The sequence below is a fragment of the Lactuca serriola genome, chromosome 7 (assembly GCF_051521515.1).
Source record: "Lactuca serriola cultivar US96UC23 chromosome 7, Lser_US96UC23_V15, whole genome shotgun sequence".
Taxonomy (NCBI): Eukaryota; Viridiplantae; Streptophyta; class Magnoliopsida; order Asterales; family Asteraceae; genus Lactuca; species Lactuca serriola.
The window spans coordinates 146,222,386-146,294,474 of record NC_136414.1 but is presented as its reverse complement, the minus strand read 5'-3'; the positions used below and the strand labels follow the sequence as shown (position 1 = coordinate 146,294,474).

General features: G+C 38.2%; 2 protein-coding genes and 1 pseudogene across 2 annotated transcripts; 2 read left to right on the top strand and 1 right to left on the bottom strand.

The window, feature by feature from the left end:
• The first annotated feature begins 23,001 nt into the window (after positions 1-23,001).
• On the top strand, positions 23,002-24,294 carry LOC145064430 (pelargonidin 3-O-(6-caffeoylglucoside) 5-O-(6-O-malonylglucoside) 4'''-malonyltransferase-like). Its single transcript, XM_079011886.1, has one exon. It carries the CDS (start codon positions 23,002-23,004, stop codon positions 24,292-24,294), a length of 1,293 nt encoding a protein of 430 aa, XP_078868012.1.
• A 12,044-nt stretch (positions 24,295-36,338) lies between these two features.
• On the bottom strand, positions 36,339-39,599 carry LOC145064429 (uncharacterized; annotated as a pseudogene).
• A 511-nt stretch (positions 39,600-40,110) lies between these two features.
• On the top strand, positions 40,111-41,391 carry LOC145064428 (pelargonidin 3-O-(6-caffeoylglucoside) 5-O-(6-O-malonylglucoside) 4'''-malonyltransferase-like). Its single transcript, XM_079011885.1, has one exon. It carries the CDS (start codon positions 40,111-40,113, stop codon positions 41,389-41,391), a length of 1,281 nt encoding a protein of 426 aa, XP_078868011.1.
• Positions 41,392-72,089: the final 30,698 nt, after the last annotated feature.

The window sequence follows — 72,089 nt, the reverse complement described above, 5'->3', positions numbered from 1 at the left end:
GGGGGAGAACTCGGGGACTCGCGACTCGAATCGCCGAGTCCGATGAGCGACTCACCGAGTCTTTCGCATGCAAACACTATATACTTTATTTTTCTCGAACCCAGCTCATGCCATACATAGATCTGGGTTTCTAGGGCCTAATTAACACGTAAAGTTTCCAACTTTACGTGTAAATAAACACCAATGAAGGTTTTAGGGCCCAAATGAACTAAAATAGAAGATCTAGGGCTTTCATGCAATATGGCTCCATAAAGGCAGTAGATCTGAGCTCCTTGTGCTCAATCATGCCTAGATCTAAGGGTTAATCAACTTATTATAAACCCTAATTCGTGATCAAGCTTGGAAATGGCTCAAGGAGGACTTTAATGGAGCTACAAGGGACTATAAGCATGAAAACAGAGGGAAACTGAGTTATACCTCAAGGAAATCACTAAGATAACACAAGGATGCCTGGCCTCCTTCTTCTCTTCTTGATCTACTCTTCTTTCTTCTCAAAATCTTCAAGAAACACACCAAAGCACTTCAATCTCACAAGGAATAAGGGTTTGAACGATGTTAGGAGCTTTGAGGGTGAAGGGGGCGAGGTTGGGGCGCATAAGGTTGGTTTAAATAGGGTGCAAACCCTTGAAATTTAGGGTTTCATCAGACAGCGGGGACTCGCCGAGTCCAGAATGTGGACTCACCGAGTCGCCAACTTAAATGTGCCCCCAAACCCGTCTCTACTCTGCGAGTCGGGCCTACAACTCGCCAAGTCCAAGGCTAAAAATGAAAAATACGAAGATAAATTTTACGTACCGGGAACCAGGTGCTACAAGTTTAATACAAGTATTGATTAAAGTATTAAATATATATGTATGTGAAGTATTTGTTATTGCCTGAAATACGTGCTAGATATATTTGATGATATGCAATGTGCGAATCAGTTATGGTTCAATATGTGTTAAGATGTGAATATATGATATTATTACTTAAAACTCTGTGTTAAGTATTCACTAGTTAGCGTTGCCTAAACGGAGATAGTATCGAATATTGATTATAAGCATTGTAGGTTTGCCTGGTGATGGGTTATGACTTAAAATGGGATGTTTAGTTCAATTAAGTTTGGACATTGGGTAGCCTCTTTTTAAGAGTACGTGTGTGGTGAGATCGATGATCGGTGGAGTACGTCCTAAGTACAGAAGTACATTTTATGTACGAAGTCCTTTTCAAAAGCTCTATGTTTTAGGTACTGCTTGTGTCGGGGTACTATTATGTTCTCGGGTACGAGTCCTAAGCATACCAGAGTACTGTAATGTGCCAGAAGTACTATCATGTACAAAGTCTTTTTTACACTATTGTGTGTCGGTTACGGAAGCGTAAGGGAGTACTCTATTAGTATTTCCCCATACTTTTTATTTTGAAAGAGCTTTGGAGTCATCGTTTCCTTTTATGAAGTGATCGGACGAGCTTCATTTGTCAGTGTTTCCTTTCACAAAGTAAGTAAGGGAACTTCGTAGACTGCCTAATAAAGTGTATCGGTAATAGACCACTACTAGGTATGTCTGGTGTTATATTGCTGGATAGGGTGAGTTTGGGGGTAAAATACCTCACGATATTAAGAACACTGCTAGGAAAAGTTCGATGTTGGATAGGGCGAGTCTTGGGGTAAAATACCTCACGATATTCGGACCACGGCTAGGCATTGTTATCTATATAACTACCCCTGACTTAATTGTCTTGTGGTTCTTTGTTTTACGAGCGAAGGTTCGTGGTGAAACTTATTCCATTTCCCTCATTTGATGTCTTAATTGATCCTCGTTTGCTGCCAGGGAATTTCTGAATTAACATCGTCAGTTTGTTGTTCATATCGATTCCTTAGGCTAGATCTCGTAAGATCATTGTATAGGGTCAGTATGTGGGGATCGACGGGATGAGATAGATTGTTTTAGAAGTATGATATATATGTGTTAATAATAATAGTGGTTTTTGCAGGATTGAGATATACTTTATTATCACATTGTTTGAACTAGGTGTTCATTAAGTATTTTTTAAATGGAGTATTTACCAAGTATTTTGATTTAAGCGTTCACCAGTTGTAATTTAAGAAACTTGGTAGCTATGGATTTAGTACTGTATAGATTAACCTTGGTAGCTATGGATTTAGTATGGTATAGATGAACCTTGGTAGCTATGGATTTAGTATTGTATAGATGAACCTTGGTAGTTATGGATTTAGTATTGTATAGATGAACCTTGGTAGCTATGGATTTAGTACTGTATAGATGAACCTTGGTAACTATGGATTTAGTACTGTTAGATAAACGTTGGTAGCTATGGACTTAGTACCTACACTGGTAGCTATGGATTTAGTACCCGATAAATGAACTATAGCAGCTATGGAATTAGTGATTTACGAACGAGCATTGGCAGCTATGGACTTAGTGCTTGTCTTATAACCCTGGAAGCAAGGGTCTTCAGAATGAACGAATAAATAACTTTTAGGGTAGACCCTTAAGAGTAAGGAGGATAATGGGGATGGATAATTTGGTTGATTGTTTGATGATTGAATATAATAATTGTATTACTGTGGGTTGAAAGGCCTATATGCTCACCAAGCTCCCAAGCCTGACCCACTCAGTTTTCTTTGTATTACAGGTTATGGCATGAGAGCATAAGTTGGCTGACATAGCGAGAGATGTTGGATTATAGGCCAGTAGTTAAAAATAACTGTTGTAAGGTCTATTTTTGTTCTGTTTATGCTTTTGGTCTGTATCGGAACATGATATCCCGAATCTTTTTAATGAAATACATTTCTACGGAAATGCTTTGATAAATCTTTATCATATTTTGGGAACAAATTCCGCAACACTTTTAGGTAAAATGTTACTCTGATTTTCGAACAAGCATAAACAAAATCTGTCTTTCCTGACCGCGAAATTGGGGATGTCAGATTATGCATAAGAGATACTATTTGATCATGTTGTAAGCATGTCATAGGATACTAATTGAATCCATGGTTAAGTCACTGGATGACTATAAGAGCATTCTAAGAGTACTTTAGAAGAACTAAGAGAATGCATATGAAACAATCAATTTAGAAAGGAACTTTATGGAAAGAGCTACACAAGATGTTAATTTCTAAACATACATAAATAATTATGAATTATATATGGATTTTTTACTTCATTATGGAATGAAGAGTAAGTTTTGTTGGAATGAGGTCCAAGCAAAACATAATGACACAATTTACTACAAAGTAAGAATACACTACTTTAGAAGTTGAATTCAAATATGATTTGATTAATGGAATCATTGAAAAACTATGTTGATTTCTGCCATTCGAGGGTCAAATATAAATCTTTGTGACTTCGAGAATATACTTAATCGAGCTAAGAGACTATGTCACGAAAAAACACCAATCATATCTCCAAGATATTTAACTATACCTAGAGTAAAGTTAAGTATGGAGATGAAAGTATTCACATAATTCACACAAATTAAATTTTGACAGATCCATTGATAAAGTCATTCTTTTGAGCTAAGTATGAATGGTCACACTTCAACTATAAGAATTTATTATTCTAGAAATGGATTTTTGATTTAGATTTAGTATTTGGATATTGGAACGTTATAACAGCAACTATAGGTAATGTTATGATATTTTGGGATATAGTCATCACATTAATACTTGTTGTGTTATATATTAACATGTTTAATCCATGGATAATGTTATTATTCTAAAAGTTCATAGTCGGTTATAATTGTGGGAGCAATTATGAAGTAAGATTAATATGAATTGGATTGGTTGACTTTCACTAAATAAAAGTAGGCAAGAGATTGTTACCAAGTTTCATGGGTACTTGTTACAGAACTAGTATTGAGCTGACTCGCATCAAGATAATCTCATGGACCGCTATCATGAATGATACTTGATTAAAAGGTACTATCTTTGTATCCTTAACACCCGAGATACGTAGTGGGACTTAAGTGTAAGGAGTACAATGCTTTGATGATGGTCAAATGTTGTTACTTAAACGGGCAGTTATAAAAGCAATTTTCAGGTATGTTGTAAACTATGCAAGAGGCTTATGTAGTCAAGATTGGATTTGTTCCTCTTATGTATTGAGAGTCAGACATCTAAGGCACCTTACCAAAAGTTGGACAAGTAATGAGATTGATAGCGTTCTGAATCTCATGTTCAACATGATGTCTGTAGCAAAGGGATAACTGATAAACTTACCTTATACACCAATTGTAGCTTTGAGCTTTTTGGGAATTGGGCGTTGAAAGAATGGGACAAATAGTCATATGGTCTTAGGAGCAGTGAAATGTTGTTAGACGTACATCACTGTCTATATCAGTCTAATATGAGTCTTGCGTAAGTGGGAGATTGAAAGGTCCAGTATGCTCAGAGTCATATTAAAGTGATATTGTTAAATAACATATGATACTAATGGATCACACTAACAACAACTTGATACAATTGATTATTTATTAGAAATTGATTTTAATAAATATTCAATATAACTCTTATAATAAATTGGAAATTATTTATTTCATGGAAATAATAAATTCCATTAGCAAGTAACTTAATATATATCATATGGTATGATTTATAAGTCATGTACAAACTTTTGGACTAATTGAATCCTTTTGTATTTTTCCTAAAAGACAAGGTTTATATTTTATAAAAGAGTTTATAATAGTTTGACTTTCTTTCTTCTTCTTTATGCAATTTTCGAGATATGCATAAAAAGAAGAAGTGTATGACTTGACTAATCATGCTTCAAAGACATGGGAACATGCTTATGTCTAATGGTTAATAACTTCACTTTATGCACATAAATAAGAGAGCTTGCACTTGGATTATTTGCTCATTCATTCACTGATGCAAAATCTGAATTCTCTCTTCCCTCTCCCTTTATCTCTAGTTTTGGTTAGAAAACTTGAAGAACACTTGAATCTCCAAGCCCTCTTTAAGTTCATATTGGTTATGAAATTAAAGCTTAAGGGTTTAAGAGTTTTGGAGTAGTATCTACATCAAGTTGAGTCATTGTTGGTGTCTCAAAGGTTCTACATTCTTCATCAATTTCCAAGCCTTCCGAGAGGACCCAAATAACTACAAAGTTTGTTATTTTTTCACCTCTTCTTTGGTTGGTGTTTTAATCTTTCTATAACTTGCAAGAATATCCTTGGTGGGTATAAAATGTTTATGTTATTTAAAAAATTATAGTCTTCAGTTGCCATATTTTTCAAGTTTATGAAACTATTTTTGAACTAAAACCCAACAAAATATACTATAACTTTGGTTAAGATTATTTATTCTAAATAATCTTCTATCAAAAAGTCATTTTTAACGCTTATTATCTCTAAATTGACTAGACCGAATTTGCAGAAGTTATAGCTGTAAATGATAGAAAATTGAACCAAAATACACCTATTAAGGGGTAAGTGGTACTACATATGTTGTTTATGGGTTTTCTGTATATAGGGCGTTGTAGGGTGTGCTTATGGATAAGAGTAAATTACACGAATCGTCCCTCGTACAGGTGCTAAAATGCACGTTCAGTCCCTTTTTTCAAAAATTAACTCGGGCCATCCCTAATATGTTTATAAGTTGTATGTTTGGTCCCTGCCATTAAAGGTGTTATGTTTCTGCTATTAAGCCATGGTCAAATGGCATATTTACCCTGATTTTTACAATTATAACTATTTAAAAAATACAAACTAATTTAAACCTCACACCCCACCCCTACAACCAAGGCAACAAATCTTCTTCATCTTGTTCCTCTGGACGACATACCCCAACTCTTATATCTCAAAATTCACATAATCATATACAAAGGAAAAACAGGTATTTGGAACCAAATCTAGAAATCACATAATTAAATCAAAACTTAAGAAAAGAACCCATTCAAACCCATGAAACCAAACTCGGGAATTATATAGCCATTCAAGGATTCATTTATAAATTTGAAGTCCTTGGAATCAAAAAATAAACCCAAAAGAAAAAAAATCCAAGATTAGATGTAAAAAACATCAATGAAAATTATAGAAGACAGTCCAAATCAAAATTTTTGCCAAAGGTGATATACCATCGACTTCAGTTTCCATTTCTTCATGTTCTTGTTTTTATAGAATCACCCATTCCACCATCCCTCTATCGCTAACCACCACCATCTCCTCGCTTCTTCAAGACTGAAACCAAATCATGACTACCACGACCTACAACCGAGAAAATCAAACAAAATCACAAATCAAATTAAACTTGGAAGAATTGGTTACTTAATAAACAAAAGGAAATACTTTAAACTTCTTGCAGGTCAATAGAAGAAAACTTTGAGTAAATCGAAGCTTAAACCCCTGAAATTGGAGATGAAGTAAACTCAATGACTTGAAAAACCCCAAAAAGTGTCTTTGAAAACCGTGAAACCGTCTTCAAAAGACCCTTATTCCGTCTTAAAAAGCCCTATAATGAAATCGAGGCTTAGACCCACAAAATTGGAGCAAAAGGTATATTCAGTGACAAAAAAAACCCATAAGTCTTTCAAAATACCTAGAAATCGTCTTCGAACCAAATTTTTTCTTCATAAAACCTAGAAATTGCATTGTCTTTGTAGGGTCCATTAGGTGTTGCGTCTTGGGCTCGTTCTTTAGTCCAATTGTGTATCCGGATTGGGCCTGTCCATCCGTGAGTTATGTTCTAGGGTTTAGTATATATAGATTCTTGCATGCATCTTAGTACGTAAGATTTGAAGTCGATCATTTATAGATATTATCTTTATCGTTTGTAACCCTAATAGCCTCTACATCGGAAGTTCTTTGTCGAGCTCTGCTGAGGCTTGAATCTATTGAATCATTCGACATATTTTGATTCTCTCTTGTGCTTGATATTTCTGTTTTACATTTTTGTGATTAACCTGTTTACAGATCTAAACGATCAAAGAGTTATTCAACTCATCAATTGGTATCATAGCAGGAGACTGTGTAATTCATACACATCTCTTCTGTGAAAGAAGCGATTGGGGTTTATTCCGCATTCATTGATATTCATTGAGTCGTCACTCCATAATTGACGTATCTCATTAATTATTCATCTTTCCCTAATATTATGTATTACAAAGTCTAATCTTTTAACAGGTTACACGATCAAGCATCGACGATTCTCAATCCAATCCCATCAACATCTCAAACAGCATCGGATCAACCACCAAGATTCCAATTCTCTATACTTAAGACTATGAAGTATGGACGCACCACTTTGAAGATTACGTTATTGGATCTGAAGATAACGGGTATCTAATATGGGAAGCTATCACTTCTGGCCCTTTCGCTCATTCAAGCACGTCCAGGATCATTAAAAATCAAAAGGAGTATAATGATCTATTAAAAGATGTGAAAGACGTCACTCAGGATGAAAAGGAGAAGTTCCAATGCAACATTAAGGCATTGAGACTAATTCGATTCGCTCTTCAGTCCGACACGTTTCGATTGGTTAGTTCTTGCAGTACAGCAAAAGAAATCTGGGATCGGCTGCGAGAGCTGTACTCCACAGATGAAGATCTGGAACATTCGATTCAGACCCTACTTCTCTCGGAATTTGGAGAATTCAAGCAGATGCCGGATGAGGTTGTTACACAAACATTTGATCGCTTCAATCATCTTCTCAGCAAGATGATCAAGCATGACATTGAAAGAAATCTTATCGAACAGAAGGTCACATTCTTAAATGGTTTGAGACCCGAATGGAGGGCTGTTGTGTCAACGGTTAAAGCGCATGAGCAGCTTAAATCATATTCCTTGGCAAAACTGGTGGGGATTCTGAAATCCCAAGATTGTGTTGCAAGAGAAAAGCGTGGTTTCAAGCTTGGGGTCTTTGGCGCTCTTGTCCAAAGGTAAGAATGCAGAAGAAGAAGATTTGAATCTGGGAGATTACGATTTAACGGCTGAAGACTATGCTATGATGGTATCAAATCCCAGAAGGTTCGTTAAGAAGAAGTTCCCTACCAACAAGAACCGAAATTGGCAGGGAAGCTACAGCTCTGAGAAAGTGAAAGAGGAGCCAAAAGTTGAAGAATCAAAGAAGGAAGCGAAAGGTGAAGCTGACTCTGGTGTCAGTTGCTTCTACTGTGGTGGGAAAAATCATTACGCAAAAGATTGTGTGTTGAAGAAGATGGCAGAGAAAGATGAAGAGAAAGATGAAGAAGCAAGTCTTATGAAAATACTGGAAGATATAAAGAGGAAGAAAGCTGCTACTAATCCCTCTATGAATGCTCTTATTGTGCAGGGTTCGGTAGATGATGATGAGTTCGGTGGCGTGCAGGTGTAGTCGACTGACTCAGAAGATGATGAAGTAAGAAAGCCTTCTCATGGAAAGGCTTATGTAGCAAAGAGTGGTGAAGCTGATGGAAGATGTCTGATGGTGACAGATGTATCTCAGATGAGGGGATACAATACTGATGGTGGAAATGAAGAGGCTAAGGAGCGAGAGGACTTGTGCTTTACAGTGAAACCTCTCAGTGTGCAGATCATTGAGCTAGATGAACTGATCAAGAAGGTACAATCTATTTTTATTTCATTTAAAATTCCACAAAAATCATATGAAAAGGAATTAAATAACTTGAATTCAAGAATTTCGAATCTAGATAGTTGTTTAACTCAAACACGGGTCACGAATTCTAATCTAACTGACCAAATAAGCAGGGTGTCATCCAAGAGTGAGGAGCGAAGGATATGGATAGAGTAGAAAGAGTTGGAGCTGGTTAAGTCTAGGGATGAGAACATTTATTTGCAAAGAGACAATCTCAAATTATTAAAACAGAGGAATGTTTTTTGTTTAATTGCCAAAAGACTTTATGCTAACATTACTCAGCTGCATTTAAACTGTGAAATAGGACAGAAGATACATCGCATGATTTTACCCTTCCATGAGTTTAAGGAGGATGAAATCGATGCCGAAGCATACAACTGTGAAAGTGTTGTATCTTCTGCTGATGTCAATCCTACTTATATGTATGGTCTGGACAAATTGAATCTTTTATAAAGTCCAAATATCATAAGGACATGCTTAAAAACCTTTTGGATGAAAATGATAAGTTGAAACTCAGGGCCGAAAGCATACAAAAATTTACTCATTGAGTACCAAATTGAGTTCAGAAAATAAAATTGATGTTGAAAATGCATCTGAACTTAATGAGGACGATGACGTGAGTGAAATCTCTGTAGAGGATGTTGTTGACTGTTCCGAGTTCATTAGGAGCGAACCTGAAAACCGCAAAAATCTGATTTCTGAAAATTCTGTGGAATTCGCTCGTCTGTCCAAAACTAAGTCCCCAATTCTTAAATAAAAGGTTGTTGTGTTTCAAAAGGTTAGAACAACTCCCAATCAGGTTTATAAGGTCACAGGAGTAACGAACATCAGACAACCGAACTCACTGCCATGGTGAATGAAGATAATGCAGATGGTTGTGATGAGTTTTTCTGGTCTGCACCGATAGACAACGCAGATGAAACAGTTAGTTTGTCGGAGCGAACATCATGGAAGGCCAAAGGAAGATATGTGCCCGAACCTCTAAATAAGCCTACTAATTTTGACGTACCAAGTTATAGTGGCACAAAAGAGATTCCAGTGGAAGAAGTCGCCTCAACTAGCGAAACCTCTTCCATGAAGAGTGAACCTGTTGCTAAGAAGCTGAAACAAAAGGCAAATATCCACAGACAACCGAAACAGGTGAAAAATCAAAAGCAGCAGAGAAACTTGAGATACAAGAAAAATCTCTCAGAGCGAAAACAGTTTTGGCGCTCCCAAAATCCTCACTACACTCTCTTTGACAAACATTCTAAGTCAAAAGGAGAAGAAAAAACAGGAGTAAAAGGGATTTCGAATCACCGATTCAAAAGAACCAGAGGGAGACTTTTGGGCCACAGGAAGAACAAAACCGAAAGGATAGGTTCGGTCCCGAAAGCAACAACAATCGAAAAGCTAGTTTTGGTCCACCGAACAACAACAGGAAAAGACCAGATTTCAGCCCGTCAAGCTTTTACAATAAAAGACCTAGTTTCGGGCCACCAACCTACAACACCCGAAAATCAAGCTTCGGTTCATCATCAATCAGCAACCGAAAGTCCAGGTTCGGTCCCTCAAATGACCACAACCGAAAGGGTCATTCCGAACCTCAAGTCAGGAAAAATTCTCATTCTAATTTCTTTGCTTCTAATTCTTCTCGTTCTCAATCTTCTTCTAAGCCGAATTCTGGTCCTACACCAAATTCAAGATCATCAAAGGATTTGGAAGGAAAAAGGAAAATTTCCTCAGCTAATGAAGACCAAAAGTAGGCTAAAGTCCAAACACCAGAACCTAATAAAATCAAAGTGTTTACTATTAAAAGAAAAGATGAAACAACCTTAATAAAACGAACATATCTCGTTGATGTTTCTCTTACTATTCCTGTTTCTGTAAAAAGCTCACGTGGACCCAAGAAACTTTGGGTTCCTAAATCTGTCTAATTTTTGCAGATTATTAGTGACGAGCAATTTGACGACGAATGGTACATAGACAGTGGCTGCTCACGTCACATGACAGGAAGGAAGGAAGAGCTAAGGGAGTTTCGGTCTCTTCAAAATGGTGGCAATGTCAAGTTCGGTAACAACTCTTATGGAACGATAAAGGATTATGGGATGATAACAAATGGAGATTTTACAATCAGAAAGGTGGCGTATGTAGAGGGGTTGCAGCATAACCTCATCAATGTGTCTCAACTGGTGGGAGGAACCGGTCTCAAAGTCTCGTTCGATGACGAAGGTTCAGAAATTATAGAGAAGAAATCCAACAAAGTCATTCTCAAATCAGATCGAAAAGGTGAAATGTTTCCTCTGAATCTCAGACCAATCAAAGGGAATCCAGCAATATGTATTTTATCCAAAGCTCACTCAGACGAAAGTTGGTTGTGGCATCGAAGGCTTTCACATCTCAACTTTAAAGACATCAACAAGCTTGTCACCGGCGGTCATGTTCGGGGTCTTCCATTGCTCAAGTTCGATCGTGAACACTTGTGCGCTGCATGCGAAATAGGAAAACAAAGTCGCCAAAGTCACCCATCGATCATAAACACGAAAGTTGTTGAACCACTTGAGTTGCTTCACATCAACTTATGTGGTCCATCATCAATCGAGAGCATTGGTGGTAACAAGTACATTCTTGTTATTGTTGATGACTTCTCACGATTTACTTGGGTATTTTTTCTAAAGCACAAATCTAAGGCGACTCCCAAACTGAAGATCTTTATCAAGCAGGTCGAAGTGCAACTAAGGAAAGCCGTTCGAAATATTAGAAGCGACAATGGACTGGAATTCAAGAACAAAGAATTCGAAGACTTCTTGGCAGAAAAAGGGACCAGTCACAATTTCTCAGCCCCTTATACACCTCAACAGAATGGAATTGTCGAAAGGCGAAACCGATCCTTGTGTGAGGCGGTACGAACCATGCTAAGTTGTGCTTCCCTTCCTTTATATTTCTGGGCTGATGCCATTGCTGCAGCATGTTTTACTCAGAACAGGTCTTATCTCAACAAGCATTTCTCTCTCACTCCTTATGAGATAATCAACAACAGGAAGCCAAATGTCAAGTTCTTTCACGTGTTCGGTTCCAGGTGCTTCATCTTCAACTCCAAAGAACATCGCAACAAGTTTGATGTCAAAGCTGATGAAGGTATCTTTCTGGGATAGTCTCTTATTTCAAAGGCATACAGGGTTTTGAATAAGCGTTCTAAAAGAATTGAAGAAACTTATTATGTGACGTTCGATGACAATTACGTCAAGAAGTTGAAGTCTTCTAAAGAAGCAATAGGAGAGATTTTCTCTCAAACCTGTCAAGTCATAGCCTCTATCGCCAATCTCTTTGACCAGTTCATGGATCTATTTGATGAACCTGAGAAAGCATCTCACTCTGAAGCCACAGCAGCTGACAACAAGATTGATCACCTTAAGAACATCGTCGAAGATGCAGCCAAACGAATGGGAGCGGAAGAACCAGTTCGAAAAGAACCTCCCCAGAGCGGTACTTCGGTCGAGGGGGAGAATCTATCCTCTTCAAATGAGCAGGACTCACATATTCAGGGGGAGAATCCAACTTTTGATGCACCTAAAAGTCCCTCTGCACCTGAAAGTCCTGTTGCACCCGAAAGCCCCTCTGGACCCGAAAGTCCAGTAACACTCGAAAGTCCAGTAACACCCGAAAGTCTGGATCAACCCAAAAGCCTTGTTGAAGAAAGATCTCTTGGCTCATCATCTGTCGAGAGGGAGAATTCCGATATGCTCTACGACGATGACATTCAATCAGAGTTGGAAGAAATAGTAAATGCTGAATTGGATCCATCCTATGATCCAAACTTTCCTCCTCTCACCAAATGGACCAGAGACCATCCAATATCTCAAATAGTGGGTGACGCATCAGAGAAAGTTCTAACTCGTTCACAACTAGAGGCGAAACAAAATGCTTTATTCTCCAAAGTAGAGTTCTGCATGTTTAATTCTTTCATGTCCAAAATTAAGTCGAAGACCGTCAATATTGCCCTTGATCATTCAGATTGGGTCCAGGCAATGCAAGATGAACTCAATGAGTTTGAAAGAAATAAGGTCTGGCGTCTCATTCCAACACCGAAAGATGCCTCCGTCGTAGGTCTCAAATGGGTGTTCAGAAACAAAATGGACAAGGAGGGTAATGTGATTCGAAATAAGGCTCGGCTAGTGGTGAAAGGTTACTGCCAGGAAGAAGGAATCGATTACGAAGAGACATTCGCTCCGGTAGCAAGGCTGGAATTCGTTCAAATATTTCTCGCCTGTGCTGCACACAAGAATTTCGAGGTCTACCAAATGGATGTGAAGTGCGCTTTTCTGAATGGGGAACTTGAAGAAACTATGTACGTGGAGCAACCTCCTGGCTTCGTGAATGAAAAGCATCCGGATCACTGCTACATCTTGGATAAAGCTGTTTATGGTCTGAAACAAGCACCTAGAGCATGGTATGAAACACTAACTAAGTTTTTAAAGATGTCTAAATTCAAACAAGGTTCGGTTGACCCAACCTTCTTTCATAAAAAGGAAGGTAACCACCTTATGACAGTTCAGATTTATGTCGATGATATCATCTTTGGCTCAATGAATCCTAGCCTAACAGCTGAATTCAGAAAGTTGATGGAGACAAAATTTGAAATGAGCTCAATGGGTCCGATTAACTTTTTCCTTGGTTTAAATATTAGACAGGGACCCGAAGGCATCTTTATAAACCAGGAAGCATATACCAAGACTCTTCTTGCTAAATTCAGCATGATGGGAGATTCAAAGGTCAAAGTCCCTATGGCGTTTGGTACCAAGCTCACACCATCTTTGGAAAAACCGGCAGTTGACATAACGCTATATCGCCAAATGATTGGTTCCCTGGTGTACCTCACCGCTAGCAGGCCTGATATAATGTTTTCTGTGTGCTATTGTGCTAGGTTTCAAGCAAATCCTCGTGAACCACACATGCTGGCAATGGAGAATATTCTCCGGTATTTGAAGCGAACCACCTCTCTCAGTCTCTGGTATCCCTCAAACTCAGGTTTCTTTGTTCAAGCCTACTCATATGCAGACCTTGGAGGATGTGGTTTAGACAGGAAAAGCACTACAGGAGGCTGTCAATTCCTCGACGGGAAGTTGGTCAGCTGGCAATCTAAGAAACAAACATGTGTTTCTCTGTCTACAGCTGAAGCAGAGTACATTGCTGCTGCCTCCTGCACATCTCAATTGATTTGGATCCAAAGCCAACTCCGGGACTATGGACTCAATATGAAGAAGATCCCTCTATATTGCGACTCAGAAAGTGCAATCAGGATTTGTCATAACCCGGTGCAACACTCCAAGACCAAACATATTGCATTGCGATATCACTTTATTAAGGATCATGTGGAAGACGGAAACGTAGAGATTCACTTTGTTTGAACCACTGATCATCTGGCTGACATCTTCACCAAAGCCCTTCCTGAAGCAAGTTTTAATAAAATTCTACAAGGCCTAGGTATGATGGAATCGGAGTCAGTACCAAAAATACATTCTCAGAACTAAATGTTGGAAGCGAAATGAACCGAACGCTCGGTCTATTCCAGGCTCGGTTCACATGGGAACCGAAATGTACCAAACGCTCGGTCTATTTCGGGTTCGGTCCCATTGTACTTTTTTCGCTTATCTAAACAAGGTGATATTTTTGGTTGTACCCTTTTGTAAAATAGTTTTTCCAAAATTTCCAAAACCATTTTTTTAGGAACCGAGCGTTCAGTCTATTTCGGGTTCGGTTCCAATTTTTTTTTGTGTTGTTTGGTTTGTTTTGTTTTTCTCTTTACAAAAATATCAAAAGTTCCAAAAATATTTTCATTTTCGTTTTGTTTCTTCTTTTTGTTTCTTCTTTTTGTTTATATTAACGGCTTACAGATTAACGATGGGGCAAGTATCATTCTCACACTTTCTACTAGTTAAGTGTCCCTAGAAGCATGCTGCTGCATGTTGTCCAAAGCCTCAACTGATTCTGAATAAAGTCTTACTGACTTGGTATATACAAACCCTGTCTTCCCAATTAGGCTGCTGCATTTATTCTAATCATGAGCTACCTTACTCTTTTCTCATATGAGTTAGGAGTTTTCTGCTTTGTCACTATAATTTTAGCAGAGGTACTTTGGTTTTCTTACACCATCTCAAATATTTTTCTCCATCATATTCACTTCATACAAGTAATCCTTAAGACTCTCAGAAATTACCACTGAGGTTTATGGTTACATAATCTCTGTGTTTGTGATCTTAGCTTCGTGTCACTACGTGCTAAGTGAAACCCACAATTCAATACCTACTATGCATTGACGGTGAACAATTAAATTTGCTCTAGTTTTCACTTATGAATTAACGAACACAGCCAAGTGGTTGTACCATGAAATCTCTAATTTTTCTTTTTGTGTGATTCTTATGAAATCGTTACATACCATAACATTTCTTCCCTTAGAATCCAATTTTAATTTTTTTTTGAGATTTCACACCAATTATTTCTAACATGTCACTTAAATATTATCCAAGCCTACTTTTTCAAAAGACCACATTGGTCTCACAAGTACTTCATTCGGTTTCTCTCTTATGTCAAGATTAGGAACTATGAACTGAAGTGAAAGCCACCCTTATCAGCCTCTTTAAAAGATGCCTTTCAACACTTCTTAACAAGTGATTGATCGTAATTCAACGGGAAACCACGTAAACACTTTAAAGTCTCTCTTGACATTGAAGGAAGCGATTCGTGCCCGGGATCCACTGTTTCGTGTCTTTATTGACATCACAAATTCCCACATATGTGTTGCTTTATTTCTTTATCTTTGACACTCTATGCACGAAAATCTTTTTGATTTTCCAAAAATCTGGTTTCGTTCATTATAAGCTAATTTTATGGCTCCGGTTTTAATGCAATATTTTCAACGGGATGATATGGATAATACTACACGTGTTTGCTTTTATCTATGAAGACAACTCATTTTAAAAGGATAAGTTGCTGACTCAGCCGAAAGTCTAAACGTTTTGGCATTCAAAACGGCGCTTGATGGGAAGGCGTGCAAAACGGAAAAGTTTTTCTCTCTCATGCGTAATCATAGAGGTTGCTAAACTGTCACACGTCAATCAACTCAGGAAATGCTTTGATTTTCAAGAAGATTTGGGGGCAGATTCTTCTCTCTCCTCTAACCCACGGTATAAAGGGTAAACCCTAAGGTCTTTTACCTCTTTACTGCACCAAAATTCAGAGAGCAAGAAACGATTATTTTCTCCCACTGTTCATCTTCTTCTCCAAAACACTCTTCAATGGCGGATTCTTCTTCTGTTCACGCCACCTCCCACATTCTGCCTATCCGACCTCAGCAAAGCTTGATTATTGATCTCACCCCACACGCCTACGACGCCTTCATGTTCCCAATTATGGAGTGTCTCAAACACTCTCCACTGGTTCCAGCACTAACCAAAGTTGAACTCGTTCCAATGGAGTGTTTATCGCAGATCTTCTCAACTGCCCACTATGATAAGTCTTTCGTTCGCATTTTCTTTGACATTCTTGATACCAAATCCTCCATCTCCAAACAACGATTTTGTTCGCTTCTAGGGTTCAAACCTGATGAGTCAAGGGTTAACCCTGAGTCTATTCCTGTGGGACAGTTGTTCTCCATGTTTTACAACATGGGATACACTGAGATTCTAACTACAGTCACAAAGTTCAAGAAATCTTGTCTTCCTCCACAGTGGAATGGCTTTTTCACGGTACTGTTCAAGGGTTTGTCAGAAAGAAGTGCAGGTTCTGACGGGGCTAGCCGTCTGTTTATGACGATCCTCTACGGGTTATATCATGGCCTTAATCTTGACTATGGCTCTGTGTTATGGCAGCAGTTGATCCAAAGTCTTGCCTCGACTTCTTGCCATTCTAAGATTTCTTATGCCATATTCTGGACACTGGTCACAAAGTAGGCAATGGATAAGTATCATGTCCCTGTTGTTGCTGATTCTCCACTCTCCTCAATCGCAGTTTTCCACACAACGAAGATCATCATGACTAATTCTTCCAAGTTTCAGTTCGTTGGCTTAATCCCCGAGTCAATGTATGCATGTGTTCCAAGGGATAGTCGCATCATCAAGACTTACAAGGAGTTTCTTCGTTCAGGCCTCAGAGAGCTCACTCTAGAAATGATTCAATCTATCTACAACGTTGGCAAGCCTGCTCCCAGGGGAAAGAAACCAGAAAAGAGGAAAGACAAGAAAGTTGTCAAAGGAGCGAAAGGTCCTTCTCCAAAGAAGCGAAAACCTTCGAAGGCAACTCAATCATCTCCACCAAAGAAGAGGAAAACCCAGCCCAGGCGCAAACTCATTCTTGCCTCTTCCTCCAGTGAATCAGAGGATGAGGGTTCAGACTCAAAGGAGTAACTTAGAGGTAACACTCCTCCTCGTTCTCCTTCACCTGAGGTACCCGTTTTATCTAAACCTCTCTCTCCTCCCCCAATCTCTATCTCTATTTCCATTCCCCCCATAACCTCCTCTACTCATATACCACCCACCTCTATCCCTGTACCACCTCTTATTTTCTCAGAAGCTACGACAACAACCACTACTAGAGTTCGAACCAACGTATCTGATACGGGGGCTCATACTTCAGCACCCGAACCCACACCCGCTACAGAACAAACTTCCATACCCGAACCTACTACCACAACCGAACCTCCACCCTCGCCTTCATCTCCCAACCACTCAGCAGATGAACCTTTTCTTGGAGGAGAAGACATGACTTTTGACTCTGTCTACTATAGTCCTTACCAGGTTCAGAGTGATGATGACGATGATGCTCCTGTCACTAAAAAGCATCTCAAGGAACTTCATGAGAAAATCGACAGTCTCATCGCTTCCTCCTCCTCATCCTCTCGGTCCAATATCTCCGAAGATGTCATTCAGGGGCTAGTTGATTCGTTCACCAAGGCACAAGAAGCCTCAATCAACTCCGCAACTGCTGCTATCGACCCCTCCACCAAGGCATGTGCTGCTGCGACCGAAAAAGTCGAAAAACTATTTCTTGATGCTCACAATCTTTTCCAGTCTTTACAGGGGGTTGCTGCATCCAATGCAACGAAGATCGATTCCGTTGTCGAGAAGCTGGCCACTTCATTCGCATCTGAACTGCAGTCCTTTGACAGTCTTCGTCAATCTCTTGACGATGACAATAAAACCTTCCAGGCGACTGTTGAGGAGCGCTTGACACAGCTGCAAGAAGATCTCGCTTCAGAAAACTCCGTGATGGATGCTCTTGCTCGCAAAACCACTGCTCTAAAGGTTAAGAGTCTTCAACTTTTCCAATCAGAAAAGGAGGTTGCATCTCTCCGATCTGAGCGAGCGGTCATTTCCACGTGTGTTTCGGATGTCCACGATGCCCTCTCCAACATCATTGAAGCGCATGATCCCATCCTGAACTATTCTGTGAGGCGCACTCTAGCTGAGAAGCTTGCTCCCGCCCTTGATCTACTCAGCAAAATTGAAGGGCTTCCTGAGTTCGTGGCCCATCCAAAACAAGGGGGAGAAGATGTGTCTCAACCGCCTCCTACTTCTACATCAACTAAAGCAACCGAACCTCCTCCAACGGGTCAACCTTCAGGTTCGTGTGCTAAAGATAAAGGGAAGAAGATTGTTGAAGACAGTGATGATGATGATGATAAAGAGACCATCGCTGATCTCTTGAAGAAACAAGGCCGGTAAAAGGATGCATACATGAGTGCTCGCGTTGCCAGAGAGGCCGAGAAGAACGAAAGGAAAATGAAGGAGGCTCATGATCTTCTTGAGAGTCGAAAAACTCTATTTCCTCCATGGACTCTCGAGAAGCTTATCAAAGAAGCCATTGATACTCCCAGCATCTTATGGCTCGAACCGGTGATTTCCTTGGACAGGGTCAATTCTGTCGACGCTCAGTTTGATATGCCCTTGACCCGAAAGGCCTTCATTTTTCATGCTTTCTCTCATATTGCTGATGTCCCTCATCCTCACCCGAAGGTTGATAGGGAGCTTGTTGAATTCTATCTGAGGTCTGCTTAGCCTCAGTATCAGACATGGAGTGCTCAGAAGATTATAAACGTTCGTGTCCTGAAACCCTTTCGGGAGGGTAACTTCACGAATGTTCGGTTCAAAGTGCTGAGGGGGTCTGCCAAAACAGAACATGCTATTTCACTAGCTGATCTTCCTAACCTGAATCCACATAATTGGATCATTCTGCACAATTTCCTCCTCACCAACGAAGCTGAGTATGGGCCAATCATAGATCACTTCAAAAGGATGTTGGTTTGCTACATCATGGAGGTTGTCAAGATGGATCAGGAGATCGCAAGTATTTTTAAGAAAAAGCCTACTATTTCTCCTGTTGGTTCTGTAAGTGATTTAAATATGATGCAGATGGAAAGGATCGACCCGAAGCGGAACTCTGTCATGTTCACAAGGAACGAAGGCCAAAAATGTATGTTCGCCTTGGCAGATAAGCATCTGTGTACTACTGCATGCTTGGAACATGTTCTGAGTATCATCAATCGATGCAAGCAGAACTCTGCAGATGACAAGAAATATTTGGATGATATGATCCATTGGTACATTCGGTTCAGACAAACCATTCTCGCTCTTATTCTTTGTCTGTTCGACACCACAAAGAAAGTTCCTGCAGCTGGACCCAGCAAGCCGAAGTAAAGTCTCGCTCTAATTGACGCAAAGGGGGAGATTGTAGGGTCCATTAGGTGTTGCGTCTTGGGCTCGTTCTTTAGTCCAATTTTGTATCCGAATTGGCCCTGTCCATCCGTGAGTTATGTTCTAGGGTTTAGTATATATAGATGCTTACATGCATCTTAGTACGTAAGATTTGAAGTCGATCATTTATAGATATTATCTTTATCGTTTGTAACCCTAATAGCCTCTACAGCGGAAGTTCTTTGTCGAGCTCTGCTGAGGCTTGAATCTATTGAATCATTCGACATATTTTGATTCTCTCTTGTGCTTGATATTTCTGTTTTACATTTTTGTGATTAACCTGTTTATAGATCTAAACGATCAAAGAGTTATTCAACTCATCAGTCTTTATCTTAAAAACTCGCATTTCATCTTCCCTAAAACCCAGATTCATCTTCAATTTGGTGTACCTCATACGATGAAACAAAATTCAAGGAACACACAACTGCACACATCTTCTTGTTTCTTTTCTTTGATGATGATATGGTTTGATAGAGGGTTGTTGAAGGGCTATGGGAGGATTGTCGGCGTGAGAAGAAGGGAATGAGAACGAGGGATCACGCTTACGGTAGAGCCAGGGAAGATGAGAGATGAGAGTAAATAGAGTTAGGGTTTAATTTTTTATTTATTTATTGTCTTTCTTAGGTAAAAGACTGAAATACCCCTGATATGTGGGTAACTTAACCGAAAAACAAACAACTAACAATAACAGAGACGAAACGCGCAACTTTTAAAATATCAGGGACGGTCCGAGTTAATTTTTAAAAATAAGGACTAAACGTGCATTTTAACACCTGCCAGAGGGATGATTCGTGTATTTACTCTATGTATAATTTACAAAGTTTGCTTTTAACTTGGATGCTCAACTTCCTGCCTATTAGATTTTCTTCCATTGAATGATGATTTCGCCCCTACACATCGCCCCTGCTTTTATGGACATTTCAAAATGAAATGCTAGTCAAAGAAATTTATATGGACCGTTAGATGTTTGGACTGAGATATAACATTTTCTCTTTTTATTGTTCGTTATTAGTGATTTGACTTTCGTTATAAAGCTAACTTATTAACTATGAAATCAAATTTATAATATTAATAAATATCAATATAGTTTTACGTTAAGATATAATATAAAAACAATTCAAGATGTATGATGTCAAAAAGTTTAAAAAATAAATATACCTTATAATAAAATTAGTTCTATACTTTTAACCTTGTAAAATTAATCGGAGTTCATTGTTGTTAGATGAAATCAAAAGATTATGATTAAATTAACAATATTCATATATATAAACGTTTGTATTTTGGAAATTCTAAATAACAATTGATTTTGATTGAAACCAACCCAAAATGACAATATTTCTTTTTAACTGATAAAGCTAACTTATTTATATATTTAACAAAAAATAATACGACAATATATCTTTTTTTTTTTATAAAACTAACTTATTTATATATTTAACAAAAAATAATAACATGTTATTATGAATATTAAATTCAAAAAGTAACATTATAATAATTTAAATTAATCATTATAAATTTACCGTCAAAATATCACATCAACAAACCATTTATCTCAACAACTTAATAAGTATTTTACAAATATTTTATTAGTTATTAGGATTTAGACTTAAGTTGTTTTATATAAAGTTTAAAGTAGAGAATGATTAAAATTATTAATTTAAGAGCATCATAATCAAAACTTCTAATATTGTGTACAAGGAATTTTTTAGAAATTCATAAACAATTTGTAGTTTTAAATTTGTAATTTATTATGTTATATTTATTTATTTTTATTACATTCCTTTTAAATTTACTTTTTTTTTGTATATTAATGTTATTTTTTATTGTGTTTTTTTTTTACATTCTAATCAAATTTATTTTTTATTGAATATAAATCATAATTATATTAAGTATATATAATCTATATCAAATATTCAAATAAAAATATATTAATTTTAAATAATCAATATAAAAGTCTAATCAAAACTTATATCTTATTAATAAGCTTTTGAAAAACTCAATGTAATGGGTATATAAATATTACAAAACTCTGTCATTCTAGATGCTCTAATTAATGACATTCGGATTTTATGTTTCTTTATAATAATTATGAAATGTTGAATTTCCATTACACGTTTGTAAAATCAAAACTTGTGTGCAAAATCAAGCCATCACTAAATTAATTTCCTAAGCTATAAATTTTCGGATATGTACGATGAAGATCATCGATTTCTTCCTAATTTCTTATAATTGTCTTTGTGAAAAATAACTGCTCTATGGCGATGAATGTCCAAATAGAATCAAGAAAATTAGTAAAACCATCCATTCCAACTTGTGTTGTATGATCACTTACTGAGCTCATAAAACTTACATTTTGTTTGTTGATTGTTTTTAGGACCAAATAGCACTACTGGGTAAGAGAGCATGCGAGTGACAGAAACTTTAATATTAAAATATACTTAGTGTTTCATTGTATTTAAAAAAAATGTTTAGGATGTATTTAACTATTTTATGTTAAATTGTTAGGTGTTACAAAATCATTTGTGATTTTCTTATATTTGCAATCATGCCATCACCTAAGAACATTTTCTATGAATTTTTTTAATTAAAACCTAATCAAATGTGCACATATGTATCGTTTAGGAGAATAATGAAAAAAATGACAGTGAAGAGAATACAAAAAATGATATTTTTTTCATAGATATGTATATGTATGTGTATTTTTATATGCATTTCTATGTCTATCTCTATATGTATGTCTACGTCTATGTATGGATGTGGGTTTAGATGTGTAGATAATATATATTTTTTTAGTAGTTTTCTTTATTTTTTTTTTATGTTTTAGGAAGTTTAGAAATAAATAGAAATAATTTTAAATTTTTTTTTAAAAAAGTAAGACTTGCTGTTGGTTCTGATTTCAACTATTATTAAAAAAAAATACTACTAAGGTATTGTATTTAAGAAAACATCAATACTTGTGAAACTTATTTAATGACAAGGATTTTATAAACATTTATAAAATGCTTGATTTTTGGTCGCGTCATATTTATACTATGTCGTTTTTTATATTTAATAAAGTTTTGCAAACAATGAAAATTTTATGCTATACCAAGTGGTTACGGTAATTAAAAAAAATATTACACATTCCAATTATAATTAATAAACTCATTGGAATAGGTATAAGAGCATCCGCAATGGTAAGTTCAATAAAAGAGTTGAATGAGATGTCAAATCTAGTTGTCATTTAGTGGATTAAACTCTATCATAATGAGATGTCACTTTGACATTCAATGGATTTGAAATTTAATGGTAATTGAACTCTTTAATGGAAAAAAAAAGTTTTCTAATCTTAAATACATACTATAAATTAGTTTTTGTAATTTTCTATTAAACTTTGTAGAGTTAAATACATTATAGAAAATATAGAAAAATGATATGACAATCTATTGAACTCTTTGAAGTTTAATGAATTGTGTATGCCATAAACATTACAAAACTCGCCATTCTAGAATCTAGATGCTCTAATTAATGACATTCGAATTTTATGTTTCTTTATAATAATTATGAAATGTTGAATTTCCATTACAAGTTTGTAAAATCAAAACTTGTGTGCTGAATCAAGCCATCAACCAATTAAATTCCTAAGCTATAAATTCTCGGATATGTACGATGAAGATCATCATCTCCTTCTAATTTCTTATTCTCTTGTTGAAAAGTAACTGCTCTATGGCGATGAATGTCCAAATAGTATCAAGAAAATTAGTAAAACCATGCATTCCAACTCCTCCAAACCTCCGTAACTATAAAATAGGCTTCCAAGACGAGGTAGCTCCCCCTATGCATGTTGGCACGGTTCTCTTCTTCTCTTTCAACAGAGATAACAACCAAAAGTTTGCTGCTCGACTTGAAAAATCACTTGAAAAAACCTTAGCAAGATTATACCCTCTGGCAGGAAGATACGTTCGGGAAATGCTTGCTGTTGACTGCAATGATGAAGGTGCCGAGTTTATACACAGTAAAGCTGATTTGAGACTTGAAGATATTCTTAATTCTCAGTGGAATGGAAAGTTGATTGATAAACTTATTCCGTCTATTATGCCTGGAGCTGCTGATCAAATGGACGTTCCTATACTTGCAACTCAAGTAAACAGTTTGTTGTGTGGAGGTATTGCACTTGGTGTAAGTATTTCACATAGAATTGTTGATGCTGCGACACTTTCTATATTCCTGAAGGAATGGGCTGCTTTGAATCGAGAAGATGACGAAGCTGAATTCACTGGTGCGGGTTTCAGCGCACCCTCTTTCTTTCCTAGTCATGGAGTTGAAGGTCGTAAGTTCAGTAAAGATGCATTAAGCAATCTTGTCACCAAGAAACTTTCATTTAGCGAGAGTGAGATATCAAACATGAAAGCACAATTTGTGATCAATGAAAAAGGTTGCACCCATCATTTGTCAAAGGTACAGATAGTATCAGCTATCATATGGAAGACTCTCGTTAATGTTGATCGAGCAATACACAGTCATCCGAGAGATTCTATTCTCATCCAAGTTCTAAACCTGCGGGGAAGAACTGCATCTTTAATTCCCAAAGATTCTTGTGGCAATCTTGTGGTGCCATTTACAACCAAATCTAGTAACGATGAAACAACCAAAGGGTTGGCATATCTTTTGAGTAAAACTCTGAAGGAAGTCTTAAGTAACTACTCAAAGATGAGTCACGAAAATAAAGAAGGGCAATCGATGTTTCTCAAAGCCTGGTCAGAGAGCAAGTTCATGATTGATAGTATTCCACATGCAGTTCTCGTTTCTAGCTGGTGTAAGTTCCCGTTTTATGAAGTTGACTTTGGTTTTGGAAAGCCCATGTGGGTATCAACCGGGTGCTTACCGGGAAATAATGCGGTAATTTTGATCGACGGAATGGGAGGTAATGGAGTTGATGCATATGTGTGTATGGAACTTAAAGACGAGCCTTATTTGGGAGAGGCTTTAGACATGAAAGCTATCGGTACCTTAAATTAATGGGCTTCTAGTCTTTTGATGATCCGTTTTCTAGTTCAAGCCTGGGATATTAAATATTAATATACCTATATGTATCAATAACTTTTCAGATTTCCAATGCTTTTAATGTATTATGGTATTTATATGTAAATCCTATTCTATTATACAGTATATGATGCAGCCCAAACCTTAGAATTCGAGAAAAGCATTTCTTGATTCGGTGAAAATGGATACGGATTGATGCCGTTCTTGAATAAATAAATAAATTATAAAAAAAAATTAAAAAGAAAAAAAAAAGGAAAAACCCTCCATCAAACTCCAGAAGATAATTCTAAATACGAAACATAGTTTTTTTTTAACCAGCAATTCTATTACACACAGCCTAGACTAGAGATCATGAGAAAATAAAACATACAATGTAAAATACAATGTGTGAAACACGAAACATAGTGAAAGTAATAAGTTCATTTAAGTGTGTTTTCGTATGAAGAAACACCGTCTTTAATTAAAAAAACAAATATCTTAAATCACATTAATTTATTTTAATGAGTTGATTTAAGTGTGTCTTCTTATGAAAACTGAATCAATTTCCTTCTTTTTGTATGGTAATCGATAGACTCGTCGTTGACACGTCGTGTAGCACCTTCTTACGTGTCGCTTTCTATTTTAGTTGTGTGGTGTTCTCCAATAAACATGTGATGCGTTCTCGCACCTCTTCTTCCTTAATGATATACTTTGAACGTGCCACGTCTTCATTACCTATGTGTCACATAAGCTAAAAGTATGTTACCATCTCATAAAAAGGAAACATACAATATCGTTCTTACGTCAAATGCTCGCAATGCCTCACGTACCTCTATAGTATGCATCGCGTGCTAGCAACTATTTAGCTTTTAATTAACTTCCCAACCTCTTTAACCATTAACATCTCATAATCTATACTTAAGTGAAAAATTCTTAAGATCATAACAATGTTTGTCAACATAATTCACGAGACAGTGTTGAAATTCCATAACATTCATAAAATAACCAAAACACGCATGTGACCAAAACGTATATTACTTATAGCTTATAAAACAGGTGTTACAAGCTCTCTCCCACTTCAAAAGATTTCGTCCGCATAATCATTTTTAAACTAGTGTGGGTATGCAAGTGTTAGATTCCTATTAGATCATCTGTCATGACTACACTTCTACATATCTCATAACAGAACACATATATACATCAAGCATATTCTATGTTCACCCAACTGTTCCATATAATGTACAACAAGTATAACAAGTGTCCCAATGGACCGGAAATATCATCTACTTTTCTTGCAAAGCATAAAATACTCATTTCGTTTTCAAAATTTTAGCACCATTATAGTGTTTTCTTAAAACAACATATTAATCAACTCCTATATTACAACATATGTCTCTAACAAGACTTACCCATAACCTCTTAACCGAGAGACTCTTGAAGATGTTTAAGCTACTATTATGAACTTATATAACTCAAGACTCATTACCCCATTTTTAATCATAAGCTTTCAATCTATTAAAAACTTATCTCTCACCTTACATGAACACATAAGTGTTCCCCATGGTGTACTACTAACCCATGATATGTGGTTCTCACAAGCATCATACAACTCATTTTCCTGTAAAAGTTTCTTTAAATGTAAAGATATTTGACCGTCTCTACTCAAAACAATAATTATCAAGCTGTACTTTGAAGGTTCTAGATTAAATCCTTCAGTTTAACATGTATAACACTCACTTTACGGAGAAACTGTTACACATCTTTCTAGTTCAACTACTATATAATGTCACAGCATGCAGTTGTAATAAGCCACAACATATTGTTATCCACCACAACATAATATTATTATCTACTACTTGTAGTGCATGCTCTAGTCATTCTCAATTAATATCATTCCATATATTGTTAATAGTGGTATTTAACAATTTTCAACTAACAGTATTTGACTTACTACCAATGACAATCAACCATTACATTTAGCCATAGCTTTAAGCTATTATTACACAATTACAGCATCAGCATTACATTCTATGATAATAGTGAGATTTCTTATCATTTCTAAAATCTTCTAATGATATCTACATAATGTGACTTAATTTATCATAAACATCCATCGACTGCGTTTGCAACAATAACTCTCTTAATATATATATATATATATATATATATATATATATATTCTTCGAATATGGTTCTATTGTAGCAAGAGTAACGGTAGTAGTAAATATAGCTTCAGAAATCCTCGGCCATTTCGTAATTTACTTTGTACAAGACACTTAAATAGTCTTTACACTTGAGATGTACCAAAACTTTGTTGCCTACCCTTAGTATGTATCTTTAGGAACTTACCATCGGTTACTTCTCTTTCGTTCATACTACCCCTTCTTATTTTGGAATATACATTTTCCGGACTTAATAGCCAACCCGAAAGCGAGCAAATTGTCCATAATTTATTCTTTATTAGGCGACAAATTTACACTTAGTGTTGATTTAGAACGCGATATAAGAATCGATGCAGACTTAGCACTCTATGCAATTGGTGCTTTAGAAAAACTTATAATGTCTTCTAAGTTAGGTGTTGTTTGTTTTTCTGAAGCAAATATCCATAAAGTCTGCAGACCACCTCTATAACCCTCTGCAGTAGAAGAGGTGGACCAAACGGTTGCAGAATGTAATAAGAAACGTGTTTGTTTTTTTAACATCTGCATGTTGTTGTAGATATTAAAAAAAATTAAAATAAACTGATTTTATAATCCAAAAATAGTTTTTTAATACCAAAAATTTAATAATGTATGACATTTTGGTAAAAAAATTATGATATTTCAGCAAAAAATAATGATATTTTAACAAATAAATAAATATATTTTAGCATAAAGTAATGATATTTCATCAACAAATTATTATTATTCAATATACAAAAAAAAGAATAAAATTCAACAAGAATAAACAAAAAATACGAAAAAAATGTAAAATAAGATTTTAGCAATATATAATCAATATTTTAGCAACAAAAAAAAAAGAGGTTGGAAGAGGTAGGAAGAGACAAAACAAGTGTTGCGCTAAGAAGAACACGTGCAGAGGTTTTTTAATCCAAAGACTTCAGAAAAACAAACAGGTGCGAGATTAAAAGTGTTGCGTGTGTGCTGCTCCGCGCAACAATAAGAGGTCTGAAGAGGTTTTTTCCAAAAAAACAAACAACACCTTAGATAATATCTAACTATATAATAATTTTCAACTAGGTTTCCATGGTTAGATCATGACTTCCATGATTCTAATTCTCCACAATTTAGACGGCAGAACTCGAATTAGGGAAACACTAACCTCATTATAGCTAAAGGATTTGACTCTCCCATGAGGAATTAATCTAATATGGTCAAAAGGCTCTTCAGGTCACCAACTCTCCAACTATGTACTTGTATCTTACTAAGTTCTAATTGAATACGTCACGAATTGGATTTCGGGCCGAAATTCTTTCAACTGGGGGAAACTGTGACAACCGTCAAAATTCAAGACAAGATTTGAATAAACTTAGTTGCATGTATAGGCACGACATATGCTAGATTTAGTAACTGGAGGATAAGTCATAACCTACTTGAAACTTGGAAACAATTAGAAATGAGGGATAGTGTACATAGATTTCACGTTGATATATGAACTCTATAGTGCCTTTAACTATAACAACTATCCAAATTCGGGTCATTCCTTGACTCAAGAATCTTTATATATTCATGTAGACACATCATGCATTGACCTAGTAGTAGAAGCTAGGTCAGAGTTAAAAACAAGGACTAGAATACTTGATTCTTCAATTTCGCTTGGATCTCAGAATCACTGCATAGAAATGCCAATAAACCGATAAAATAAATTACAAACATTATTTATAACTATAAAAGAGTTATAATACTCTAAAATAATTTAAAGTCTCAAATATTTAATTTATTTTGATATTCAAAGATTTACCAAATCCCAAACCCTAAAAAATCCCTAAAACCCAAATTTATAAACGTTATCATCTAAAAACTCCATAAAACTTGGTGTGAACTTCATTACATAAAATTTAGAATATTTAAGTTATGGGATATAATAGAAGATATAAGAAATTAATTATTGAACATTAATCATATATATATATATATATATATATATATATATATATATATATATATATATATATATATATGAGTTAAAATATAAGGACTTTTATAAAAGTCAAGATGTAATTAAGGAGCTTTATATAAAAATGAGGATTTTTATAAAATTGAGAGGGAGCTTATAAAAATAAGAGAGAGGGGGCCTTTCTCATTCAAAAATTTTGCCTCCCCTCTCTCCTCCTTCAATTTTCAGCCATATCCCTCCTTCTTATACTCCTCTTCCCCAAAAATTACAAGCATTATCTCCATTTCTCCACACTTCACTCTCTCTCACACTCTCCATCCCCAACTTCATTCTCTCTCTTCTCCACCCTCTAAACCACAAAATTTCAAGAAAATAAGACCCAAGAACACTCCTTAAAAACGAAATCTTCATAATCTTGTGGTGTTCTTGAAGGAAAAATTGATTTCTCCTTCAATTTTCCTTTAATTTTTGCTATTTTTCTTGTATTTTCTCTTTCTTCTACTCCATTCTAATGAAAGATCATGAACACACACACATATACGGTTTTGATGATTATGGTGGTAGGATTTCACCCAAAAATAACATGCATGTTGCAAATGGTGAAGTCTCATGACCTAAACCTAAGTCAAAAGCAAAGAAATGCACTTTTCTACAAGTTTTGGTGGAAAATCACCACATACACCCTATGTTTACTTTCAAAAATAACTTTTGAACATTTCAAACTCATGAATGATCTTCAAACCAACATGCATGTAGTGATCTTCACGCTTAGATGCTAGATGATCAAAATATGTTGTTAAAAACCTTTCAAATATGTCATAAAAGATTTTTTCACAATTAAATATCTAAAACTTCTTTTCTGTTCAAATCAAAATTTTCTCAGAATCCAAACAAGAAAATAAGATGATCTGGAAATTTTCAAAAAATTAATCATTTTACTCGAATTATTCTAATTTTCAAGAAAACAGAGCAATAATTCACATAAAATGTTTATTTGGTCAATAAATTCTAGGAAATTTCTGATATTACCCATAAACAAATAAAAGACGTTCCATGAAGTTGCATTCATTTATATGCCTGTTTTCTGTTGATTTAGAATTTATTATTATTGAAGAGAAATAAATACTAAAATATAGTTATGTATGTAGAACTCCATATTTAATAATTTTCGCATCTTCTTGACATCATAAAGACTGCATGCAAAAAATTACAGATTTTCCCATTATATTTTCTTATTTTTCCTGATTTAATAAATAGTTAAGGGATTAAATTGATGAAAAATAGCTACACTTATCCAAAAATTATAATATAATCATTAGAATATCTTATATCACATATTTATCGTATATACAAAGTTTGGTGAATTTTTCTAACAGTTTAGTAATTTTTCATGAATTAATTCTTATGTATGAGAATAAATCAAGGAAAAATAGTTAAACTATTCTAAAAATAACAAGAAATGACCAGAATATCTTGCATTAAAGTTTAACTACAAATAAAAATTTTGGGCAGTTTTCTAAACTGTTTAGTATTTATTTTGATTTTTAATATAATAAATACAATAAATCATAAAAACAGGTTAAGTTGTTCAAATACCAATTTTGTTATTTTTCCCAATTTGAATACATCAAATTACAATAGTTAAAAATGTTTGAAAAATTAGCAGATCCTTTTGCTATTTGTCCTCATGTTTCTTACATTTAATACACATAAATCATAAAAACCAGACTATACTATATGAAAACTACTTTTGATAATTTTTCCTAGTTTACATAGAATTTATAATAGTTGAATAAAAATATTGATAATTTTTCTTAACTGCTTACTATTTTTCCATGAATTTGTGATGATTTAAGTGGATAAATATGGGAAAAATGGATATGCATATCTAAAATACATGAAAAAGTTAATGGAAATCTTTAACTACAATTGGAACACAAATAAAAGGTTTTGTGATTTTTATTTACTATTTTCTATTAAATTATAATTTCTCGGTGCAAAACACAATTAAATTACAAAAACTAGGTTTGATTGATGAAAAATAGCATTTAACAATTTTTCCGGTTTACGGATGCTGTGAAATACTTACAAAAAAAGGCTAAGAATTTTTCATGATCATTTACTATTTTTCCATGATTTTGTGAGTATTTAAGAAATTAAAATCGTGAAAAATAGTTAGACAAATCAAAAATCCAAGAAAATTTATCTTAAGGTCTTTGAATTTAGTTAATACTGAAACACAAAGTTTGGGAAATTTTATAACCAATTTGATTTAGTTTTAAATATTTAATCAATTGAAACATATTCCAAAATGTTAAAGTTACACTTTAGTTAAATATTTTATGTTTGATGTACCTATATTGAAATGTATCAAAATTGATTGCCATATTTTGCGATATTTTGCAACGTATTTGTCTCTAACTTAAAATATGAGGCCTTATCATCTTAAGTCCCTTACACTTTACTCCAACCATTAACTCTTTGAGACAATGGTCATTATGAATAGCTCAATTAGCAATTGACAACTCATCACTAGCCCGATTGCTTGAGTGCATTTTACCATGTTCCTCTATGGAACGATAAGCATATATCTTGATAGGGCATCAGTACTAGGCTTGGTTGTGAACTCATTGTTGATTTTTACGCGCATACAAAGATTATTACATACATACAAACTTATTTACTCATTATAGCAATGAAACTTGTTTACTCATTTTAGCAATGAAACTTGTATACTCATTTTAGCAACGAAACTTGTTTATTTGTTTCAGCAACAAACTTTATTTCCCATGAGAATATGAACTTTGCATCTTATGTTGGCAACGTACTTTATTTTTCATGATAACAATGAACTTTGCTTATGCAAAAAAATATTTACTCATTTTAGCAATGTACTTTTATTTATGGAAACTTCTATCAAAACTTTGATTACGATTCATGAAACCAACATTTTTGCAAATCTATGAACTCCCCAATTTTTATAGTTGACGCTTGTTTTACACGCTTTCTTAGGAATCATCTAGTAAGAGGCACATAGAGACACAATACTTGTAGGAGAATTTGCATGTGTTGTTTTATTTTAATACGTTGTAATTACTTTTAAAAGTTATTCAAACTTATTGTAAATTGTAAATCTTTTAATACTATGGTTGGTGTTGTCTTTTATCTTTTTGTAATAACCCAAATTTTGACAGAAAATTTTAACTTTTAATTTCATAAATATCAACCACAATGTATTAAAAAATCTCATTTCATATCCATAGTGTTTTAAAATTCAAAGTATAAAAACTAAATGTGAAAACCCTGGAGAATTTACGTCGCGCCATCAAGTTGGGCCCTTGCACTTATCACTAGAAGTACCTGAAACATTCAATAAAACTATAAGCACAAGCTTAGTGAGTTTATCAAAACACACGAATCATATAATCACATAATTCTATGCACACATACAATCATGTTTTCCACGAACTCCCTCCAAGGTCATCATTTAGAATGTCATAGGCTACCCTCATGGTCTTGTATCCACAAGTCATAGGCTCCTCCCATGGTCTTGTCATGTGTCATGGGCTCCTCCCATGGTCTTCACATAAATCCACATATAGATCAAACAAATAACAATTACATACTCCATTACTAATCATATCAATTAATGGGCCAGCCTTGGTGCTTTCGACTCATGAGTGTAGTGAGAAGACTCACTTCAGTCTAGTGAACACAAAAGCTGCTCACCTAGCAGTCCAATACCTTACACTATATAATAATTAAAAATAACCCTAAATTAAGATTATAATTCAGCCTAGTCAAAGAGTCCAAAGACCTAGCCTAATTCCTTTCATGATGGCCCAAAAGTCTTTCCTTTACTAATGGGCCTAAGATCCAAGATAAAAACTATTAATGGACCACATGGACCAATAAGGCCCAACCAGGACATCTATGGCCCAAAAAAAAATAATCAAACCACTAACTCAATATAAAACCAGGCCCAAAACTGACCAAGGCCCAAAGAGCTTACAAGCCCACATGAAGCCGAACCCCAACTGGGGTGCGTACGACCAGCGTACCACTAAAGTACGCTTAGCTTACTGAGCCCTTTGGCTGTACGCGCAACATACACAAAATTACACCCATCGTACCCATAGATTAAGTACCACAACCATTAAGTGCTTAATACTTGGAATTTCAACGTCCAATTTCAGATCTGAACTCATTAAGACGTCCTAAGGCATAAAGTTGGCAACTTTATGCCCTTGCAAGCTATAAGGGTGTAACGCCTAGTTCCCGGTATGAATTTATCTTGGAATTGTTATATGTTTCCTTGGAGAACTTGGCGAGTTGGAAGCCTAAACTCGTCGAGTAGAAGTTGTCTTGACCGCGGGGTTTCATGAGGCAACTCTATGAGTTGAGGTGTCTCAACTCGGCGAGTTGACCGCTCAGGAGGAAATCCTAATTTTAGGGTTTTGCACCTTATTTAAACACCTTAAATCCCAGGTGTTGGCCTCATTTCCAGCCTCCATAGTCCCTAACCCTGTTCTCGAAACCCTAAATCCCTTTTTTGAGTGTAGTGAGCTCTTTATGAGTGTATTTTGGTGTGTTTGAAGCCCTTGGAAGAAAGATAAGCTTGGTTCAAGGTGGTGGTTCAAGTAGGAGCCTTCAAGATCTTGATTCTTTGCACCATTTCTAACATATTTCGAGTACAAAGTTCTAACCTTGCTTAACATTCCTTTAGATCTCTTTTTGGGGCTAATTTGCATGATTTATCCAAGTTTGAGTGAGTAATGGAGTGTATGTCACCCCAAAGAGGTTATTCTTTCATATCTATAATCTTCATGAGCTCTTTTGGCATAAAGGTGCCAACTTTATGGTCTTAAGAGCTCCATCCATTAATTAAGTCCTTATTATGGCTTCTTTTGAGCATTTGGGCTTCTACTAGCCATGCATGAGAGTAAAGTTGGAAACTTTACATGTCTTTGCAGCCTTTAAGGACCAGATCTGTATTTTTTGGGCTTGTCTTGATGAATAAGTGTTTATTTTTTAAGCCTCAACCTTTTAAGCTTATGGTTTGGGCTCTAAACCCATTAGGATGGTTCTTAAGGGTAAAGTTGGAGACTTTACCTTTCTAGACGTTATATCAGTTAAGATTTGAGTGGTGGACCTTTTAGTTTCGAGAATGATAACTTAATAGATTAAGAGGTGTGTTTCCTGAAGAACTCGACGAGTTCATGGGTGAACTCGGCAAGTTGGATCGACTTTTAGCGACTCTGTTGATTTAACTGGGAACTTGGCGAGTTAAAGAACAACTCGGCGATTTTAGTCAACTCCGAACATTGACTTTGACTTTGACTTTGATCAAGGTTGACCTTTAAGGGTTTTGAAATAATTATCGGTATCTAAGGGATTGTTTCTATTTAAGGGTTGAGTAGAGCTGATTTCTGGGGATGGGATTTATCCAGTTATCATTCAGCATTCGAGGTGAGTTTCCTTACCGGGTTTAGCGGGTCGAAGGAACCAATGCCGGCCCATGTTTATGATAAGCTGATAGAATGCTAACTGTTAACCCTTATATTTTTTACAAAACCATAAAGGTTTCAGATTTTTTTTACAAAACCATAAAGGTTTCAGAATTTTTTTTCAGAAATTTACCATTTTTCACTACTACAATAACACCAGTTAATGACACGCATTGCATGTCATAAAAGCCACGGATGCCACTCAAATCTGTGTCAACTGTCAAGGAAGACCCTGTCATAAAGGAAGACGACACATATTTGCGTGTCGTAACCTTACAACGCGCTCTTATGACATGCAATGCGTGTCAAGGAAGGCCCTGTCATAAAGAAGATGACACGTATTTGTGTATCGTAACTATACAACATGCATTTACGACTCACATTACGTATCATTAAAGCCCCTGTCACAAATAAAGACGACACACATTTTTGCGAGTCATAATTTTAAGTTTTTTAAAATTGTATATTTTGATAGATTTAGTAATTTTCAAATTAAATAACACATTAAAAGTCTCATAATACAAAATAAAATACAATAAATAAGAAAGATAATTCATTGCACTAATATGTCAAATACAAATTATCATTCCAATAGTAAGTAAATGTAATACATTGCTAATATTACATAATATTTATTATAGAAAAAAACATGTACAACATTAAAAGGAACCCATGAGTAATTTCTCCTTTGACAATCTTCATGACAACTTTAAGCCTTGTAACCTCACTATGGTATTGAACTTCGCCACCCCTAACCTAAGAAAAAAATTGCGTATAATATTTTAGATATAAAAATGATCCGTTCTTTAATAGTGAGTAGTATGCTATATTCTAATAAACATAAAATGTAAATTCTCCTTTCTTATTGGAACATTGTACTTTCAAATAAATGAAAGTACGTTGCTATTTCTTGCATATAACCTACTTTACAACAGTGAGTAGGATGCTATACTTACAATGTCATTGACCAACACTTTAAGTCCTTTAATAACTATCTCCTTCTTTGCATACAATAAATCCTTCAAAAGTTACATATTTAAATTGTAAAAAATAAGATATGCTAAATGCTCTTACCTTCTTGGTAATCTACGGATGACATCATCATCAAGATCAAAGGGTCGATTAGTGGCACCAAGAATGAGAATCCTATGACTATCTTTTTATCACAATCCATCCCATACGGCCATGAACTCATTCCTCATTCTTCGTGTTGCCTTATGCTCAACCCCCCCCCCCCCCCCCCCCCCCTCTATGCGCACCAAGCAAACTGTCTACCTGGTTGTTTCTTGTTACAGAAAACTAAACTAAAAATATTAATATATCTTCGATGATGACTTGTTAAGGGCATTCATGTCTATCTTTTGCACCAAGAATGAGTCCTTGTTTGTTTCACCATGTTTTGGATGTTTTTGAATGTTGATATGGAAAGTAAACATTATCTCATCGATGAAAACAATAACAGGTGTGAACTTGCTGGCAAAGGAGAAGAGGGCATTTGTAAGCTTTTCAGCATTACCAAACCATAGCATACATATACATAACAATAAATAAATATCAAAAATGGGATAGGAGCCAATCATTCTACGAGAGAAGGAAAAATATTACTAGAGAACTGTGAAAAAAAAATATGTATGGGTGGGGAGTGAGAAATCCAAGTAGAGTACCTTAGATGTAAGTGTGGAACCAGTTATGTTGATGAAGTTAGCTCCTGCTTTAGTTGCAAGTGCTTTGGCAACAATTGTTTTCCCAATTCTAGGAGACCTAATAAGAAATACTCCTTTGCAAGGATGAAAACAAATCAAAGGCTTTTCTTAGCTACACTACACAAAGTCAAAAGATAAAATAAAATAAAATAAAAATACAGACCTGAGTAAATTTCCATGAGAGAAAAGCTCGGATCTTTTCATTGGAAGAATGGTAAGTTCATGTAATGCGGTTTTCACATCCTCAAGAGCACCAATGTTTATACCGATTTCACCCGGTGGGACCATGCTGAAATGAAGTTGCTCTCATACTCATCCTTTGCAATATTTTGTGGCCCAAAAAAACATTACATATGTTGAAATTATTCTATTGTCATGAAAAGCATATATATATATATATATATATATATATATATATATATATATATATATATATATATATATATATATATATATGTGTGTGTGTGTGTGTGTGTGTGTGGACTTCTTTCTAAAACCATTTATACAATAAGATAAAGCAAATAACAAACCCAAACTTTTAGGTTTTGTGCGGGGTTCTTGGAGATCAATTTCTGCTCTGTTAGTCTCAAAATTGCAATTTCAAGGCTTCATGTTTATAAGGATCAGTCACTTATCCAACAAAGTCAAGTCGGTTTGCCTGATTAATTTCATTTTTCAACTTTATTTTTTGGTCCCCACATCCACAAAATGGAAGTCAGAATTGAAAGTAATCAAAAGCACCTACATTATAACATATTAAATTGTGAATACTGTAACATATTAATTAAAGTGTAACATCTAGACTTAACTGAATGTAGAAGGAATCAAGATTTTATAACTCACCTCCCAATATTTTTACAAAATTGACACAGTGAAGACATCTAGGCTTAACTGCAAAATAGAATTCATTAATAAGATTATATACACTCACTTCTTCACTTCCAACAAAATCATATATAAGTCTGTTAACTTTGAGATAAGCTAAAAAAAATAAAGGAAATAGTAACTCCTCTTATTATTATCAACATTTCAACTCACAAACCTGAATACAACTCCAAAATCTGAGTTAACAAGAATGATATATTAATGCCCGCAATTGCAAAAGGATATTGCCATTCTACCCTTGTTCTAGGTTGTTTCAATAGCAACCTACGAAAAGCAACCTTCATTTTGAAATATTATTAATTAGGAAATCAATTTTGGTTCTTCAAATTGCTATTCATGAATGATATCTAAAAGTTGTAGTTAGAAAGGAAGCATACTGGAAATGTTTTTGCAAAGAACAACAAATTCTCAAGTGAAAGAAAACCATAACCCCTATGACAAAACAGAAGACAATTAATCTAATAAAATGAAAATATAATATTTTATAAAATGTAATCATCTTTTTTATAAAATGTACCTAAAGTCAATGGATACCTTGCCACCCCATTTCCTTCCATTGATCAGAGATCAATCCTGTAAGTGTAACATTTGGATACGCTAAATTCCACAATTCTACAAGGGCTTTCTGCCAATAAAACATATAATTGCGTCAAACAAGAAATCATGCAAAATTAAAATTGAAAAATAATAATAATAATAATAATAATAATAAAGAAATAAATATACCTGGTGCTTAATGTGAGTTTCATCAAAAGGTATGTTTGTACGTTCTCTAATCTTCTGATATCTTGTTTCCTGTAAAAAAAAAACTCATGCTAATCTTGTGAGATTTTCACAAAGAAACCTAATTTAGCATACAAATTTTTGATCAACCTATTCAAACTTTCTAATTTTAATGGAGTTTGATATACCTAATTACTTGAAGGATGTCTATTATTAGGTTGGCATAATTCTTTCTGGAACCCTTCTACTTTAATAAAAAAAAAACAAAACAAAACAAAAGTAAGTTTCTATAATAGACAAATAAATATAACTATGGTACATATGAACTCTTCCACATACTAACATTTTACAAAATTCCATAAATAAATTATTAAGACACTAATCCATAATAATGAGTTGTAAATTTGTGGGTCTATTTTCAAAAATATCACCTAAATGTTAGGTTAAAAGCTATATTTTAGCCAATAAAAAATCTGCGAATTTTATCCAAATCTATTTATAATAAACCTCAACATTTGTCATATATATTAACGCTCAAAGAAGAAAATGTAAGATCTTAGAATTGCTTGACAAATAAGCTTATAGTTGGTTGAAGTGTTTGAAAGGGCATCAAAATACACTTTTTGTTGTAATTTTTCTCTTAGGCATTTCGTCATACAGTCGGAACGCCTTAATTTGGGAAAAACTAAAATAGAAGAGATTAAATGGAGAAACAACCAACCTGTTCAACTGAAAATGAAAATAAACCCTTTGTTTGCAATATTGACCATAAAGCTTCTTGTGGCTCTTCCAGCTTGTGAGAAGAGGGAATTTGAACCTTTGTCTGCGGTAGTGTTGGTGGTGCGATGTAGATGAGGCGGTGTTGGCGGCAGCGGTTGGAACTTGGAAGAGTGTGTGGCGGTCGTGGTCATGGTGCGGTGTAGCAGATGTGGAAGTGATCTTCATTCATAATATGTAAGCAATATGAGATCAAATGTGATGGGTGGCAGTGGTTAGAGGAGTTATGGCGGTGGTGGGCTGTGTGATGTTGCAAATGTATGGTGGTAACATGTAAGTGATGTGAGGCCTTGAAGGATAATTAATGTGAAAGGAGTGTAAAGCAAAGATGGTATCGTGATTAGGGTTTGTAGAGAGAAGAGAAGATGAGAATGAAGGAAGATCTTGAACTGGGTATTTCAAAATTTTAGAATTTTAGAGGATTTCATTTCCCCTTTTAAGAACGCGCATTTTGAGTAAAAAATTATAAAGTGACATTCACAAAGGACACACATTTAAAATAAGCGCCTTCTGTGTTTGTAAATTTTTTTGTGGGATAATAATTTTAGGGCACGCACAAATACGTGACCTCTGTCCTTCAGAATTTGGAAGACTGACATTATTTTTAGGACATACAAAAAATGTGTATCGTAAATCAGTACGTGTGAGCGTGTCATTATTCGCATGTCATTAAATGATATTTTTCTTGTAGTGTTTTATAGAAGGTCAGATTGTTAATTTGGAATATTACTAGTGAAATCTAATATAAAAAAAACTGAAAGATGTTATAACATGTCAAAAAGGTTAATTTGGAAAATTGTATAAAACTTTAAGTATTAGTGGTTAAACTGCAAACTGCCAAAAATTATATATATATATATATATATATATATATATATATATATATATATATATATATATTGTAATTTGATATTTAGTTAATGCAGAAAGAACACCTTAGAGCATCCACAATACAAATAGTATAAGAGTTGCATAGGGTGATGACTAGGATTGAATAAGGGTTTAATGAAGGGAGTAGAGTTGAATGAAGGAGTTACAATGATCATTGAATGGTTCAATACAAGGAATAAAGTGGTGATTAGGAATGAATAGGTGTTTAATGGGTTGTGGGTGGTGTTGTATAAACGTTTATTGGATGATGTGTCAATCCATTGAACTCTAAAAAATTCAATGAATTGTAGATACCCTTAGTTGAGAAACTCAACAAAGGAGTCTTTCCCAATTATGTCATGACTTTTTACAAAATTACCCTTGTTTATAGCATGACTTAAATGAGTAAGAAGTAACAAACCTTCTTGTTTCTGAAAACAAGCTCTGAATCATTAATCCCATCAACACAAGAAAGTGCACATTCATGTGTGTTGAATGTTATAAAACCAAAATCATCTCTTTTAGCAGCAGGCATGTTTCTAGCAAGTTCAACCTTTTCAATTTTCCCAAGTTGTTTTAAATGATCTTTTATTATATCTTCTTCCCATGAAGGAGGCAATCCATCAACAAACACAGTCCTCACCCGTATTTCCAATTATATACTTCAACAAATCATTATAAAAAGATTCATAAAATATGTTGAAAATTTTACCTGCGCCATGATCTCATCATCAGGTTCAATAAATGTATCAGCAAAAGCAACCCTAGTTGTTCTATCAGTTCCAAATATGACATCTCTTTCCTGCAAACGTCTGCAAGCTTCTAAATTACAAAACTCACCATTCTACTCTAATAGTCTAATGTAATGGTATTTCTTTATAACAATTACGAAATATTAAATTTCCATTAATTAGACGTTTGTAAGTTCAAAACTTGTGTACAGAATCAAGCCATCAATACATTAAATTAATCCAATCTAGATATAGAGCAGTTAAATTCCTTTTCTTGGAAACGGCAAATTATGAAATATTAAATTTCCATTAATTAGACGTTTGTAAGATCAAAACCTATGTGCAGAATCAAGTCGTCAATACATTAAATTAATCCAATCTAAGCATAGAGCAGTTAAATTCCTAAGCTATAAATTATCGGACATATAAAATGAAGACCATCATCTCTTCTTAATTTCTTATTCACTTTGTTAAAGGTAATTCCTCATTTCCTCTATGGCGATGAATATCCAAATAGAATCAAGAAAATTTATAAAACCATCCATTCCAACTCCTCCAAACCTCCGTAACTATAAGATAGGCTTCCAAGACGAGGTAGCTCCCCCTATGCATGTTGGTACTGTTCTCTTCTTCGCTTTCAATAGAGATAGCAACCCAAAGTTTGTTGCTCGACTTGAAAAATCACTTGAGAAAACCTTAACGCGATTATACCCTCTGGCAGGAAAATACATCGCGGATATGCAAGTTGTTGACTGCAATGATGAAGGTGCCGAGTTTATACACAGTAAAGCTGATTTGAGACTTGAAGATATTCTTGATTCTCAGTGGAATGGTAACTTGATTGACAAACTCATTCCATGTATTATGCCTGGAGCTGCTGATCAAATGGACGTTCCTATACTTGCAACTCAACTAAACAGTTTGTTGTGTGGAGGTATTGCACTTGGTGTAAGTATTTCACATAGAATTGCTGATGCTGCAACACTTTCTACATTCCTGAACGAATGGGCTGCTTTGAATCAAGAAGATAACGAAGTTGAATTCACTGGCGCGGGTTTCAGGGCTCCCTCTTTCTTTCCTGGTCGTGGAGTTGAAGGTCGTAAGTTGAGTAAAGATGCATTAAGCAATCTTGTCACCAAGAAACTTTCACTTAGCGAGAGTGAGATATCAAACATGAAAGAACAATTTGTGATCAATGAAAAAGGTTGCACCCATCATTTGTCAAAGGTACATATAGTATCAGCTATCATATGGAAGACTCTCGTTAATGTTGATCGAGCAATACACAGTCATCCGAGAGATTCTGTTCTCATCCAAATTTTAAACCTGCGGGGAAGAACTGCAACTTTAATTCCCAAAGATTCTTGTGGAAATCTTTTGGTTCCATTTACAACCAAATCTAGTAACGATGAAACAACCAAAGGGTTGGCATATCTTTTGAGTAATACTCAGAAGGAAGTCTTAAGTAACTACTCAAAGATGAGTCACGAAAATAAAGAAGGGCAATCGATGGTTCTCAAATCCTGGTCACAGAGCAAGTTCATGTTTGAAAGTACTCCACATGCAGTTCTCGTTTCTAGCTGGTGTAAGTTCCCCTTTTATGAAGTTGACTTTGGTTTTGGAAAGCCTATGTGGGTAACAACCGGGAGCATGCCGGAAACTAATTGGATAATTTTGATTGACGGAATGGGAGGTAGTGGAGTCGATGCATATGTTGGTATGGAACTTAAAGACGAGGCTTATTTGGAAGAGGCTTTAGACATGAAAGTTATCGGTACCTAAAATTAATGGGCTTCTAGTTTTTGATGATCCGTTTTCTAGTTAAAAGAAGGGATATTAATATATACCTATATCGTATCAATAAGGCTAAGAGGAGTGGGGTCGGCACCAGGTTCGCTAACCTGGCTAGCAATGTTGAAACACTGCCCGTAGCAGCTCGCCAGTGGACTCGTTAATTTCAATTCGTTAACCCCTTGGCGGGTAGAGAGAGAAAGAAAAGCGTACAACTCATTGGTTACCAATTTTCATGTACATGTGTATGCTAGCAAGTCATTTTCCATTCCAAAACTGTAACGTCCCAAAATTTAAGACTAAAAATTTCTTTTATAAAACATTACTTAAATCATAATTGTCACTCCATAACATAATCAAAGTATTAATTTCCAAAACACATGTCCATTATCAGAGTAAAACATCCCAAGCTGACTAATCTATGGTGTGTGCCATGCGATCACCCCGAGCTCTTCCCTCCGCTACCGGAAGTACCTGAAACCAAAACTGAAAACCGTAAGCACGAACCTTAGTGAGTTCCCCAACCTACCACATACCATGCATAACCACATACTGCACATACTGGGCAACGCCCGCTATTATGGGCCTCGCCCCTTACCTCGGGCCTCGCCCGCTACAACGGCCCCGCCGCTCCAGGCCTCGCCTGGCTTCGAGCCCCGCTCAGATACAGATCTGTTTCACATAGGCCTCGCCCTCTAACATATAATAGCACATCAACATATCACAACACATAAGCTAAACATATATTAATGGATCCTGTCCTAAGGCCTCGCCTATCCTGGGCCTCGCCCTTGTCCTGCTACTGATGAGTTATGGAACCCCGTCCACGCTCCTACTGATAGTGAGATACGGGCCCAGCCCACACTCACTCTTTCCCTAACTTGGGCCTCGCCCCTGTTCTGCTGCTAAAGAGATGTGGAACACCATCCACACTCTGCTATTGGTGAGATACGCTCCTACTGATAGTGAGATACGGGCCCAGCCCGCACTCACTCTTTCCCTAACTTGGGCCTCGCCCCTGTTCTGCTGCTAATGAGATGTGGAACACCATCCACACTTTGCTATTGGTGAGATACGGGACCTCGCCCACACTCACCTCCCTACCAGGCACATACGTGTATCACACAGACAACAAGTATAAACTATCACATAAACCATTCCTTGGGCACTTGCCCGCTATCATTGGACCTCGTCCTGAACATCATACTAGCATATTGTGCTAAGGGCTAACCCCCGTGTCTTCTACTCAAAACTACATGGGCCGGCATTGTGGCCTTGGACCCATTTACACAAAGGGAAACTCACCTGCACTTGCTGAACTTGCTGATAACCCCTCTAGCTGCTGCCCGGCAACTCTCTAAACTCTTGCTCCACTAGCTCCCTGAGCTACCAATATCAATGCAACACTTAGTCTAACTGACCCCCGAAAGTCAACTAAGTCAAATCTGGTCAAAGTCAAAGTCCTGGTCAAAGTCAACCTTCCAGGTCAACCCTACTCGCCGAGTCTGCCTACTGACTCGCCGAGTTCATATGCTCAGAGTCCTTCCATTCGCGACTCGACTCGCCGAGTCAGTCCATGACTCGCCGAGTCCACCGATTTCCGAGTCCTGGCCTGTCCAACTCACCGAGTCTCCACTCGACCCACTGATTCGAGTCTTAACACGAAGGGTTTGAGGTTTCGCGACATGACTCGCCGAGTCCAAGGCAATCTTCAACAAACTCGCCGAGTTGTTCTTCCAACTCGTCGAGTTCCTTCCCAACTTCAACCAACTCGCCGAGTCCACCCATGTGACTCGTCGAGTCGCTCCTGTTCTGAATCCATTCAGTGGCTTTTAGAGCCATGCAGGGGCTCCAAATCATAGATCCATACTTCCAAAGCTCAATCCTTACGTAAAGTTGCAAACTTTACATATAACTAAAGAGATCTAGGCTCAAAACACTCTTGGGCTAGGTTTTAGGACAAAAGGGCTTCACCAACTACTCAATATCTGATTCTTTACGACATATTGGACCATCTCAACACTAGATCTGAAGTGGCAACCACATATCTAAGCCCCAAACCTGAATTGGGTTTCAAACAACCATAAACCCCCCCAAATCTCATAACAAAATAAATCTAGATGCAAAGGAGGGAAGATAGCAGCTCATTACCTCCAAGATGAACACTAACTGAAGTAGATCTCGGATCTACACCTCTCTTTTGAAGCAACCTTCTTGATCTTCAAGTTCCTTCAAAGTTTCCTTCCTCCAAAGCTATTTCTCTCAACTGATGGAAGTTCACACGAAATCTAGGGTTTACAGGCTCTCTAGGATGATATGGAGGCTGAGAATGGGACATAATACCCTTTATATAGGATACAACTCCCGGGATTAGGGTTTTCCTTCTTCTATTCAGACTCACCGAGTCCCCTTAGCCGACTCCCCGAGTCGGTCACTTACTCCTTGACCCGGATCCCGCTCGAACTAGTCGAGTTCCTCCTTGGACTCGACGAGTCGGCCCTTTGACTTAGTGTTTTCTTTCCTTTCTTGGCCTTCCTAATTTTAGGTGTTACAACTCTCCCCCACTTAAACTAAAATTCATCCTCGAAGTTTGCTATGGCCAACCGCCCTGCGATCTGCTTTCAATACTCTACTTATCAATCCAACACCAGTTGCCTACCTTCGCTGGCCTTGCGCCCGGTCCTCCTGACGACCATTAATCCATGCGGATAATAATCTCGGGTCAATCCTGACCCTGAACAATCTGGAAACACAACTTACTCAACCGACAATCCTTCTGGTACTCTCCGAGTACTGCAACTGAACCCATAGGGATTCACCCCCTCTTTCCTTGTGCGTTTTCTTGCCTTCCCAAGGCAATGCTCCATAACCAACTATTTCCTTTGTCATTGTGAAGGTCCTATCCTTCATCAAATCCATTACTCCAGCTACCTCCAGTACGGGTCATTACCACCAGTATCCACTGGGCATTTCTCTCTACTATAATTGGGTGCCGAGCACCCCACGATCAACTAACCGAATTTCACCATATACCGCTTACCAGCACTGCTACTGACTGAAAATTTCCGCTATTCCTTATATGCCTTCTGGATGAACCGAGACCACCTTGGTCCTTACCGTTCTAATAATATCTGGATTACCGACTCCCACCGATCGCTAGTCCCAACACAACTCCTAGTCGCTACCAGCGACTTCCGAAGAAACTTGGACTACCTACAACTGCTCAATCTATTCTGCCATTCAGGCACTACAATCCTGGGATCCTCGATCCCCTATCTGACACTTTGGTCCCTACCAGGTCCCACCTGTGCTACTAAAACTCACGGGCCTCACCCACGGGTCTCACCCGCCTCTATCCTTCTAGTCGCACTTGTCTAACCACTCTCGCACGGGCCTCGCCTACGGGTCTCACCCAACCATACTACTAAGCAACCCTGCTCTCAGGTCTCACCTATACTGCTACTCTCATACAGGCCTCGCCCACGGGTCTCACCCAACTACATCCTGGAGCGGCCTTTCCCAAGGTCTCACCTCTCTAGGACTATACAGGCAAACTCCCTACTATTCTCATCCACTACCCATTCCTGATCCCTATCTGATCACTAGGAGATAAGGGCCTCGCCCCAACTCCGCTAACGAAGCTACTATGGAATGCTACGGCTTACCCGCAGTCTTACATCACCTTCCATCTCTGACTGCTAGTGAATGCTACGGCTGCCCCGTAGTCTTACAACGCCTTCCACCACTGACTGCTGCTGGAGAAAGTTGCGGCTCTCCCGCCACTCTACCATGCTCTACATACCGCCTCTGCCATAGTCTACTAACACAAAAGCATCCCATGCTATCTGTCCTCAAGATCTTCATTCCGACTCACTCGAGTCCTACATGCAATCCTCCAACCTGAATTCCCAACCACGAACTATCCATCACCATTACACGCACTAACTGATGGGGAGCCTCCCAAACTCCCAACCCTGAACTCCTCAACCCATCAAACGATGTACTACTTTTTTTCCTTCTCAGAGATCGTGTACTCATTCTGGATCTACGCGCTCTTACCCTTGTACACTCGGAGGATTCTCCCCCACTTTGATCCTGCTTAGACCTCGCTGCTCAATGCTCGAAAAGAAATCCCAATCCTTTCTACCATTCCATAATCGATCTGTTGAGGAACCCCCAAGCTTACCATAGCTTGGGATCTAACTAGTCCATTTCTAAAACTACACAGCTCCGAATTAGCGAGACATACCAAGCCCCTCCCAGGCATGCTATGGTTACTGCATCCTAAACGACCTTCTCCTATAGGGCACATCCCTTAACTACCACTCAAATATCCAAGGTATGCAGATGGCATATAACCCGATCACAAGCAAGCCGCACAAAATAAAATACTCATACCAATAATGATGCAAAACCATAACAATATAATCATGCACAAATAAAAGAACTGAAAACGGAAGTCGCATACCTGCAACGTCCGGCGTTGCTCGCACCTCCAAGGTAGTCATCTGAAAAGCCCTGCCTCCTACCGCAGGTGCCTCTGCACGACCCTGACAACCGCCTGTGATCCTCAATGTTGCAGGGGCAGGTGCCATCACCTGCCCCGTCGGAAGCAAACTGGGGCACTGGGCCTTCTTGTGGCCCCGCTGGTTGCAGTGAAAACATATCAAGTCTGATCCCTGTGTGGTGGTAACAGTACAATCCCTGCTAAAATGACCAATCCGACCGCACTTGAAGCAACCAGACTCACCACCGCTACCACTCCTGCACGCGCCCCCGTGCGCCCTGCCACACTTCCTGCACCGGCTGCGGTCCTGATAACCCCTCAATCTCAAATCCGATCCCTTGGGCCTTTTGCCCGAGCCTATAGCTGCCTGAACCTCATCCGGCTTCCTCTTCCGGATCTGCTCCAAATCAATTTCTCTCTCTCTAGCTCTCTCGATCATATCCTCCAACGTTTTGCAGCTGGACCGGCTCACAAACTGTCTGATGTCATCCCTCAACATCTCATGGTATCAGGCATTCTTCATCTCCTCATCCGCGACATATTGCGGTACAAGAAGAGCCCTCTCCCTAAACTTGCCGGTGATCTCCGCCACAATCTCAGTGGTCTGCGTCAAATCCTGAAACTCGCGTGCCAACTGCTGCACCTCAATAATCGGCGAAAACTCCACCCTGAACCTGGCCGAGAAATCGCTCCATGTCATCGCGTCCAACGCGGCATCATCCCCCAAAGCATGACCGATCTCCTCCCACCAATCCCTCGCTCTGTCCTTCAGAAGACAGGAGGCGAGTCTGACCTTGTCCCCCTCGGGACACCGGCTTGTACGAAATGCGTTGGCGACATCAGCCAATCATCTGCTGCTAGCGATGGGGTCCCTAGCCCCATGATAATCTGGTGCCCCGCAAGCCCTAAACTCTCAAAATGTCAAAGTACGCACTCCCATCAATGCCATCATCTCGGTACGGAAGGCTCCCAACCTCTCATCCAAGATCTCCAGTATACCCTCCTTGACTGTGCCAAATATCACAGGACTCTGGTCTAGTATGTTGCGCGTAACCTCAGCTGATATCAACTCCCTCATTCGCTCCTCGAGCTGCTCGGCTCCTGAACCTGAGCCTGGTCCCTCTCCGGCGCCTGATCCGCCCATTGGTCTCTCTCGCAACGTTGCCATGCTGAAAATATAATACATCCTCTTATCAAAATACTTATCACCTCTGCGAGACCAAACACACACTACCAGGTTCCCGGTCTTGCCTCGGCCTTTCCCGAATCGAGTACGGATCCTCTGCTTTTAGTAGTATGGGCCCATACTACCTTCCACATCTATCCGTACTTTCCTCATGAACTGCTTCGACTCCACCAGGTCCCTTCTCCACTACTACTGCTCCCAGCACTACCTCATCCTAGGCTTGCCCTAGGGAAACCTCTGACTCAAACCAAACCAGTCCTCAGCTGCTGAAGGACTCCTTGTGATGCCAATTAGCCATTACCTGGATACTATCACATGTGATGAGGCTCTGATAATCCTTCGAGTAAAAGACTTGTCCCTACAACGGTTGGACTCAAACAAGAGTTGTGCAATAGGGCCAAACCCAGCACTCTGAAGATTATTCAACCCTGATCACATGTGACATGACGTATCCACCTAATGGCTAACTCCCATCACTCGGAATCCCACATTGCACAAAGCAAGCAGCATTCAGACAAGGGGAAAATCTAACCATACATACTCAAGCAATCATAATATCATATCAAGAATATGTACTAGAATGCAACACCAACTCATAAACTCGGGCGTAACCTAAATAGGCTATCCTACTACTGTCTAACCAGCACTATCATGCAGTTCAAAAGCACATATAACAGGCACATAAGGCATCCTCCCTAGATCCTTAGTCCTAATCTAGCATGTTGTTCTATTAACTTATAATCATAACATAACTTGTATGGGTATTTTAGGGTACTTACTTGAGCTCGGCTGATTGCATGCACCACGCCCCTTTTTCTCTTTTCAAAATTCTTTTCTTTCTGAATTCTTTTTGCTTTTCTAAAACTGTTTTCTTTCTCAAACTCCTTTTTACAGAACTGTCTTTTCATTTTGAAAATTTACATACCAATTCCTTAGTTTGAGTTCAGACACACTCGAGAGTACGTCCGAATCCCTCAAACCAAGGCTCTAATACCAACTTGTAACGTCCCAAAATTTAAGACTAAAAATTTCTTTTATAATACATTACTTAAAACATAATTGTCACTCCATAACATAATCAGAGTATTAATTTCCAAAACACATGTTCATTATCAGAGTAAAACATCCCAGGCTGACTAATCTATGGTGTGTGCCATGCGATCACCCCGAGCTCTTCCCTCCGCTACTGGAAGTACCTGAAACCAAAACTGAAAACCATAAGCACAAACCTTAGTGAGTTCCCCAACCTACCACATGTCATGCATAACCACATACTGCACACATACTGGGTCATGCCCGCTATTCTGGGCCTCGCCCCTTACCTCGGGCCTCGCCCGCTACAACTGCCCCGCCGCTCCAGGCCTCGCCTGGCTTCGAGCCCCACTCAGATACAGATCTGTTTCACTTAGGCCTCGCCTGTCACCGGGCCTCGCCCTCTAACATATAATAGCACATAAACATATCAGAACACATAAGCTAAACATATATTAATGGATCCTATCCTAAGGCCTCGCCTATCCCGGGCCTCGCCCTTGTCCCGCTACTGATGAGTTATGGAACCCCGTCCACGCTCCTACTGACAGTGAGATACGGGCCCAGACCACACTCACTCTTTCCCTAACTTGGGCCTCGCCCCTATTTTGCTGCTAATAAGATGTGGAACACCATCCATACTCTGCTATTGGTGAGATACGCTCCTACTGATAGTGAGATACGGGCCCAGCCCGCATTCATTCTTTCCCTAACTTGGGCCTCGCCCTTGTTCTGCTGCTAATGAGATGTGGAACACCATCCACACTCTGCTATTGGTGAAATACGGTACCTCGCCCATACTCACCTCCCTACCAGGCACATACATGTATCACACAGACAACAAGTATAAATTATCACATAAACCATTCCTTGGGCACTCGCCCGCTATCATTGGACCTCGTCCTGAACATCATACTAGCATACTGTGCCTAGGGCTAACCCCCGGGTCTTCTACTCATAACTACATGGGTCGGCATTGTGGCCTTGGACCCATTCACACAAAGGAAAACTCACCTGCACTTGCTGAACTTACTGATAACCCCTCTAGCTGCTGCCTGGCAACTCTCTGAACTCCTACTCCACTAGCTTCCCAAGCTACCAATATCAATGCAACACTTAGTCTAACTGACTCCCGAAAGTCAACTAAGTCAACTCTGGTCAAAGTCAACCTTCCAGGTCAACCCTACTCGTCGAGTCTGCCTACTGACTCGCCGAGTTCATATGCTCATAGTCCTTCCATTCGCGACTCGACTCGCCGATTCAGTCCATGACTCGCCGAGTCCACCGATTTCCGAGTCCTAACATGTCCAACTCACCGAGTCTCCACTCAACCCACTGATTCGAGTCTTAACTCGAAGGGTTTGAGGTTTCGCGACTTGACTCGCCGAGTCCAAGGTAGTCTTCAACAGACTCGCCGAGTTGTTGTGACAACCCAAAATTTCTATTATGTACAAACATATCAAGTTAATAGAAGTCAGAACAGTTGCTGTCAATTTTCAGACTTTTTATAGTAAGTTTGGGTATTTCAGGATTTCACACATTAGTAATAACAGGAGAGAGGATGCACTAGGATTATTGTTCAATGCAGTTATTCCAAAACTCTAAGAAATTAGAGTTTACTGCTTGAATAAAATATTTTCTGACAAAAACCCTAAATCTGAGAGTATATATAGGGGATCTGGTCATTATTTTCACTTTTTCCAAAACTTCTCAAGATGCAAAACCATTCTCTCTCAAGTATCATCCAAAAAGATTTGCAAGATCTTCAATCTAGTAAGTGTTTCTAGCTTCCTTAAGTGATTATATGCTTAGATCTAGTGTTTTAAAACACTTCTAACCATGAAATCATTCCAAAAAGGTTGATTCTTCCTTTTCACCAAGAACACACACTAGTGTTCTTGGACTTTTAGCTCCTTTCAAGCTTCCACATAGTAAGTAATTCTATCCTAGAGTCTTTTAAAGCTTGCTATACATCTTTACATCAAGGAAATCACCCAAGGACACCAAGAACAAGGTGTTCACAGTTCAAGAAGTTCTTGAACCGTAAACACCAAGTTATGGTGCCAAAGGGTGTCTTAGGGTGCCTAGGTACTTCACAAGCCTTTGTAACAAGTCTAGATCCTTCCTTGATGTGTTTATCACATAAAAATCACAAGAAAACACTCATTTATATGTGTTTACTGTTTTGGGGATCTCCCAAAACCGTAAACACCCCAAAAGGTGTATAAATGTCCCATAATTACTCCTTATGCCTAGAATCTAACCTAGGCTATTACCTTGAAGTGTTTAGGACTTGAAAACATCAAAATACCTAAGTCCATGAGAGTTTACGATAGTAAACTCATGGAGAAATGGTCCATATACCGTAAACTCCATTTAGGAGTGTTTTGATGCCACACAACACTTCCTAAGGCTTAAACATGAAGTAGGAATGCTTGGATTGGCTTAGAAAGCTTCAAACAACAAATGGTCAAAAAGAGGGTGAGTTTACGACCGTAAACCCAACGGTTTATGACCGTAAACCCTTTTGCTAGTGACCACAAAACTGTAAACTCCTTAATGGAGTGTTCCTTGAACCCCAAACACACTAGCCCTTCCCTACAACACTTAGATGCAATCCTAGGGACTTATAGCACTTGTATAAGGTGTTTAACATGTCCTAGGGTGTCTTGACTTTGTTTATTAGTTGTTTAAACACTAATTGGATGCATATATGTGATATTATATGTTAACTAGAATCATAGAGTGTGTTCAAGACCTCACTTGACACCTAGCAATCCTACATCTTCAGTTCATCCGTACCACTCACTACAGGTGAGTTCATACCCCTTAATCAATGGTTTAAATGTTTTAAATGCTTTTATAGGGGGAATACAAGTTAAATACTTATAGTTATTACATCAATCACATGTGATTAATAACTACAAAACCAGTGGTTTTCTTACTGTTCAAACTGTTTTGCTTCAAACTGTGTTACAAACTCTTCTACTTATCAAATACTTTTACTTAAACTCTTTCATATTTATATATTGTCAAATACATGTCTATGTATGTATAGTTATATAAGCAATGTTTAAAAGACTTAGGAAGGTCAGCTCGCTTTAATTCCTTTTCCTTGTTTGGATGTGGCTTTAGGGCATCGGTTATCCATCTAAAGGTCGTTTAAATATTAGTTATATATCATGTATACATACATAGTCATCAAAGTTCCTTCAATCAGTTCTATACCTTGGGTAGCAAGGGTACACAAACATGATCATACATTGCTAGTAAACTACTATAGGAGTAGTTTAAGAAGACACTAATACTATTACTAGAACAATGAAACATACAATGAGTCAGTTCATACATGAGTCAAGAGATACAATGCCCTTGGGTAGCAAGGGTATACAAACATGTTAACACTATGATGAGAAACAAACAATAGACACTATGATGAGAAACAAACATACATGCTAGACAGAGAAAGAACACACAATACAGCTAGCACACATATACATTACATATACATTAACACAGTTATGTGAGCCATTAAACATGGCATGGCACTACCTGCCATGACTGTTTTGTATCAGAATCTCCTTAATTGGGGAGCGTATGAGTTTGTGTATAGATCTATACTGGATTGACTATCCTACACCTTGCTGCTCGCTACAGTGGGACTTGCAAGTCTACGGGTGCCAAATGTCATTTCTTACGGCATCTTACATCGTCGTTTTACTATTGAGTCGGTAGCAGGGTATAGGCCGATCACATGGTACTTTAAATAACAATTGGTTTAAGGTAGTTAGTACAGCAGTAGTTACTTAATACAACACTACAGTACTATAATATTTATCCCATTACATTCACTTCGTGAACATTCACACGATGCACGGTAATGTAAAAACTATATTTTTGGTTAATGATAGTCGGATTTGGGAAAATACACACTCTTACAAGAGACACACATAGTTACTAGATGCCTTGGTAGAAGGCTACTCTTAGTACGAAACATAGGGTTTTCTAGGATAGTTCAAACAAATACAAACTTTACAAAACTTATACATTACATCTTACAAATGCTTTCATACAAACTCAGACACTAATATACTTATGATCTCACCAGCTTTAAAGCTGATACTCGCTTTCAAAATAACTTGTGTTCTCAGGTCACCAATAGACAGGTACCGGTGTCAGGTTTTTGAGAAGATGGAGCTTGTTCAAGACTCCTCTTTTATTTTGATGTACTTTTTGGTGTCTATATAACTTGACAGAACACACTTGTATGAAATTATATTATTAATGCAATGGATGATGTTGTTGCTTGTTTACTACTTTGCATTGTTGTGATATTATACATGACGTCCTCCACCCCCGAACAATTCCGCCGTTCAGGTTTTGGGGGTGTGACAGTTTTTCTTCCAACTTGTTGAGTTCCTGCCCAACTTCAACCAACTCGTCGAGTCCACCCATGTGACTCACCGAGTCGCTCCTGTTCTGAATCCATTCAATGGCTTTCTGAGCCATGCAGGGGCTCCAAATCATAGATCCATACTTCCAAAGCTCAATCCTTACGTAAAGTTGCAAACTTTACGTATAACTAAAGAGATCTAGGCTCAAAACACTCTTGGGCTAGGTTTTAGGACAAAAGGGCTTCACCAACTACTCAATATCTAATGCTTTACGACATATTGGACCATCCCAACACTAGATCTGAAGTGGCAACCACATATCTAAGCCCCAAACCCGAATTGGGTTTCAAACAACCATAAAACCCCCAAATCTCATAACAAAATAGATCTAGATGCAAAGGAGGGAAGATAGCAGCTCATTACCTCCAAGATGAACACTAACTGAAGTAGATCTCGGATCTACACCTCTCCTTTGAAGCAACCTTCTTGATCTTCAAGTTCCTTTCAAAGTTTCCTTCCTCCAAAGCTATTTCTCTTACATGATGGAAGTTCACACGAAATCTAGGGTTTACAGGCTCTCTAGGATGATATGGAGGCTGAGAATGGGACATAACACCCTTTATATAGGATACAACTCCCGGGATTAGGGTTTTCCTTGTTCAAACCAGACTCACCGAGTCCCCTTAGCCGACTCGCCGAGTCGGTCACTTACTCCTTGACCCGGATCCCGCTCGGACTCGCCGAGTTCCTCCTTGGACTCGACGAGTCGGCCTTTTGACTTAGGGTTTTCTTTCCTTTCTTGGCCTTCCTGATTTTGGGTGTTACAAAAACTTTATTTCCAAATAAATGATTCCTACCCTCACTACAAATTTGTTTACAAATATAGTCACATTCTCAAAACTTTGATTTCAATTAAATTTTTTAACCCTCATTTGATAATTCCCTACAAATTTGGTCCCATACATCAAACATTGATTTAAAAGAACCAAAAGGACCGGCACTTAAATATTATACTTATTTTCATGTAATTGATTTATATTATATTAATTGTTGGTGGTTTAAAAAAAATAAAATTTGATTAATATTTATGCATAAAATATGTTTGTATATTAAAATAAAGTAATTTAATTAAACTAGAAGAAACTCAAAAAAAATGTAGTGCTAGGAGTGTTACCACTCCTTAGCAAATGCTAATATTAGGTATTAAATGAAGAAAAATGAGGTCAAGCTAATATAGCAAAGTGTTAGGAGAGTTATCACTCCTTTAGCCTAACTTTTCAGATTTTCAATGCTTTTAATGTATGTTGGTATTTATATCTAACTCTTATTATATTAGGGTTGTGTTATAAGTACCCATTTCCACTCATATATATAGTCATATCAAAGAAGGGTTAGAAACACTATTACACTCACATGAGGGGTACACAACATGGGGGATTAGTATAAAAATTGTCTTATATTATATATGATGTAAGCATAAACCTAAGAATTCGAGAAGTATAAACATTTGTCGATTCAGCGAATATGGATAATTAATGTTAGGTATCGTTCTATTATAAAAACACCGGAAGATTATTCTAAATACGAAACATAGGTTTTTTTAACCAACAATAATATTAAACATAGCCTAAGGTTGGGTGGGGAAAAGAAAACTTACAATGTGTGAAATACTGGAACATAGTGCAAGTAATAAGTTCATTTAATTGTGTTTTCCTACAAAGAAACACGGTTTTTAAATAGAAAAACAAATATATTAAATCGCATTAATTTATTTCAATGAGTTGATTTAACTGTGTATTCTTGTGACAACTAAATCGATTTCCTTCTTTTTGTACCATCTTACACGTTGCTTTTTGTTTTAGTTGTGTTGCGTTCCCAATAAACACGTGACGCATTCTCACACCTCTTTTTCCTTAACATTGTACTTTGAATGTGTCGTGTCTTCGTTACCTACTTGTGACATCTCGGAATTTAGGTCAAAGACTGTGAACAGTCAAGTTCACAAGAAATCTCTTGGCAATTTGACTCATTGAGTTTTAGTGCATCTTATGTAAAATAAATGAGCTCATTTCAATTATTATAGGATACAGATCATATCTTACTTTCAAATATGTAAAGTGACAAACAAATCAAACAGTTCAAACAACAATCCTAGTCTGAAAAACTAAAATTTTGTATTAAGCAGTTGTGAGCAAAGAAAACATTCTAGTCTCATAGTACATGTTTCCTGTTTCCGAAAAACTAAAGAATGACCAAAATAGAGTTTATATGCAAAAGATACGACTGTTTTAAAAATTCAAACTAATATAATACTGATTTTCTTTAAACTGCCTAAACTATTTCCATCCGTTAAGGCACTAGCACACCTCATATGGAAATTTCGAAAGCATTTTTGGACTCAGGCTATAGATTAATATTTAATTTTATAATCAAAATAATTTTATCACAAATATTTGCAAAAAGTTAAAAAATTAGACATTTTTAATCAGTAAATCGTGAAACCTTAAACTATTGATTTCAATATTATTTCAATTATTGACAATATATTCTAGAAATAATATATTATTATCCAATTCAGTTATTGTGAATCTTAAGGTAGAGATGACTCAAAATTTCTAAAATCATATACATTTATATAAATATATGCATGGGAACGTATTTTTCAAAAAACTATTATCTATTTGCTATAATTTTTATAAACTCATATTGCATATGACAAATAGTCAATCGTGTAATCACAATGTATACATATTATATGATTTAAATTATATAACTACGCTAAGGCCAGACGGAGTGGTGAGCGGAGAAGCTACGGGAAACGATCCTGCACCAAGAAACACCGCACCGGGGGTGCGGGAAAGGAAAGGCGGGAAGAAGGTGGGGGAAGGGAGTCCCGCATTCTCTCTCTTCTTGTGAGTGGCTGATTTTTTTTTGTTTTTTTTTTTTGAGTTGCAGGTTGTAACGAGAGGTAGAGGAAGAAGATGAAAGCTTCTGAAAATGACATATATGGCCCTTATGTTCTGGTCTTATGGCAGAATACACCCAATTTTAAAATCTTTTCACAAAAATAATTTTCAAAAATTACAAAATAGACCCTACACTTTTAATTTTCTACTAATTTAAATATTAGGTTTAATGTAATTTTTATTTTAATTAATTAAATGCTTTTTATTTTTAATTAAATTTTATGTTTACTATTAATTTAAAAATTATAAATCATAAAAAAAATATTAAAAAAATTGAGGAAAGGTTTCCCACCCATTCCTTGGCTTTTAGATGAGGGAAAAGAGAGTGAGGGAAAGAGAGATATGACCCACCAAAAATAAGGGAAACTTCTCTCCCACTCCTTCCGGTCTAAATATATAAATACTTATATATGTCATGTAACATTTTCAAATACCAGTATATACGACAAATTAGACACTAATTATGTACAAATCTCGAATCCTTTAGATATCTCACAAACATACATAATAAACTCTTAATACGAAGGTGTATAAATAATGAATTTGGGGTCGTATTTGTTGTCATACATGTTTTTCATTATTTTTCTTTTTCCCGTACATATCAAATACATATATTAAATACATACATACATGTTGTGAGTGTATATCTCGCAAGTATTCTATGATATCTTACAAAAATGTCTCTTTGTACAACCAAAATCACTTGCTAAATCTCAAAGATCAATGAAATACATTTTCTAAATCAATTGTACACTAACAAACCTTTCCCACACTCATCACCTTCCTCACACTACCTTCGATCTCTCCATTTCCCCTATTTGAAGCTTCTTCCAATTTAGAAAAAAAAATAATAATAATAATAATAATAAATCCTGCGTTCTTCTTCTTCTTCTTCTTTTTTCTGCCATAAACACACCATTGAGGTGTGCTCTTTTTATTCTAGCGATATCAAGATGGCAGTAGCCCATTTTTCGTGTTTCTTTTCCTGTGAAAACATCAAACCCAAACAATCCTTCTACCCCCATTGATTTCTGTCAAAAACAAACAAAAAAAGAAAAAAATGAAGCAAGAAGAAAACATCTTATCGATCGGCCAGCAACCCCTCGTTTTACTTCTCCTTGTGACCCACTGCCACCGTTGCCCTAACCATGTCCGACCAGCCATCGTCACCTCTCGCACATCTCCCCTTCTCCGGTCGAGCAAATCCTACCAAAGCCCCCACCTGCTGCCCTATTTCCACCATCGACGACCAGTAGGCCCCTTGCATCCCTCTTGGTTGTCTCTTTCCTTTTCCGATTTCACAGTAGGTCCAAACCACCTCTGTCGTCGCTGATATCTTTGCCTCGTCGGAACCCCTCCTTCCTATTGATTGAACCACTCACATACCACACCTTCTTCGGTCGAGCAAACACCTCCGAAAACCTCACCTGCTTCGATGCTATTGCTATTTGCGACGCCCATAATTTTCACATCGCAGCCAGATGAGAAGAGGGAAGCTTCGCTGCTTCTTCCATTCATTCCTTCGGCCTCATCGACCTCGGAGGCGCTCCATCTTCTTCGCAATATGACGATCGCCATCAGACCTCACAGCCATCTTCGCTTCCTTCGTGACTTCCTTTGTGATCGTTCGTCTGCTTTCGTTCATTCCTTCTTTACTCGATCAACAAAAGAAATGGGCACAAAAAGCTCTAATTTCATTAAGTTTGTGCCATTAAACAAAAACGACCCCTCCATGAAATTCCTTTTCATAAAAGCCCAAATTTCATTTAACTTTGATGAAATAACCAAATTACCCCCTTATTGACACATTTATTCGAAATCAGTCCCAAATCCCCAAACATTGAACCCATTTATTCAAAATAGCCCCTCATTTGGTTATTTATAGCATAACAAATCCCAATATTCAGACTTAGGTGTATTTTAAACAAAAACAATCCTTCCCATGGAGATTTCTTAACAAAATCAGTCAAATTTTCAAACATTAATTCCATTTGAACCATTTCAATCCCTCTCTTGATTTATTTTAACCAAATCAGCCTTACTTTAGTTAACTAAATTACCCAACACCCCCCAATAGTTTAAAGTCATTTCGAAATGGTCCCGAAAATATTTCAAAGTTCAAGAAACGTAACTTTGCGGTTTCTCATGTCAAGCTTCCTAAAAATAAACGAACTTTGAACAACTCGAACTCAAGTTTGAAGGGTGAGTGGTTACTTCCCGTTTTTAATATTTTAATTATTTTTTTTTGGGGGGGGGAAAGGGTGTGTATGGTCATGTCATCGCCTTCCCGCGATCATCCGAAGTACATGAAACAACAACTAAAAACCGTAAGCCAAAGCTTAGTGAGTTTCCGCAAAGTACCACCACCTACAACACATCAAACATAGCATGCATATCCGAGCCTTCAGCCTGACTGGACCACCTCGCAGGGCCTTCAACCTATCTCAACCGCTCTCGATCCTTCGGCCTGACTAGACCACCTCGCAAGGCCTACAGCCTATCCAGACCGCTCGTTGGGCCTTCCGCCTGACTATACCGCCTCGTAAGGCCTATAGTCTATCCTAACTGCCCTGGGTATCTTGGCCTTCAACGCAAAGCAGGACCGCCTCAACCCAACCAACCACAACATGTCTACATACATATAACCGATAAACATATAACCTGGCATCATATAAAAGGCAGATTTACAGATCACTACGTATGCTAACAATCCATATACCAGGATACCGATCTAACATAGCACTATAGCATAACAACATCCTATATACCAGGACACAAATCTAACAAATCACTATAGCAGCATAACAACATATGGTAAAACAGGATATCAATCCAAAGGGTCGACATTGGTGCCTTCGACCCGTAAGTATAGTAAGGAAAACTCACTTTATAGTTTGAACAATTGATGATGAGGTCCCGACTCTGAATCTCAGCTCTAACCGTGACCTATTCATCCAAATGACCAATTCTCAAACACCATGCAAAATACCCAAAATACCCCTTGGTTAAACTTGGTCAAAGTCAAAGTGAAACTAGTCAAGGTCAACTGAGTCAACCCAGCTGAGTCAACTCAGACGAGTCAAAACAGGGTGCGTACGCGGGGCATACTCCCATATTTCCCAAATTATCATTAAGAGCTTAATGGCTTAAGCTCTCTCATCCATCTTTCAGATCCAAGGCCAAAATACTGCTAGGAGTCATAAAGTTTCCAACATTATTACTTTGCATGTCCATTAAGTACTTAACTCAACATTTTGATACATTAAAACACTCAGGAGGGTGCATGGAGCAAAAACAACCATTAAGAACCCATTTTTATGACTCAAGATGCAACGCCCCGATTCTCGGGTATTGATTATGTATGAATCTTTTTTGGTCTTTGGGTCTACTCAAAGAGTTGGTCACCCTACTCGTCGAGTAGCAGCGGGATGGTCCATGCGTTTTAGTGACCTACTCGTCGAGCCCAAGAAGGGACTCGACGAGTAGGAGCTGGCAGATGAAACCCTAAATTTTGGGGCATTGCACCCAATTTAAAGGATCATTGGCCTCCCCCACCTCCCCTTTACAGCCTCTTGTCTATCTTTAACCCTAATTCAAGTGTGTATGTTCTTTTGGAGAGTTTAAGCTTGGAGGAAGGATTTTGGTGAAGGAAACACTTGGGGAAAACAAGCTAGTTGAAGCAAGAGTTCGTGTTATTCAAGATCTGCATTAGTAAGCACTCTCTTGAAGGTACCAGACCGTTTTCCTTGGCTCAATTTCACCTAAACCGTCTTTTATATGTGTTCTAAGAAAGGTTTCTCGTGCTTAAGCCAAGATCTGAAGTTGTAACTTCAGATCTGGACTCTCCTTGGCCTTTAGATTCATAGAGTTATCAGCTTTGCATAGTATGAGCCTTCCCTCAAGTGTGTAACTTCATTTCAAGCTTAGTTTTGCCATTTTAGGGTCTTAAAATCCTTGCATGCACGTAAAGTTTGCAACTTTACGTGATAAGCATGCCTAAGGAAGTTGGATCTGCAATTTGGAGCCTTGGCATGGCTTAAAAAGTGTCTTTATGGTTAAAGGACTAAAGGGACTCGGTGAGTCATATGAAGATGGACATGAAATTGACTAGTTGGATGAACAACTCGGGGAGTCCGACGAAGGTTGTCGTAGACTCGACGAGTTGGATGAACAACTCGGCGAGTCGGTTATGGTTTCCCAATTGATGGATGTGTGTGAACTTGTCGAGTTGCAAGAAGGAAAACTCGACGAGTTGCCTTAGAGCTTCGATCGCAAGCCTTAGGAACTCGATGAGTCACTCTGGTGACTCGGCGAGTGGACGAGTATCTCAAGGAAATCAGCGAGTAACTGAGGATAATCGACGAGTTAGGGTCAACATGGATTGTTAACCTTGATTGTTGACTTTGACTTTGACCAGGGGTTGACTAGTTGACTTATGGGGTACCTTGGAAGGTTGGGAACTTACGAGTATGGTTCTATTATGATAATAGGTGGTGGAGTTTGTGGCAGCGATCCAAGAGTTGGAGTTTATCTACTGAGCCGACTTTTGCGAGGTGAGTTACCTAACTATACTAAGGGGTCTAAGGCACCAAGGCCGACCCATTGGATATGTTATCCTAGCAGTGTTAGTATGTTGAGTATGAAGTTAGTGTTGCATGCTACTGGTTATGTCAGTTAGGTAGACCTGTAGGACTACCTGTGTTGTTATATGATTATCTGCATGCTCAGTGGTTATGTTATATGTTGATATGTTATGAGGGATGGGTTAAGGTGATACTACTCTGTGCGGTAACCAACAAACCCGGGAGTATTCCAGTTACGAGCTAAGGGAGACTTGTACTGTGGGCTCGATGGCAATACAGATGTGATATGTGGGCCCGGAAGGCAATCCAGACTCACACTGTGGGCCCAGGGGTAATCCAGTCTGTAAAGTTGTGGACCCAATGCATGTTGTTCTATTTGTTATGTTATGATATTGCTGACATGGTCACGTGGATTGTATGTGTAGCGGTGTTTTAGGGGAACTCACTAAGCTTTCGGGCTTACAGTTTCAGTTTATTGTTTCAGGTACATCAGGGGATCGTGGCAAGGTGAAGGCGTGATCGTACCGCTCCTCGTTTTAATGATTATGTTTCTGGGATACTCTGATATAATACATTTGAAAACATGATTTGTAATAACTATTGAATTTGGAATGCATTTTAAAAGTTTAAAATTGGCTTGATTTTTATGGGTGTTACACAAGACCCTTCCAAAGGTCTGAAAGAACGACTTAATGGGTCAAGAACATGCCATGATCAAGATTCACCATTTTGGGACCAAAAAGTGACTTAAAAGAGCAAAAACCTATATCTACAAGATGGAGAAGTAAAGTTGTAAGCTTTATAGCTTCTAGAGGTTTGCAAACAAGGTAGAAATCCCAGATCCAAAATGCTCTTAACTCCAAGATCTTCTCACCACCTTCTTCATTCTTCAAAACCACCTCAAAACTCTCTTAAAGGCTCCAAAATTTCTCTATTGCTCCTAGGGTTGCTTGGGGATCGATGTCACAGAAGGAGGTTAGGTAAGAATAAGATATGAGGCCTTAATGATGCTTATATATGAGCCAAAACCCTAAAAATTAGGGTTGCATAATATCCACGTACATCGTGCATACGAGGTGTATGTCCAACGTACTAAGGCACATCAGGGTTAATAATGAAAGTACCTCGAAACAGGATGTTACAATGCTCCTCCACTTGACTTAGATTCATCCGTGAGCTCTGCTGCAGCGAATAACTCAGGATAATGCTCCCTCATCTCAGCCTCCTGCTCCTAGGTCCACTTGAAGACTCTCTGATGCTGCCATTGAACCTTTACCAAAGGTTATCTCCTTGTTTTGCAGGACCTTCATCTTTCTTTCCAAAATAGCCACCGATCTCTCAATATAATTCAGGCGCTCATTGACCTGAATATCGTATAAAGAGTTACTATCTTACTGTCCAACACACACTTCCGCAACTGAGAGACATGGAAAGTGTTGTGGATCTGACCGAGATCGCAGGCAATTCCAACCAATAAGCCACCCTACCTACGATGGTGATTGCACAGAAAGGTCCAATATACCGGGGACCCAATTTCCCCCTCTTTCTGAAGCGTACGACAACCTTCCAGGGCGAGACCTTCAAGAGCACCATATTGCCGACCTGAAACTCCAACTCTGATTGGTGACGGTCGACATAGCTCTTCTACCGACTCTGAGCGGTCTGTAGTGTCTTCCTGATCTGCTAAATAAGCTCCTTAGTCTGAAGGAATACTTCGGCCCTTCCTATGACCCTATGGCCAGCTTCTACCAAATATACCGCGGTACGACATCTCCGACCATACAAGAGCTCAAAGGGTGGGGCACCAATGTTGGAGTGATAATTGTTGTTGTAAGAGAAATCCGCAAGAGTTATGTAGGAATCCCAACTCCCATCGGAATCAGTGAAACGGTCTCGCAACATATCCTCGAGGGTCTGAATCCTCCACTCACTCTGATCGTCGGTCTGCGAATGATAAGCAGTGCTTAAATGTAACCTTGTGCCTAGTTCCTCGTGGAACTTTTGCCAGAACTAGGAAGTGAACCGAAAATCTCGGTCTGAAGCAATGGAGACCGGAACCCCATTACGCGCAACAACTTCTCGTATATACACATCGGCCTACTTTTTGGCCGAAGAGCTCTACCAGATGGTCAAAAAGTGGGTACTCTTGGTCAATCGATCCATAATGACCCAAATAGCATCAAAACCCTTGGCTATCTTTAGCAACTTGGTGATAAATCTATGGTGATTTATTCCCACTTCCACATGGGAACCTCCAATGGTTGCAACCATCCTGTAGGTCAATCACCTCTTGACATACCAAGCTATCTCCTTCTTCATACATAACCACCATTAGTTCAATCTCAAATCCTGATACATCTTGGTGGCTCCCGGGTGTATAGAAAAGCGATACTTAGGAGCCTCATCTTGCACTATCTATCATATACCACCAAAAACTAGAACCCAAACCTGACAGCATTGGGTCAACAATCCACGACTATCGGTGGCAAACCTATCAATATCGCCCCTTATCCTCTCTTATTTCCAGTTCTCCTTTCGAACTCCCCCTGCCTGAGCCTACCAGATCAAATCCAAAAGTGAAGAATCAACGGATATCCTCATACACATCTCCCAAAATAAAGACCCGTCCGACTTGCGGCTCAATGCATCCGCTACTACATTCACTTTACCCGGATGGTAAAGAATCTCGCAGTCATAGCTTCACTGCGTCCAGCCACCTGTGCTGCCTCATGGTCAGGTTTGGCTGATCCATAAGATATCTCAAACTCTTGTGACCCATGTAGACTATACAATGGACCCCATAAAGATAATGTCTCAAAATCTTGAGGTTAAACCACATCCCCTAACTCCAGATTATGCCTGGGATATCATGTATCATGCGGCTTTAGCTGACGTGGAGCATAAGCTATCACTCGTCCTTTCTGCAGAAGGACGGCCCCCAAACTAGTGATGGATACATAACAGAACACCACAAAATCCTTGACTCCTTTCGGGAGGGTCAATATCGGGGCCTCTGATAACCTCCGTTGAAGAGTCTCAAACGCCTACTTTTGCTATGGGCCCCATTGGAAATCCACTCCCTTCCTCGACATACGAGGAAGGGGTACCGCAATATTGGAGAAATCGTGAATAAATCTCCAATAGTATCTTGCTAAACCTAATAAACTCCTGATCTCTGAGGGAGATTTCGGAACCTCCCACTGCATCTCAACCTCAATCTTGGCTGAATCGACCAATATCCCATCTTGGTTAACGAGGTGCCCTAGGAACTGGACCTCTCGTAACCAAATTTCACACTTTGAGAAATTGGCATAAAGTCGTACCTACCTAAAAACTCCCATAAGCTCTCGAACTCAACCTGCCTCTCGAGAGGCACACCGTGTAACTAGATCAATCTTGAACTCAACCTGCCTCTCGGGAGGCACACCGGGTAACTCTTTTCGTAAAACATCCACAAAATCCTTGACAACTGATACCTCTAAAACTGAAGTCTACTCCTCAACCCGAGTATCAACCACATAAGACAAATAACCCGCACACCCATGTTGAATAAACCGTCGAGCCCTAGATGCTGAACAAAACCATGAACCAACTCTGGTGCCCTCTACATAGAAAAACAGTTCTCCCACACTTGGGGATCAAACTACCACTCACTAGCCCTTGCAATCGATCATGGAACCAAGCCTGCTCAACCAGTCCATACCCATTATCACGCATACATCCCGCATGGGGATAGGGATAAGATCAGTCGGATAAGGCACCCTGAAGATCTCCAATACACAACCCTGATACACTATAGATGCGGAAACCCCATGTTCGTTGGCGATAGAAACCCACAATGGACACCCCAACTCACTAAGCGGCATACCAAAATCCCTACTAAAAGACCGAGACAGAATAGACCGACTCACGGCCGATTAAAATAACACAAGAGCAGGAAAAGAGTTCACTAAGAAAATACCTATCAGAAGCATAAACATAAGCATACCATAAAATATAATTGACAGAACAATAAATGGAAACATACATTTCACGACGTCTGACACTGCTCTAGCCTCCTCACCAGTGAGCTGGAAAGCACATCCCCGAGCCCTCGGGGGCTCCACCCTCCCCTGGTGCCCATTGGTGATCCTCATAGTGGCTTGCACTAGGGCATGTGCCGGCTTGGCGGCGATCAAAGGACGGTTGACCTTCATATGTCCAACCTCATCATAGTGCTACCAAATCCTAATACTTGGTACTGGGGTCGGCTAGCAACAATCCCTCGCATAGCGGCCCTCCTTTCCACATTTGTGGCATCCAGAAGCAGGTCGAAAAGAACAACAAATCCTAGTGGTACCAAATCCTGACACTTGGTACTGGGGCCAACTAACAACAATCCCTCGCATAATGGCCCTTCTTTCCACATTTGTGGTTATCACTTCAGCGAGAAGAGATTTTATGTTACAAAAATTTTGTTCGACTACCTTTACCTAACAACAAATCTCTCATGATTTACGTATATAAATCAGGAAAGAATCTAAGAATCATCTTGTAACAACGTAAATTTTCAAAACAATTTTTCATTTTAAACACATAATTCATTCATAAAGAAATCCCAAATTCAATGTTCACATATTATCCGAATAAAACAAATCCCAAGATCTCAATACATAAAATCCCTCAGTGTGTACGACTCATGTCGGCGCCTTCCCGCGATCCTCGCTGGTACCTAAAATACATATCACATAACACGGTAAGCATAAATGCTTAGTGAGTTTCCCAATACAACACATACGCCACGCGAGGCTACAGTACGACCCTCCGGTCGATGTGTCTCAGTGGGACCCTCCGGTCGATGTGTCTCAGTGGGACCCTCTAGTCCCGTAGCTCGGTTTCGGTCTGGTCTGTATCGTTGGACCCTTCGGTCCGGTCTATATCGTTGGACCCTCCGGTCTGGTCTATACAACACATAGCATAGATATATCACAATGCACATAATCTCATACATACACATAGCACACAAGACCCTCCGGTCTACACATAGATACCACTCTAGGTAATGTATAGTGAGAAGACTCACCTCGGGTAACTCGGATAATCTCGCACACGAATATACTGATCTAGCCCCCGCCTAATCACATAAACAATATCCTCAAATAAATAATGGCTCTCAAAGGCTATATTAAACCCTTTTCTACAATCCCACAAAGGGTAAAAGACCATTTTACCCCCCCCCCCCTTGACCTAAAAGTCCAAATGTTGACTAAAACCCTAAAAGTCAACGAAAGTCAACAGCGGGTAGTACGCGGCGCGTACCAGCGCTAGTATGCGGGGCGTACTCCGGTGATCCAGAATCGGGGCCTCAAACCCTTACATTGTGCATACTGAGATTTATGCCCAGCGTAAGTCTCAGTTTCATGGTCTTATGGATTTTTGGTCTTAAACGGTTAAGACATAAACCCAAACTCCAGATCTGACTTTTCTAAGGTCACTTGTTCCATAAAGTTGAAACCTTTAAGCCTTTGCATGGCTGTAAAGGTCACCATTCACTTCAAACATATAACCTTTTTCCCCATTAAGCCCTAAACTCATGCATGACTTAATATTTACGTCCAAGACTGGATTTTTATGACCCTACAACTCATATTACTCTGAAATATGGCAGATCTAAGCTTATGGAGACCATTTGCTCATAAAGTCTCCACCTTGGGACCAAAAACCCTAAAAATTGGTCCATGAAGCACAAATCAAAAATGACAAGGAAAGCTTTGAGCTTTTTACCTCCAAGAGAAGCTCCTCCCTCTGTAGAACTCAGATCCAAGCTTGTACTCTAACTTCTAGCCTCCACAAGAACCTCCTCTTCTTCTTCACTATCACACAAAGGCACTTTCTAGCTCAAGAACACTCACGCACTAGCTTTAGAATGATAATAATGCTCTCCTAGGGTTTCTCTCTAAGGAATGGTGGCTAGGGACAAGACCATATCATTCTTTTTGTAGCTCACAAGCCACAACTAGGGTTTGCATCTGGGCCCGCTACGCCCAGCGTAACCCTGGGTACACCTAGCGTACTTGGGTGAGTCCGCGTCCAAACTAAGCGCATGAGTATGCGCAACGTACTCCTCAGTACACCCAGCGTACTCAATGGCCATAGATTTTCCTTTAGGAACTAAACTTGACAACATGGAAAGGAAGAAGGGTTAAATAGATATACCTGAATTTTGGGATGTTACAATTCTCCCCCACTAGAACCAGACTTCGCCCTCAAAGTCTCATGCCGAAAACAACCTCGGATGCTGCTCCCGCATCTCTGACTCCGGCTCCCAAGTCAGCTCGGACCCTCTCCGATGTTGCCACTAGACATGAACCAGGGGCACCTCCTTGTTCCTCAGAACCTTGATCTTTCGATCCACAATCGCGATCGGCCTCTCAACATAATTCAGACTCGCATCCACCTGAATGTCCTCTAGCATTACAACTGTCGTCTTGTCAGCAATAAACTTCCTCAACTGAGACACGTGGAAGGTATCATGTATCTGGCTCAACTCCGCAGGTAGCTCCAAGATTGTCATTTGAGTGACATGTCTTAAAGAAGGTTTAAAACACTTGTCAAATGTAAGAGTAAAAATTTTCTACTCTTGTACATTTGAAATTGGTATGTTGTGATGTTTTGGATAAAACAAAGACCAACTTAGGCCAATTGGGTAAAGTGTTTTTCTTGATTAGAATCCGCACTATCTCTTGGATGTTTGACAAGGGAGTCTTATATGTCAAGAGGACAGTGGGAGTCTTAAAGGTCTTGAAAGTCTCAGGAAATAATCAAGAATAAAACCTGACGTTCTTCACTAGCACACGACTTGAGGTTTATAACCTATCGTGTTGACATATCTGTGCCCATTCCAGTTAAAGTTGGCTTTGCATATGAGTTCTTAGAGTTCTCAGTTTGTTGCATAACAACTTGGAAGCAATGGCAGGCCCTTGAGCTGCCAGGTGGCAAGAAGTTAAGATTGAGTTCAATCCATATGGTTTTGGATTTGTCATTATCTTTGTCTTGTGATTATGGATTGACAAATTCATATGGGTAGGAACTCATACACCATATAAATCTAAGTGTCATAAGGTTTCTCTCCGATTCATGAAAATGATGGTGAGGAAACGCTTTCACTAAGTAGATTTTACGAAGATATCAATTGTGTTATTTGCACTTTCAAAAGTCGTTAGTGGAGCGCGTGTGGTTAACCGGCACACTAACATGGACTTGTGAGAAATGGCAAATGCCTAAGCAATTGAGACCATGATTATGGTATCCCTTTTCATGGTTCTTGAAATTGCTTAGACACACAGGTGAGCTATCTACGGAAAGGGTGTGTGAATCTAAATTTCAGACTGTCCAGCTGATTTCTGAGTACATGTCAAAGCTAGTGGGAGCATAAGTGTTATGCTAATAATCATCATGTTAGTGGGAGCATGATAATTATGATAAGTATTGCAAGTTAGCAATGTTAATTATAGAAAACAAAAGTTTCAATTGGGAAAAAGTTGTTTTGCTATAATTAAGGGAGAGGAAATTATGCTTCATCTCAAATATATAAGCTTAGATCATGAGGTTTTAATCATTTAGTCAAGGATATATATGAATTTCATGTTGGAATGGCTCAACATAAGGAAATTCTGTATATGGGTCCATTATTTGCGTTCTAAAATTCAATTATGATTACGGCATCCCTTTTCATAATCTGAATTATGAGAACTTGGCAAATTGAAATGGAAATATTATAGCAAAAGACTGGTTTAGTCTTTATGTAAGACATCATGAATCGTGTCCCATATGCTTCGGATATAGGATCGATTACATGTGCTATATTCATCCGTTCTAAAATTTTCCAAAATGCCTGGGGCATTAAGAAGGGAAAAGGTTTAGAACTGGATATGACTAAAAGGATTAAACAATTGTCGAGGACAATCTAAGGTTTACCAAAGATTGGTTACTCAAGGACAATTGGAAGTATAGTGATAATTCTGGAAGGACCATATTGACATAATCTGTAAGGAGGCAACTCTTGTTCAGAAGTGATAGTCAAAATGGAATCTGGAAATGTTTCAAAGTTAGAATTTTCAATCTGTGTAAGATTAAGGAAACTTAATGCAAGAAGGATATTTCAAGGAGTTGATCTCCTTTGGAATACTCTGTAATGATTGTTGCCAAGTCTTTGTGACTTTGTGCATAATCGTTACAAGAGGATCAATGCATATAAGTTTAGAATCTAACAGATTTCTGTAAATGGCATGAATTTGGAATTCTTGCATTTGCAGTAAGGATTTGGGAGTGTGAAAAGAGAATCATTGAAGTTATGTTCAATTGATCTAGTTCACAAAATAAAGATCATAGACAAACATAGTATGCATACTTGGTGTGTGGCATGACTAGTGTTTAAGAAAACATAGTGTACATGCTTGGAGCATGGGACAACTATTGTTTTAAATTCAAGAATAAAGTTGATAGCTGAAACAGTATACAATGAATAATGTGTAATCATATGGTGATAAATAAAAGGTGTTTTATTTATGTTCAAAGGGTTGATACCATATTGGATTCAATTATTATTGTGTTTTATTTTGCATGTTTTGACTTCCCGAATAAACTGGGTTATTCTTCCTGAATGACTAAGTTATTCAAACATCCACAGTCGGTCATATGTTGGAAGTAGATATGAATTAAGACTGTCATGGGTTGGCTTGTAGAGGTCTAAGGTGTTGGACAAAGGGCTACAACACTCATGAGTGCTCATAAGTTCTGAGTATTGGATTCAACCCGCGCTCATTGGAATCACTTCATGGATTTTATCACGAGTGATCATGAGACAATAATATCTTATATTCTTCAAACCTAGAGATATGAGTTGTTACTATGAGTTGGTTGTACATTGATTGCACGAAAACGCATTTGGTAACTCGGTGCTATAAAACGTGCCTTTGTGTATGATTCAACAAGTAGTAGAACAAGCCATATGAGTCGAAGTTTATCCATTCCTTTTACCTTCGGGATAAAAGCGATATCTGTGGGCCCCTCGATGATTTGATGATGACAAATGGAAGTGCTCGGCCGGGCCAGGACTGATTTGATTTGTTCAATTAGTCAGTCGTCATAAATCGGAAATCAGGAAACAACAAATGGACAGAGAGAATGATTATAATCCATGTCTCAGTCCATATAATATCTAGAATGGAGGAATATATGATCCCTTATCTAATGGACAAGTTCGTTGACAAGATCAGAGTTCGACAGCAGCTTTAAGAGCTACGATTGCCAGTTAGGTTTGAAGTCATACGCAATAATAGTTTTAGACTTATCCAAGTGGGAGACTGTTGGATTAATGTCTAAGTCCATAACTATATTTGGTATGTACTTGACCCGACCCGGCATGGTCCATTTGGGTTGCACTTCACCGACACAATTTATATGGATAATCTTTTGAGAATAGTATGTTTATGATTAATATTAATATATTATAAGTTCTAATATATTAATATGGAATCATATTATTTAATTAGTATTGATCAAGAATTAATTTATAATTAATTAAGTGATCAAAAGGAACTAATTAAATATGGACTCTTATATATATGGAATGGGCCAAGTTCATTTAGGTTGGGCTAAGCTTTCATGGATAGTCCATGGAGTGTTTAACCCATGGATCCTAGGAAATGAAAGGTCATGGGTATTAGGGTTTAACCCTAATCCTCCATACTATATAAAGATGTCTTTGGTTGGTGAAATTGGCACTAGTGTGGATACACTAAAGAAGGGCTAGCCAATTTCACTAGAGAGAACTAAGTAATCATATTCTCTAAAGTATTCCAAGGTGTCTTGGTGATTTGTGATTCCACTTGAGGCTTCCACACTATTGGGGCTAAGCTCTTAAAGCTTGAAGACATCAAGCTACATCAAGAGGTATGTATTCTATCTTGTTACATTCATAGTTTTTGTATGCTAGATTAGGATAATACCTTGGATGTTCTTATTTGCATGTATAATAGAGAAAACATAGATCCAAGGTATTTAGGGTTGCATGTACACTTAGGAAGTGTTAGAATGCACATAACCCAACAAAAAGCCCTCGGCTATCGGTAACGAACTCAAATACCTGCTCGATCACCCGCTCTCTCTTACAGTTCTCCGGCCTCACGGCCTTTGCCTGGGTCTCCCGGATGGTGTCCAACACCGGAGTCATCACCGTCATCCTCATACAAACGCCTCGTATCGGGGCACTCTCCGCCCTACGGCTCAGGGCATCGACTATAACGATAGCCTTGCCCGGGTGGTATAGGATCTCACAATCATAATCCTTTACCAGATCCAATCATCTCCTCTGGCGCATATCCAGGTTGGGCTGATCCATCAAATACTTCAAGCTCTTGTGGTCCGTGTATATGGTACACCGAACCCCATACAAATAGTAACGCCAAATCTTGAGGGTGAACACCACTACCTCCAACTCCAGATCTTTGGTAGGATACCTCGTCTCATGAGGCTTTAGCTGCCTCGATGTGTATGCTATCACATGCCCACTCTGCATCAGCACCGCACCCAACCCCGATATCGATGCGTCACAATACACCACATAATCCTCCATCCCCTCCGTAAGGGCTAACACCGGGGCTTCGCATAATATCTGGCGAAGTGTCTCGAATGAGGCCTGCTACTTAGGACCCCAACTAAAAGCCACGCCCTTCCGAGTCAACCTGGTGAGAGGAACGACAATCTTTGAGAAATCCTTAATAAATCTTCGATAATAGCCGGCGAACCCCAGAAAAATCCTGATCTCGGTGGGGGATCTCGGCACCTCCCAACTCATCACAGCCTTAATCTTGGCCGGATCGACCAATATCCCATTCTGGTTAACGAGATTCCCTAAGAACTGGACCTCTCGTAACCAGAAATCGCACTTGGAGAATTTGGCGTAAAGCCTCTCCGATCTCAGAACTCCGAGGATCTCCCTCAAATGCTCCTCATTCTGCTCTCTGGATCTCGAATACACCAATATATCATCGATGAACACGATCGCCGAACGATCCAACATCAGCCTGCACACCCTGTTCATGAGATCCATGAGCGCCGTCGGTGCATTGGTGAGTCCAAAAGGCATCACCACGAACTCGTAATGCCCATAACGAGTCCTGAACGCCGTCTTCTGGATATCCTCATCCCACACTCTCATCTGATGATATCCAGACCTCAAATCAATCTTAGAGAACCAAGACGCTCCCTACAACTGATCGAACAGATCATCGATCCTCGGTAAGGGGTAACGGGTTCTTGACCGTCAACTTGTTCAACTCCCGGTAATCAATGCACATCCGGTGTGAACCATTCTTTTTCTTTACAAAAAGGATCGGCGCTCCCCACGACGAGCTACTTGGTCGAATAAACCCCTTCCCCAGCAGCTCCTAAAGCAGCGAGAATACCTCCTGCATCTCTGGTGGCGCAAGGCAATAAGGTGCCTTGGCAACAGGCACCGCTCCTAAAACTAAATCGGTACGAAACTCCACTTGCCTCTCGGGAGGCACACCCGACAACTCCTCGGAAAAAATGTCCAGGAACTCTCGCACTATTGGTACATCACCAACCGAACTCGGCCTCTCCGCGGCCACTCGTGTGTCCATCACATAGGCCACAAACCCACTACAGCCCTGCTGTAGACTCTGCCTCGCTCTAGCAGCCGAACAAAACGCTGACCCCACTACTAGAAAAACAGCCTTTTACGACGTGCAATTAATGACACGCGCTGATAGAGGACACGCATTTGTGCGTACCCTAAAAATTGATGTCAGTTTTCCAAAATATGAAGCATAGAGGACACGCATTTTTGCGTGCCCTAAAATTAGTGTCTAATAAATAAATAAATAAATAAATAAATAAATAAAACACGGAGGGCACCTTAAATAAAATGTGTGTCATCTAACCATGTCGCGTTATAAATTTTAATGAAACGCGTGTTTCTTCTGAGGGGGAAATGAAATCTAAAAATTAAAAAGCCCG

What these genes read in the sequence shown, in the direction of transcription:
- LOC145064430 (XM_079011886.1), top strand. Translation starts at nt 23,002, where the DNA reads ATGGCGATGAATGTCCAAATAGTATCAAGAAAATTAGTAAAACCATGC.
- LOC145064428 (XM_079011885.1), top strand. Translation starts at nt 40,111, where the DNA reads ATGAATATCCAAATAGAATCAAGAAAATTTATAAAACCATCCATTCCA.